We start from the raw sequence: 70,461 nt of genomic DNA, 5'->3' as shown, positions 1-70,461 counted from the left end.
TCCTGGATAAATGTCTGTTTTGGAAGTCTTTGACAAACACGTTTTCTCCTTGTCCCAATTTCTGTTTTAGACGCGCATTTTTCTCACGATTGTAATATTGAACCTTGTTACGCAACTAATTTTTCTTTTGCGTGCAACTCTCTCATGTTGACTGATTTCGGAACTATTTTTTAAGAAATCTGAGGCAAATTCGTTAGACAGTTCCTACCAATACTTCTAATGAACTGCTAGTATATCTAGTCTGCGTTGCACGGTAATTCATGAAAGCAATGTAAGGATCATCGGCCTTTTCTAGCATCCTCTTAATTATTTGAACCGCTATCTCTGCCTCTGTGGATACCTGCTCTACTTGTTAGGTGATTTATGTTTATTAAAACATGAACTCCCTAAAATTTCTTGATGCATACTGCGGCCCGACGTCAAATGCAAATTTGTCACAATAGCCATGTCTAGCAAAAATTGACAAGTGATTGATGACATCAAGCGATAATGTCGAGTTTAACCTTGCTCTCAATATACCTACTGAAATAATCGACTACCAGCAAGTAAGTTTGACCGTTTTACATAAACAGACTGATCCCAAACGTTCCCATTGCCTATCATCTAATTCTGTGCTAATAATTGGCTCCGCATGATCGTTTGCATTTTTTGCACAGATTTTCGACATATCTTAAAATGCTGATCCATCAAACACTATTTTGGGCTCTCAGTTTACACTTCGTAATACCTTGGTGGGACACATGAAACCTAGGTAGAATATCATCTCTCATACGTATGGGTATGATGATTAAGATCGTTTAAACTAAACAATGGAGTAAGAGTCTTGTGTTCTGTTTCTATGTGAAACTTTTACCTATCAGGAAATCACGATGTCTTTCACAGCCACAGTAGGTACATGTGAAAAGCGCGCTTGCGGTCGTAATTAAGTCAAGGTCACCGTCACTTGCTAAAGAAATTTCGTTTTTGGAAAATAACTGAAAATCCTTTAATCACATGGACACCAAACTCGGTGCATATTAAGAACATGTGGAGAGCTCGATCAGGATATTTTTCTTGGGCTCCATCCTGTTGAAGGTCATGGTCACTGTTTACAAAAAAATGTCTCACTTACAGCACCTCTGTAGCACTGATGATCATCATGTATTCATAATACAAATACAGCATTGGAGGTGTTAAACTTCGAATAATTTTACTTAGGTTTTTTATATTTACTGAGCAAACGTGGTGTGTAGGAAGAATTTATAAAAACCTCCCATGATATTGCGTTTGGGGCAATTAGGGTCGAGGTCAAGAATGCTGTTAATAAAAATAGAAAGAAAGGCTGTTACTGAAAAACCTTTGTTAGAGTTGACATATTGAGTCCAAATTTGAGTAGAGGAAGAGTTTTTAGGGACCTTTCATGGGATTTCCTTGGGGCCCCTAGGATCAAGTTCACTGTGATTAAAAAATAGAAAATGGTTGGTACTGAATAATTTAAGTTAGGGTTGACACATAGCGACCAAACTTGGTAAATAGGAATAGTTTATGGAGACCACTCATGTGATTGCGTAAGGGACCCCTAGAGTCAAGGTCAAATTCACTTTTTTTTACAAATAAAAAGGTTGGTTCTGGATAACTTTAGTAAGTGTTGACATATTGCTACCAAAATTGGTATATAGGAATATGTTGAGGAGACCTTTCACTGGAATGCACTTGGGCCCCAAGAGTCAGGGTCAAGGTCACTTATCGCAAAAAAAGAAAAATGGTTGGTACCGAATAACTCGGGTTAGGATTGTCATATTGTGACAAAACTTGGTCTATATGAAATGTTTATAGACGCATTTCATTAGATTGCATTTGAGGCACCTAGGGTCAAACTAACTGATACTAAAATAGAAAAAACGAATGACAAAGTACTGAATAACATTGGTTAGGGTTGGCATATTACAAACACACTTGGTATAAAGGAAGGGTTTATGGAGACCTTTCATGGAATTGCGTTTGGAGAAAATGTCAAGGTTAAGGTCACTTTTAATAAAATTAGTAAAACGATTGGTTCTTAATAATTTAATTGAGGTTTGACATATTGCGATAAAAATTATAATATAGGAAGAGTTTATGGAAAACTTTCAAGGATATGTCACTGTTGATAAAAAGCAAAAGGTTGACACTGAATCACTTTCGTTAGGGTTGAAATATTGTGAACAGACAAACGCTTTTCAAAGCGTCTGGCATTTATAAAATGACATTCCCGTAAAATGAAGAGCTTAATACTGAGGTTCTAGTTGCCAAGTACAAAATATTAAAAAACTGCGTTGAAATCATTATGCATCCTTCATTTAATCGATAGTGTCGGTGTGTCCACATTAGGCCAACATTTACAAGAAACGCACGTTAAACACAGTTATTTGGTTCGAATTTATGTATGGTCAGTCTTTCTTCTGAATGATGGTGGAACTTTATCAGAGTTGTCAAAAACGTTCTAGTAAGTTGGGATCGATATGGCGTTTGAAACATCACCATAAAGGATTGACAATGAATATGTTTGTCTCAGTTCGAAGCATATTATTTATTCTACTTTATGTGGATATCCATCGTAAACACTTGTTTTAAATTCGACTAGATTACTATATTCTAGCACATGTCGCTTCATTAAAGTGTCCGCCAAACACACTGCCACATCGAAATTATAGTCCAAATTAAATTTGTTAACAAAAAGCTCATGCCTTCCGACTAAAGTTGGAAAATCTTTTGGTCCAAAAATGCAAATACCCCTCACAAACTTCCCGTTGCATGGATGGAGTCCAAACTTCCCCCATACTTTATAGCGCTGGAGAACTTCCCATCTGTACTTCCGAAACGGTTCTAAAATGAAAAATTGCAAAACAGTCTCTTTACTTAGTTTAAAAGTATAATGGCAAATTTGGCATTAAATATGCATTGATCATTAACATAAACATGATAAAGATGGTTATGAATCGCATGAAATGCTTAATTATACAAATACATAATTTAGAAGAAAGAACAACATAATAATGATAACAATTTGTTGTCATTTAAGTACATGAATAATGTTACGAGTGAGTAAAATACTCGTGCAAATCTTAAATGATATAGGTCATATATTAGAAAGGTAAATAATAGCGGCTACAGGTCCTCCAAACATAAAATATGTCTATGTTTTAATTTTCAGGAAGGTTTTACACATGCGTTTGCCATTTGCAACATGAACATTGCAAAGATCATTATCAGAACTGCAGTTAATGTAACTTGTAAATGTAAAATGTTATACAAAGTTCTACATGCAAAGAAAAAAAGAAAACGTCGCATAACCCACTTTGTTACTCTCCTTTCATCACCGTGGGTATTTTCAAACATATTTCGTCGATTTAGCTAACTTCATCGGCCAATGAAATGGTGATAACAAAACTGAATACTCTTCATAACAAGGCCGTCCAAAGGACGGACATATCCCCGCCGTTGTTTTTTAGTATGTTTTTTTTTTCTCGCAACCTGACTGGTACGTTGAATCTGACCAAAATTATACACAACCACTGATCAAGAGTGGGAATATAGGAAATACATATTGTTTGATCGGTAACCTAAATATTCTTGGATATTTGAACATATTATAAAAGGATATTTGTTAAAGTTTTGTATATTGTGTGTAGTGAAGGTAAGATCAATGTCTAGTTTATTTTGGCTAAACATAGAAAGGAAAATGAGTCCTTGATTTATAACATCGATGAAATAGCAAGCCTTAAGTATTTTCGATAAAGTGATACATATATTATGGTGACGTCATAACATTGTTTAACTGCTTTTGGAGAGAAAACCCATGTTATAAATAAATTATTTGTGTCCATTGAATTTTTAAATACTTAACTTGTTGAACATAATGATAATGTTTGGTAGAGTGCGCTAAGTATCAATCTATGCAACTTGTTAAACACTTTCAATTAACATTTACATCTTATCCTCTATTTAGCATTGTAATAATATGGACCCGAAACTTCATGATGGATTACTGGCACAAATTGCAATTGGTTCGAGTTCTTGGATCAATTCAGTTATGTTGCTAAAAGTACATGAAATGTATAAGGTCAATAAATCCAGTAAGAATTGACATGTCTACACAGCTAAATGTAAAAAGCCCGGACACAAGCATATGTACTATGACCTTTAAATGTCAGATGCGACCTTGAACATTGGGGTATGGACCCGGGTCAAGGTCACTGCACATCGTGTCAACAAGGACAACATTTGTACCAAGTAATATGGTAATCCATCAATGCATAGGTAAGGTATAGCGCGGAGACGAGCATGTGTACTCTGACCTTAAAATATCTCGTGTGACCCTGACCTTTGAGGTATGGACCCGGGTCAAGGTCACTGCACATCGCCTCAATGAGGACAACATTTGTACCAAGTAATATGGTAATCCATCAATGCATAAGTAAGTTATAGCCCGGACACGAAATGATACAGCCAGACGGACAGACGGACGGCCGGCGGACGGACTGACAGACGGACGAAGTGAATTCCTATTATCCCCTCCCCACTCCGTGGCGGGGGATTAAAAGGTGATGAATGGAAGCTTCTCTTTTGAGCAAATCTAGACTCTTCAAATTATATAAAACATTGTTTTGCATGAGGTTTGACTCAAGATCTGAGAGTTGAACGACCCTTTAATATAGACCACGCTCACTCTAATCAGACCAATTGGCATTCGCTATTTCATTGCTCTGTTTCTCATATACACGTTGTACCATCAAAAGTATATATACAACGCCTTAAACACGATTTCCTCGAGGCGAAATGGATCACATTTGATGAACAGTTAAGCATGAAACTGTTATCATAGGCCAAGAAAAATAATCCGTAATTTATCAGGCCCATATTTTTAAAACGCCTTTTATGGTTTAATAATAATCATTGAATAAACTTTAAAAGCATATTTTGGTTGAAGGTATCTGTTTCGTCTCAATAAGAATATAATACTGTCAACAGCGGTTAAATAAGATAAAGAACAATGAAAATGATCCAGCGCCAATTGCAAATTGATTATATTGATCGTGGTAAATTCCATCTAAAAGTGTAATCTGAAAAGTACTATAACACAAGTATAGTTATCCAAACCCTTACTCAAGTACTTACGACAAAACTATTATTTAAGAGTAAGGGATGCACCAATAAGTTTTAAACCACCAGGTAGGGGTCGGTGCATAGTGTGTTTGGCTCGAACTCATATGATATTTAGACAACCTGATGATTGCGTAAAATTCTCTAGGCACACAAAAAGTCCAAAGATGGCATTCTCAACCCCGACTGTGGTGTATCTTCCGATGCATAAATATCAAGTCAACTTTATCACCAAAAGACCCCCTCCCACTGCACCAACCACTGTGCCATATTTACGAAAAACACTGACTTGTGCATGTTGCTGTTCTCATTTTAAATAGTTTTGACTTATCTTTATTAATAGCGGACAGTAGCGTTGGTAACTTGTTAAATGGCGATAATTATACATCAAACAACTGTAATAATACTGAAAAACATTGCATCTTTTCCCAAAAGCTACAAATCAAACTTCAAGAGATTATTTTAGGTCATACCAAATCACATTTTCGGTTAGCTTTATTCAAACATCCGAAATCGTTAATGAGATATAAACGTCAAAACATGAACCCTTTTTGATGTAAAAGAAAAATTAACGCACGGACTGTGGCAGAAACTATAAGGAGGTTTGACTGGAGTGATGGGAAGGACGCACGGACTGAGGCAGAAACTATATGAAGGTTTGACTGGAGTGATGGGATGGTCGCATGGACTGTGGCAGAAACTATATGGAGGTTTGACTGGAGTGATGGGATGGACGCACGGACTGTGGTGGACGCACGGACTGTGTGAGAAACTATATGGGGGTTTGACTGGAGTGATGGGGTGGACGCACGGACTGTGGCAGAAACTATATGGAGGTTTGACTGGAGTGATGGGATGGACGCACGGACTGTGGCAGAAACTATATGGAGGTGTGACTGGAGTGATGCGATTGACGCACGGACTGTGGGAGAAACTATATGGAGGTTTGACTGGAGTGATGCGATGAACGCACGGACTGTGGCAGAAACTATATGGAGGTTTGACCTAATGGAGGTTTCACTGGAGTGATGGGGATGGATGCACGGACTGTGGCAGAAACTATATGGACGTTTGACTGGAGTGATGGGGTAGACGCACGGACTGTGGCAGAAACTATATGGAGGTTTGACAGGAGTGATGCGATTGACGCACGGACTGTGGGAGAAACTATATGGAGGTTTGACTGGAGTGATGCGATGAACGCACGGACTGTGGCAGAAACTATATGGAGGTTTGACCTTATGGAGGTTTCACTGGAGTGATGGGGATGAATGCACGGACTGTGGCAGAAACTATATGGACGTTTGACTGTAGTGATTGGGTAGACTCACGGACTGTGGCAGAAACTATATGGAGGTTTTACTGGAGTAATGGGATGGGCGCACGGACTTTGGCAGAAACTATATTGAAGTTTGCCTGGAGTGATGGGATGGACGCACGGACTGTGGCAGAAACTATATGGAGGTTTGACTGGAGTGATGCGATTGACGCACGGACTGTGGGAGAAACTATATGGAGGTTTGACTGGAGTGTTGCGATGAACGCACGGACTGTGGCAGAAACTATATAGAGGTTTGACCTTATGGAGGTTTCACTGGAGTGATGGGTATGGACGCACGGACTGTGGCAGAAACTATATGGACGTTTGACATTAGTGATTGGGTAGACTCACGGACTGTGGCAGAAACTATATGGAGGTTTGACTGGAGTGGTTGGATAAACGCAAGGACTGTGGCAGAAACTATATCGAGGTTTGACTGGAGTGATGGGATGGTCGCACGGACAGTGGGAGAAACTATAATTATGGAGGTTTTACCGGAGTGATGGGATGGACGCACGGACTGTGGGAGACACTATATGGAGGTTTGACTGAAGTGATGGGATCGACGCACGGACTGTGGCAGAAACTATATAGAGGTTTGACCTTATGGAGGTTTCACTGGAGTGATGGGTATGGACGCATGGACTGAGGCAGAAACTATATGGACGTTTGACTGGAGTGATTGGGTAGACTCACGGACTGTGGCAGAAACTATATGGAGGTTTGACTGGAGTGATGGGATATACGCACGGATTGTGGGAGAAACTATATGGAGGTTTGACAGGAGTGATGAAAGAGATGGACGCACGGACTGTTGCAGAAAATTTATGAAGGTTTGACTGGAGTGATGGGATGGACGCACGGACTGTGGTAGAAACTATATGGAGGTTTGACTATATGGAGGTTTGAATGGAGTGATGGGTTAAACGCACGGACTGTGGCAGAAACTATACGGAAGTTTGACTATATGGAGGTGTGACTGTAGTGATTGGATAGACGCACGGACTGTGGGAGAAACTATATGGAGGTTTGACTGGAGTGATGCGATTGACGCACGGACTGTGGGAGAAACTATATGGAGGTTTGACTGGAGTGATGCGATGAACGCACGGACTGTGGCAGAAACTATATAGAGGTTTGACCTTATGGAGGTTTCACTGGAGTGATGGGTATGGACGCACGGACTAAGGCAGAAACTATATGGACGTTTGACTGGAGTGATTGGGTAGACTCACGGACTGTGGCAGAAACTATATGGAGGTTTGACTGGAGTGATTGGATAAACGCAAGGACTGTGGCAGAAACTATATCGAGGTTTGACTGGAGTGATGGGATGGTCGCACGGACAGTGGGAGAAACTATAATTATGGAGATTTGACCGGAGTGATGGGATGGACGCACGGACTGTGGGAGACACTATATGGAGGTTTGACTGAAGTGATGGGATCGACGCACGGACTGTGGCACAAACAATATGGAGGTTTGACTGGAGTGATGGGATATACGCACGGATTGTAGGAGAATCTATATGGAGGTTTGACAGGAGTGATGGATGAGATGGACGCACGGTCTGTTGCAGAAAATTTATGAAGGTTTGACTGGAGTGATGGGATGGACCCTTGGACTGTGGTAGAAACTATATGGAGGTTTGACTATATGGAGGTTTGACTGGAGTGATGGGTTAAACGCACGGACTTTGGCAGAAACTATACGGAAGTTTGACTATATGGAGGTGTGACTGTAGTGATTGGATAGACGCACGAACTGTGGGAGAAACTATATGGAGGTTTGACTGGAGTGATGTGATGGACGCAGGGACTGAGGGAGAAACTATATGAGGGTTTGACCGGAGTGATGGGATGGACGCACGGACTGTGGAAGACACTATATAGAGGTTTGACTGGAGTGATGGGATGGACGCACGGACTGTGGGAGAAACTATATGGAGTTTTGACTTGAGTGAAGGGTTAGATGCACGGACTGTGGGAGAAACTATATGGAGGTTTGCCTGGAGTGAAGGAATGGACGCATGGACTGTTGGAGAAACTATATGGAGGTTTGACTGGAGTGATGGGATAGACGCACGGACTGTGGGAGAAACTATATGGAGGTTTGACTTGAGTGAAGGGTTAGACGCACGGACTGTGGCAGAAACTATATGGAGGTTTGACTGGAGTGATTGGATAGACGCACGGACTGTGGGAGAAACTATATGGAGGTTTGACTTGAGTGAAGGGTTAGACGCACGGACTGTGGGAGAAACTATATGGAGGTTTGACTGTAGTGAAGGGTTAGACGCACGGACTGTGGGAGAAACTATATGGAGGTTTGACTGGAGTGATGGGATAGACGCACGGACTGTGGGAGAAACTATATGGAGGTTTGACTGGAGTGATGGGGTGGACGCACGGACTGTGGGAGAAACTATATGGGGTTTGACTAGAGTGATGAGATGGACGCACGGACTGTTGCAGAAACTATATGGAGGTTTGACTGGAGCGATGGGATGGACGCACGGACTGTGGCAGAAACTATATGGAGGTTTGACTGGAGTGAAGGGATAGACGCACGGACTGTGGGAGAAACAATATGGAGGTTTGACTGGAGTGATGGGGTAGACGCACGGACTGTGTGAGAAACTATATGGAGGTTTGACTGGAGTGAAGGGATGGATGCACGGACTGTGGGAGAAACTATATGGAGGTTTGACTGGAGTGATGGAATAGACGCACGGACTGTGGGAGAAACTATATGGAGGTTGGACTGTAGTGATTGAATAGGCGCAAGGACTGTGGCAGAAACTATATTGAGGTTTGACAGTAGTGATGAGATGGACGCACGGACTGAGGGAGAAACTATATGAGGGTTAGACCGGAGTGATGGGATGGACGCAAGGACTGTGGCAGAAACTATATGGAGGTTTGACTGGAGTGATTGGATAGACGAAATAACTGTGGCTGAAACTATATGGAGGTTTGACTGGAGTGATGGGATGGTCGCACGGACTGTGGGAGAAACTATAATTATGGAGGTTTGACCGGAGTGATGGGATTGACGCACGGACTGTGGGAGACATTATATGGAGGTTTGACTGAAGTGATGGGATCGACGAACGGACTGTGGCAGAAACTATATGGAGGTTTGACTGGAGTGATGAGATAGACGCACGGATTGTGGGAGAAACTATATGGAGGTTTGACAGGAGTGATGGATGAGATGGACGCACGGACTGTGGCAGAAACTATATGGAGGTTTGACTGGAGTGATGGGATGGACGCACGGACTGTGGTAGAAACTATATGGAGGTTTGACTATATGGAGGTTTGACTGGAGTGATGGGTTAGACGCACGGACTGTGGCAGAAACTATACGGAAGTTTGACTATATGGAGGTGTGACTGGAGTGATGAGATGGACGCACGGACTGAGGGAGAAACTATATAAGGGTTTGACCGGAGTGATGGGATGGACGCACGGACTGTGGGAGACACTATATGGAGGTTTGGCTGGAGTGATGGGATGGACGCACGGACTGTGGCAGAAACTATATGGAGTTTTGTCTGGAGTGATGGGATGGACGCATGGATTGTGGGAGAAACTATATGGAGGTTTGACTGGAGTGATGGGGTGGACGCACGGACTGTGGGAGAAACTATACGGAGGTTTGACTTTATGGAGGTTTGACTGGAGTGCTGTGTTAAATGCACGGACTGTGGAGCTGACTGGAGTGATGAGATGGACGCACGGACTGTGAGAGAAACTATATGGAGGTTTGACTGGAGTGAGGAGATAGACGCACGGACTGTCGGAGAATCTATATGGAGGTTTGACTGGAGTGATGGGATGGACGCACGGACTGTGGAGGTTTGACTGGACTGATGAGATGGACGCACGAACTGTGGGAGAAACTATATGGAGGTTTGACCGGAGTGATGGGTTAGTCGCACGGACTGTGGGAGAAACTATATGGAAATTTGACTGAAGTGATGAGATGGACGCACGGACAGTGGGAGAAACTATATGGAGGTTTGACTGGAGTGAAGGGTTAGACGCACGGACTGTGGGAGAAACTATATGGAGGTTTGACTGGAGTGACGGGATAGACGCACGGACTGTGGGAGAAACTATATGAAGGTTTGACTTAAGTGAAGGGTTAGACTCACGGACTGTGGGAGAAACTATATGGAGGTTTGACTGGAGTGAAGGGTTAGACGCACGGACTGTGGCAGAAACTATATGGAGGTTTGACTGGAGTGATGGGATAGACGCACGGACTGTGGGAAAAACTATATGGAGGTTTGACTTGAGTGAAGGGTTAGACGCACGGACTGTGGGAGAAACTATATTGAAGTTTGACTTGAGTGAAGGGATGGACGCACGGACTGTGGTAGAAACTATATGGAGGTTTGACTGGAGTGATGGGATAGACGCACGGACTGTGGGAGAAACTATATGGAGGTTTGACTGGAGTGAAGGGATGGACGCACGGATTGTGGGAGAAACTATATGGAGGTTTGACTGGAGTGATGGGGTGGACGCACGGACTGTGGGAGAAACTATACGGAGGTTTGACTTCATGGAGGTTTGACTGGAGTGATGTGTTAGATGCACGGACTGTGGAGCTGACTGGAGTGATGAGATGGACGCACGGACTGTGGGAGAAACTATATGGAGGTTTGACTGGAGTGATGCGATTGACGCACGGACTGTGGGAGAAACTATATGGAGGTTTGACTGGAGTGATGGGATGGACGCACGGACTGTGGTGGACGCACGGACTGTGGCAGAAACTATATGGACGTTTGACTGTAGTGATTGGGTAGACTCACGGACTGTGGCAGAAACTATATGGAGGTTTGACTGGAGTGATAGGATGGACCTCACACTATCATAAGTGTTATTCTCTAAAATTAACTCATGATTTGCAATATTCTGTAATGCATGATCAATGTCGTTGTGTGAACAACATCCATTTAGGTCCTGTATTACTTGGTAAACAAATATACCAAGATGCTTGTAAATGTCGACATGTTTTCCCCTTTCTCACCATTAATGTCTATTTGAATGGCACCCAAAATTTTTATTCACACAAAAGAGACATTGTATTTGTATATTAAGTTGTTCATTATTTTGTTTACAGTAATAACTCAACCGAAAGTGGATTGTTCTCGCCCTGTCAATACTGTTATTTGTTATTTGTTATTTGTTGTTTATGTTGTTTACTCGTTGTATTTTGGTCTGAACTTTAAACAGCTTAAAGGTGTTAAAGGTGTAGTAATGTGTAATGAAATATCATCTAAAACAAGACAATCTCGAATGACTAAAACACGCAAAAAAAACTGTACCTTGGAGACCGCCAGGGGCGTTTAAGGATGGGTTACAGTGGATTGTGGGTAGGGTCATCTCGTCCGGGATGTAAGTCCGGGCCGCCCAGTTGATGATCCGCCGGCTTTTCTGATTGCGGAGGATGAAGGCGACGAACTTCCGGGCGAGGAGGCTGTGGATGCTGCCCTTGATGGCCTGAACGCCAAATGGGGGTGCCCCCGCTCCCTTGATTCGATCTCTGTAAGGGGACATGGATTCAGTTAACAAACATATAACAGATAAAAAAAAAAAAAGAATCAATCCACTATTGATACCTGCCTTGTGATATTTAATGTACAAGGAACGTCTTTAAATACGCATGCTTTGTTATAACATAATGCAATGAAACAATATCAGAATTAAAAGATATACACCGCATTAGTCAAATATATTGTAAGAAAACATACAAATTGCTCACTCATTATATTGTTCACATTCTATTATATTTTTTCCATCAAGAACGCGTAGTATTTTCACGAGCTCGTAATTTGTGCGTAGCGGTAATTCCTGGCCTGTCAGATTGATGAAATACTTCCAGTTTCCGCCCTTTCTCAGCATGTCCTGCATACAAACTAGGTCCGGTTTGAAGGCAGACATAGTTCCCCAGCGTACGTTGACCTCCTGACTTGCCAGAAACACGTTCTCGAAGCAGCCGCTTACATTTGTTACACGTTGCTTGAACTCGACGGTGGCGGTGTTGTCCATGTGAACACAGTACAAGTTCTGGGGGCGGTATATGGCGCGCATCAGCAGCTCGAACATCTGGAAATCCTTGTAGATCACGATACTGAAGGCCAAGGGAAAGGTCTGCTCAAACTCCAGTGCTTCACCTAGAGTACAGCACGCGATAAGCATAATTATTTACTTTGTATCAAACTTAACATTGCATTGCATAGATCCAAAGGCTCGGTCATAAAATTGGAAATAATTCATCACGCATTATCAGATTCTAGGCAATTTTTGAGAATGGCAAATGGTAACCAGTGGTACCCATGTTTGTCGATAGCACTCGACGGGATCTATAACTCGGTGTTCAGACTGAAAGGATAAAATGTACCGGCTTCTACACGACTGTTTCGACTGTGAAGGACAGACAATATATCAAACGTTCAATGTCTAAATTAGTAAGTTTGTAATGTACATTATTAATCACAAAAGGGGCGTCGACGTGTTAAATGTCATCTTATTGTTAAATTCAGTAATTTCAGGTTTTAGCACAAAGATTTGCGAACATATTTTTGCTAGTATAAACGTCAGCTTACTAGATATGTTTTGTAACAATTGATTAATGTCATTCGCTTTTCTATCAACGGCACTTTTAATAGTACCGTAATGTGAAAATATACTAGTATATCACGCCGCCAACATAAATGACGCCATTGGTCCACGCGGTGACCCCATATTTTCCCATATTGGGTCACCAAATTTATATCGCACCAAAATGGCGTCTTTTTTTCGATTCCGATGAATAAATGAAACATTTCAACATGTAAACAATTTGTCGACGTGTTATATACGTTACGGGGTTAGTAGGTGACCCGATATTGGATATACGGGGCGCAAGAAGCCATATTCGGGTTCGAGCTTTGCTCTCACCCGATATGATTTCCTTTGCCCCGTATATGTCATATCGGGTCACCTACTAACGCCGTTGTGTAAAATATGGACAAGCATTGAAGCAAAATTTACACCTTCCTTTCTGATTTTTACATCTTGCAATCTTACATGTACATCTTGCTTTCTGGCTTGTAAATCTTACTTTATTGCATCCTTAATTGTTTAATTGAGCAACTGTTGGGTCACCTTCTAGAAAGTTACATAGGCCATGTTGTATGATGCTAAATACAATTTAGCTTCTTTTTTTTTCAAACGGAATGCCAAATTCGTGTGTATATATGTGTGGAAAATCTGACTTAAAACCCAAACAAATCACCAAACATATGATTTCTATTTACCGGATACCAGGCAGGCGTGTGACCAGTGTACAATTCCATTTCCTAGATAAGACGCGTAATAATTGGCGCCATTCAACAGGAAGAAAACAAAGTTCATTGTCAAAGGGGTGAGGTTGAAACTTTTTACAAATAATTTGCCATATCTGTCAAGGTTTATAGTGGCATTGGCGTCTTTAAGGAGTATCCTTTCTCGTGTGCGTTTTTTAAACCTGCTCATTCGACCATGGCCCGCCTCCGATTTGTGGCACTTAGGTAACATTCACAGAAGAGTTATCAAAATTGCCCCTAGATATAAATGCGATTATTTGTCGTTTACCGCTTACTTGCTTGATCAAGGTCCTAACATTTCATTAAAGATGAACATGATTAGGCTACCTTCACTTTCACAATCATGCAAAAACTTTATACCTGTTTGAATCCATTTTAAGTTCAGGAATGTTCTTATGTTAAACTTCTGGAAAGGGACAAGAGATATTCTTTACTCACAGTAAAAATTCCGTTCATCAGCTGCTGCAATTATAATCCATGGTGGCACAACTAGAGATTTAGGTAATTGTTATTTGTCGGAAAGCCGATGTGTGACGTTATCGTTATATAAATGAAAATGATATACCACAGATTACAAATATGTCAGTTTTCGTCTAAAATGCCACCATTTTCAAGATAATCGCTTGTTCAGAAACGATGGGTACAATTTATTAATGCAAGATTATTGGCTAATCCCTCGATAATTCATAGATTTCTTGTCCAAGTACTTTTAGAATAGGGCAGATTGTTGATTTACACCACACTTAAGGTATTGTACTACTGTCTTAAGACCGTTGAAATAGTTGCTGCAGTGGAAGACCTTATTTTTCCCAGATCATATTCTTCTCACCTGGGAAAAATAGGATCATATTCTTCTCACCTGGGAAAAATAGGATCCTATTCTTCACAGCTGGGAAAAATAAGATCTCATTTGTCACACATTTCGAACATATATGTCACAGCTCCTAGGAAATTTGTAATCGAAGCCGGTTTTTCATGTACCATGAAATCACATTCCTCACAGGTAAAACAATTGCATCATTTTTTAACAAAAAAAGTAAATTTTACAACTGAGTCACATTTGTCACAGATTGCTATTTCCAGTATTGCAGATATATTTTGTTGATATACATGTATGCGTATATATTCTAGTCATAAGGAATCGTTGATTATGTTGTTGTCGTTTCTGTTGTTGTTGTTGCTGTTAGTTGGCTGCAGTTGTAGGCGCAGTGGCGGTTGTTGTAGAAATAGTTGTTTTATTGTTTTATGGTGTTGCTGTTCGGGTATTAGTTGTATAAGTGGGAATAGTATTGGTCCTTGTTGGCACCGTAATAGTTGGTGTATGCCTAGTAGATGACATTGTGTTTGTTGTCGTGAGTTGTCTTGGCATAGACAAATGTACTGGAAAAAGTATTTCCAACGCTTTCAACGGCTAAATTTCGGGCAAACAGTGAATACCGCAGTGCTAGAAGCTAAGCTTTGGTATAAAGATAGTTCTGTTCCGAGCTTGCCTGATATGGTCGAGCATTTACGATAGTGTAACAATTCACACTCGGGGACACAATCCGACCAAGATAAATATAAAGAAACTTTTAGTTGTAAGAATTGGTGGTGGTGTTGTTGTTATTGTCGTTGTAGGAATATGTTTTATTGTTTTTGTATAATGCGTAGTTTTAAGAATATGTGTTGATGTTGTTGTTGTTGTTCTTCTTCCTCTTCTTCTTCCTCTTCTTCTTCTCCTTATTATTATTATTACTATTATTACTTTTATCATGCTATTATTATTATTTATTTTTTTTATTTTTAAATTTCTTTTTTTTATTACATTTTTAATATCAAACAGCAATGTCATCGACAAAATCTGTGAAGAATATGATTCTCTTGCCTACCACCATTTTGGTCAATCATATAAGTCACAGTCTGAAACTGAAGAATAGGATCCTATTTTTCCCAGACCTGTGAAGAATATGATCTGGGAATAATAAGGTCCTACACTGCAGGGTACCAACAATGGCCGGGTTTTACACAACGTCATACCGTAGTTCATCAATATCGCAGCCTTTATTGGGATGTATCTATCTTCTCTGTGACCTATAGGACATGTACCTTCTCTGTGACCTATAGGACATGTATCTTCTCTGTGACCTATAGGACATGTACCTTTTCTGTGACCTATAGGACATGTACCTTCTCTGTGACATATAGGACATGTATCTTCTCTGTGACCTATAGGACATGTACCTTCTCTGTGACCTATAGGACATGTACCTTCTCTGTGACCTATAGGACATGTACCTTCTCTGTGACCTATAGGACATGTATCTTCTCTGTGACCTATAGGACATGTACCTTCTCTGTGACCTATAGGACATGTACCTTCTCTGTGACCTATAGGACATGTACCTTCTCTGTGACCTATAGGACATGTACCTTCTCTGTGACCTATAGAACATGTACCTTCTCTGTGACCTATAGAACATGTACCTTCTCTGTGACCTATAGAACATGTACCTTCTCTGTGACCTATAGGACATGTACCTTCTTCCAAAAGTAAGTTCCATTTTATAATGTCCTTGCTTAATCATATATCCCCATTTGTCTTTTGTAAAAACGTTCAGTTCTACGTAAATGTTTGTAAAACACATTACTGGATGTAACTTATTCGGATCGAAGCTTAAAGACGCAATCTTACTGCCAAGTAAGATTTACCAGAATTAATACAATTGTTAAAATATACCAAAAAGGACGAATAAATTTCAAAAACAATTGTTCTTATGAAGGATACCGAGTTCAATTTGAAAGGAAGGTGCAGAAAACCCGGTGTTTTTACCTTATGAGACGATAGTAACTGACTGTAAATCGTTTAGCATGATTTTGAATAAAAGTGTCACTTTAAATATCTTGTGTCGATTGTCTTAACATTTCAGAAATGATTCATTTTTCATACTCAATATGACAGACAGAATTGTTTATTGTCGTAAACATTTTTGTAACAGTTTCTTGACAAAATATGATATGCATCAGAAAATAGTTAATATGGTCACAATGACACATGGCCTATTACTAGGGGAAATATAGACAAACAATATAAGAGAGAAAAAAATGTTTTTAAACTACAAATGATAAATATGTAAAATAAAACGTAAATGGTACATATCTGAAATAACAGGACAATAGGGATTAGGGAGGCTAATATCATTTATCATTTTATGGTCTAAATCATATGAATTAAAATAGTATTTCTTAGATGAAATGCTTGGTATATAAACTTACTTAAATTTCTTGTTATGGCGATGGTATTATTTTGCGATTTTACTAAATCAATAAACGTGTACATACTTGGGTTTCTAATATAAAATGGTTTCATCAACTTGTTGAAACTGTTTCACACAGGGCATATTATGACAAAGTTGTATTAATCTTCTATATCGTTACGCACAAGGTGCAATGGCGATCAGCTCTATCAATTATATTACGGCCATATCGGCCTGTTTCAATATGTAATTTATGAGAGGACAATCTCAGCTAAGACAAAGCCACTTCTAATTTCTGTGGTAAAACTTCTAGATAGAGTACAATTTCAAATTGTCCCTTAAGGTATTTATGTATATAAAGTATTACTATTGTTTACGTGTTCATACCATGACAGTTTAAATACTAATAGCGGATTGGGTGGGGGGCACTCTAAATCGTCCAAGTTTACTTTTTATTTCAATATAGGAGGAGAAAAGTAATAAAATACAACCAAAATGCACAGTTTCGGACTAGATAATGTTAAAATTTTCTTGGGAGAGGACCCCCAGCACCCCCCCCCCCCCTGCCAACACTTTAAACCAAATAAATTTCGTTTCTGAGGAAGGGTCGCAAGTAAAAAGGGTACGCCCATAAGTTACGCCCCCTCTAACGTCGAATCTTGGTCCACCCCTGAATACATCGAGCAATCTATTTTTAAACGCAGTATGGATTATTTTTTTCAAATTAACAGAGTTTGCATCCACACATAAGAGAAACCAAATTTATATACCAAAGTTTTAACATCATTGGCCCAGTTATAACGGTTAGCAAGACTGCCTACCATATCATTGTATAGCTTATTATTATCTGAGGAAATAGTCTAACACCAAAATGTTCCAGCATATAAATGTACATATAATGGGTATCTACCTAATTCACTATAAACGGCCATTTTTCATGAGCTCGTTTTAACATCAAGTATATTTGCAAAATTCTAAGTGAATACGCTAAATTTCTTCGATTTGGAAACCCTCACATTTCACAACCATAATTCAGCGTGGCACTTACAAAGGCGTCAAACAATTGGCAAAGAACGCTAGGTTTGAAATCATATTATTTAGTATCATTAAAAAGAACATTTAGAGCCTTAAGACCCTTCCCTGCAATGGTTTAAAACAAAATATCCGGTAGAGTTAAAAACAGTTCCATGGTAATTAAATTATCAACCGTTTTATTGTACTAATTGTCGTACAACCTTTTTGCATTGTTATTACGCACTTTACCCCTCTTACGAAATACCATGACCTTTGTTTTATCTATACTTTTTTCTAATTCATTACAGTATTCATGTAACGTATTTATACTATTTTGTAATTCATTTACAGTTTTTCCAAAAACAACCATATCATCAGCAAATTCATCAGTATAATAGTAACTTCGCCACTCGAAAGTCCGCAAAGCGGATCGTCTTCCAGAAATAGCTCAAGGTCATCAACGAATGTTGGTATGTCCCAGACGTTTTGCATGTCATCGTCCTAGAATGATCTACGTTATTTCAAACGTCTGTTTGTTAATTTCGATGCACCCAATATTGGAACTTTATTTCTTAATTTCATTTAATAAGCTAACAGAGATCATTATAAATACAGTATGTTTCAGCTTGGGTTTCTCGTGCAGTCTCTATCTTAACGATCAGACCTACGATAGCCAAGCGTGAAGTTTTACTTGTAAGTATTAGTCACACAAAAATCATAAAAAATAACATGTTATCATTGAGGTATAAAACTCCTTGTTTGGTGATATACATGTAAGTATGTTTTCTTCTATTTTTATTTCGCCGACTTAATGCTATGCATCAATTTTTGTTCTTGTTATATCCTGAGATTGCCTCTAAAATATTACTGTGACTAAGCCTGTTCATATATTGGCCCTGACGTTACACCATATGATTGAACTGAACAATAAAATATAACCCACTAAAAGTGCATTAAATTCAAATTTAACGATTATTTTAAAGAAGTCGCTGTCGCTCCCTTTGGATAAATGTGTTTAATTTGTAACTCAAGAACTCTAACTAACGTTTTATCCATCTAAACTATCGGGTAGAAATGCCAACACAGATTTCCAGATGGCGACCCACATCGAAGAATCAGAGAGAAATATAGACTTCCCGATTGGCAAAAAATGTCACCATAATTTGTAAAACCATCGGATAAAATACATAACGCAACTACTTAAATATTTTACATTCGCAGGCCTAACGTATAATTAACTTTATAACCATTGCGCATATGTGCATACAATGAATAACGCATTGAAATACGTTATAAGAATTTGGCCTACAGCCTAAAAATGAAAATGTATGCTTTTTCTTAACTTGTAGAGAGTTATTGAGAGTTAACAATTACCTTAAATCTGCACTCTCGCAGATTGAACGTTTTGACAACTTTTTTAATTTTTTGTCTTGGAACGAACCAATTTATGCAAAAGTACATGGAAACCAGTTATATAAGAATGCTGACAAAAATTAGATCGCAGAATTTTATATTTAAGTTCAAAACATAATGTTTTATGCATTTTTCTTAAAACCGTTAGCCATAAAACATTAATTTTCAAACGGAAATATGCAAATCTGCGATCTGATCTTTTGTCAGCAATCTTTTATCATTGGTTTGCAGATATTGACGCAAAATTTGCTCTTTCCAAGACAATAAAAAGTTGTAAAAACGGTAAATCTGTGAGAGTGCAGCTTTAAATTAATGGAGATACAAACGCAACAACGTACGTCAAAACTAGTGTGGTTGTATTAAGGAAACGCCAATGCAAAGAAAAAAATCGTTATCTGTCATAAACCTTCTAATGTAATATAAGCATGTACTTACCTGTGAAAAATCCCATGGTCTTTTTATACGTTTCGCAGTTATCGGATGCCGAGATCGAGGTAAGGTCGAGAAAGTCGCGGTGGCGTTCTGTGTCAAGAGAGCGGTTTGTCCATGCGCTGGCATTATGCTCAGCCAGCGCTCGGCACTGCAAGTCCTCCGGCACTGCCGCCCAGGCCGGACTCTCCTCAACATCCTTTATCATCTGCACTGCCAGACCTCGCCGCCATGGCTCCAACAAGGAGAATTGCTCAATGTCTCTCATGGAGTATAAATTCGTCAATTGCCGGAATGTATAGTTTTGGTCCTCCAAATACCTACCTAGCCGATACCTCAGGGACCCTGACACAGGCGGCGTGCTGCTTGGGCCCACGGTTTCTATGTCACCTTCAGTACTGTATACTGGCGTAACCAGAGTCCGATTTAAAATCGTGACCCCAGAGTACAGTTGACTTGTCGAAGTATTAGTAATTGGTGAATCATATCGTTTTATGACGGAATAATTGTAGTATCCATTGTAAACAATGATAAGTAAAATCGAAATAATACAAAATAAACGAAAAACTGAAAACGCATCTAAATTACTCCGTCTCATTGTCAAAACATATACTTTGAAATATTGCTGATTTGTATCCCAGTATGTATATTGTTACAATTTTAAGTATATTCACTTACTCATTTATGTTTCTAGGCACACTCTTATATAACAGTTATAAACTGTATCGAATCGCTCACATGTCGATCTTGTAATTTTATATCATTTACAATGACAATAATATTATAATAATATTCAAGTTTTGATCCACGGGAAGTTTCACAAAGATTTTTAAATCACTGAACGTGCTGTACACACTTTTTAGAAATATTTGGTAACGTTTACTACTTTCATTAGAATCTTAACACTGTGAACAGCAAAAAAATCCAAATGATTTGAGCGATTGACACTTGCATTATTCAGGACACTTAACATGAAAACATTGAAAAATACATTAATAAAGTTGCTTTCGTTTTACATGCAAATTAGAAGATTTACATTTAAAACCATCTCTTTTATACTCAACGAGTCAACCCTGAAATATATTTATCAGAAATTCGGTTGAAATAATTATTACAATACTACTATAACCATTAGTTACTGTAGCGCGACGTTCATTAACTGTATGTATATTTAGTTTTCGATGAGATGGTAAATATTTGCAAACTATTGAAATACTGGATATTCAGATTGTGTAAGGAGTACTATGGAAAAGAGCAATTTGCTTTAGACATAAAAATATATAAAATAATAGTCAACTTAAAGCTGCACTCTCACAGATTTACCGTTTTGACAACCTTTTTTTTTTTTGTCTTGGAATAAGCCAATTTATGCGAAAATGCATGGAAACCAGTGATATAAGACTGCTGACAAAGAAATCAGATCGTAGATTTTCATATTTAAGTTCAAAAATTGATGTTTTATGCATTTTTCTTAAACCGTTAGTAACGCTTTTAGCCATAAAACATTAATTTTCGAATGGAAATATGAAAATCTGCGATCTGATATTTTGTCAGCAGCCTTATATCATTGGTTCGCAGATATCTACGTAAAAATTTGCCCTTTCTAAGACAAATGATAAAACAGTTGTAAAAATGGTAAATCTGTGAGAGTGCAGCTTTAATGTAATATTAAGAATTTAAACAGAGTGAAAATCCTACATGAGCACTTTTTAATTTGAATTGGTTAGAACAATAGCGCCCCAATACGGGCACATACGTTTATATTCGTAAGATATGTTTAAAATATTGACCCTATCTCTTCTCTAGTGCGAAAGGCCGGAACTAAAAATACAATAATTGTCGTCGGTTTGACCCCTTTAATTCCCTTAAGTATGTGACGATCCCTTTGGTATGTGGCGATACTTTAAATTAAAAGAACTATTAACTATTAATTAATAAAAAGGTATGAAATGTAATTTTGTCACTGAATAAAGAAGTTCATTCGAGTAACAACAGTTATATTTCAAAATTGGAAGAATATATCATCTTAATATGATTAGGACTACGATCTATTAGGCCTAAAAAAAATTGTTTGGTTAGGGTTACATCTTTTTCAAAAATAGGTAGGGTAGGTAGGCTTTTTACTTTGTTTATTCTTTTTTTATTAGGCTTTATATAAGAATGTTATTTTCATCATTGGAGAATGGTGTTAAAGTTATCTTCTGTATAAGCATTTAAGGTTTTAAACTACATATTGAAAAGAAATAAAAAAAAATAAAAAAAAAGGATTTTTTTTTTTTTTTTTTAGTTTTTCATTTTTTTTTTCAAACTGACTATAAAAACGATAGGGTCGGCGCCTATTCCGTAGGTAGGGTCGGGTAACCCGAACCAAATGTATTTTTTTTTAGGCCTTAGCACTTCAAAATAGTTCATTTTTCATTAATAATACATGGACAATAGTATAATGCACACTTAATTAACGTGATTCATTCGGTATTTTCAACGCTTTGTTTGACTTCGTTACAGTTCGCCAAGAATGAAAATAAAACATATCAATGCATATTTTGGTCAATCCCTACCTACTGCAAATCATTCACACATATGACGAGGTACTGTCCCAATAACCACATCAAGCACAAGTAATTATATAATGTAAGATCTATTAGTAATCAAAGCGCTTATGCGTTTATAGGCTCTCAGCCTACCACGGTCATGTAATGCCGAGTGGAACGGAAAATGTGTGAAGATTTTTTTTTCAGTTTGTCATAAATCTATTCATTTTGTCAACAAGTGACATATGTTGAGGACAATACTTAGATACATCAATACAGCACAGAAGAACAGAATAGGAAACAAATAATGCGTGCGTGATTCGATCGCGAGGAGGCCATTTTCGTTCACCAGAGTGGTGATGTTATGCGTATAATTATCAAACATCTGATGAATGAGAATGGGGGAAGTTTGCTCGCGGATTCTGTCATTGTATATAGACCGTAAACAAAAACTTCATTAACATGTCCGACGCATTTGCTTTGTTGCATTGTTTTGTTTTTTGTTTTTTCTTGGCATAGTTTAGTTCGACTCATGCTTTACCCGAAATAATGCATTGTTTATGAAACAAAAGTTACAGATAAGGTTTCATATGCAATCGAGTATAACTCCATACTTTTGTAATAAATTATCCTAGAAGCTCAATTCATGAAGACAGAACACAGAAAAACAAAGCAGACATAAAATTGATAGTTAAATAAATTTTGGCCGAGATAGGGAGGCTGTAAAGTGAATTATACAAAGATATATTATGCAAGCAGCCTCCAAACACGCCATGAAACACAATAATTAATCAGACAAGTAGTAAATAAATATAATATTGATACACAAGCAAGGTGAATACGAATAATACAAATAATAAATATACATAATACATAATCAAGACATATAAACACGTCACACTATTATTACTATCATTATTAGCACAACATCCAAGAAAGACACATTAACATAAAAAAAATAAAAAGGCAAAACCTATTAATTTACTTTGAAAAGAGTAGGGAGGGAGGGAGGAATTAAATTTAAACTATAAAAAATAATCGCTCGGCTGGCGGCGCGCTAAACAATGAAATTGGCACTAAACAACAGCGCCACCTGTTACCTGAGACTTATGGGAAAAGCGTGACGTCAGAGAGCGCTTAATAATTATCTTATTTATGTCTATATACTTAAATTATCCTAGAAGCTCAATTCATGAAGATAGCAAGCAGCTTCCAAACACGCCAAACAAAACAGCCGAAATTAACATAAAGAGTTAGCAACATCCTTAACACACAACAGAACGGATTCATCAGATAATCTAAGATATCTTAAATAACAGTCGGAAGACCAATATCCGATATATTGTATAATTTCACCAGGAACACCAACTTAAAAGAAATAAGAAGCACCTCCCCTTCTAAACGAATGCGCAGTAAAATATCCAGTAATACACGCCTTATGCAACAATTTGCCGAGATTTGCGTCAAGGCAATGAGCATCAAGCGAAGTCAGCCGCCCATTGCTAGGAACACAAAAGGCGGGCGCCTCAGCAGGCGCGGGTATCAACTGACACATGTGTAAAAAGGCAGTGACAGGACACAAAGGGGTATTTTGAATCTTACACAAAAGTAAAGTTATTTTTACCAAACTGATTTGTTTGAGTATTTCATGTAAACAAACAATTTATCATTCTTAGATACAACATCTTTTCGGCAAATAAATTTACAATATCAAACATGGACGATAACTGGGGTACAACGCTCGATTTTTTAGCCATGGTGAAAAACATAAATAAAAAAGAACACAAAAGTGTACTATGCAAAGGATTATCAATGTCTAAACAGAGATATATTTTGAATAAAATTTCGGGAGTCATGGGCTCAGCTTGCCGCGGAGAATGAAAAAGAAATTTACCTAAACCACGCATAGTCAACTTGAATTGAAAATTGTCTAAACTAGGAAATTCTACATCGTGGAGTACATGATAGAACCGGACACCATTAACATAATTTTTAACGCTTTTTACTGATTTTGAAGATCTACTCAAAATTGCAAAAAAAGGCATAACGTGTCAATAGAGACTGGCAAATAGTCCAAATTAAAATTCAATGCTCGCATATATGCACAAACAAGAAACCTAAAGGCACTCAATTGTAGAATTTACATAATACTTTCAGGCAATTCATAGTTTATAGATAAACACCATCTACAAAACATCATTTAGCACAAATAAAGCGTCATCCACTGTCATCCACTGTAATTTCCTGATCTATTTTTAGACCTGATGTACTAAGAAACCGTTCGGCGTTTCCATGATCCAGATGCCATCTAGACAACAGGTCCGCAAGACGATTGCACGAATCTCAAACTCCTTCGTACAGCCCAGAAAGGCTAGCTCCCGCATACATCGTAATAGATATTTATCACGCGATCTGCCCGAATTTAACACTGAACATACAGCCTCGTTATCACAAAATATAGAGATTTTGCTGCCTTTCCATTTCTCACACCACAACTAAGTTGCGACTACAACTGTAACACACTCAAGATGCACAATGCTGTTTTTTTTCCATTTTCATGAACTTGGGAAACTCGCAATAGAAGAACTGGTTACCGCACACAGCCCCACATCCGGTCAGGCATGCGTCACTGGAAAATACGTAATTCCCTTGAGACCACTGTGAATCTTTGATCATGGATACGCCATTGTACACTTCTGCAAATGATAACCACCATTATATATTCCTTTTAAATTCAGCACTTAACCTAACACGATGATCACTACGTTTTAAACCACGAAGAAGCGTAAGCATTCTTGAAATGAAAATTCTACTGGGCCTTACACTCTTTCCAATGAATTGCAACTTCCCTAGAAGTGACTGCAATTGTCGACGCGTAGAAGAGCGTCGCTCAAGCCAAGAAGTAAGAATAACCCTTATCTCCCGAAGACGATCCTCAGTAACGCGTAGCTCCTTGGTAACCGAGTCTGAAAGAATACCAAGGAAGTACACGGTATGCATACCTTTTTGGGGTTCTCCTCCACGCCCACGCGCTGAAACACTTCCAACACAATATTGAAGGACCTCTCCGCGCACTGAGCATTGTCTGCTCCTCCGAGATCATCTAGAAAGTTTACAACTTTAACATTATGTATAGAAACAATATATCTGAGCACACTGGTCACACGCTGACAAATATAGGCTGCTGAGCGAAGTCCGAATGGTAAACATCTATCTATATAAATATAATTGTTCCATTTAAAACAGAGGAAATGCATGTCACCCGGGTCAACCAAAATCTGTCTATATGCTCGTTTTAAATCCGTTTTGAACATTAAAGCACCATGTCCTTTTTCAAACACAATTTTCTCCAACTCATCAACTGAAGGTTACGTCAAGCTCACGTCTTCATCCAGGTATGAATCTTTGGAAATACCTGAGTTCACGGACTCCTCAAACGGCCAGCTTAAATAAACTATAACACGCCGGCTTGAAATGTCTTTTTCAACGGTGTTCAACGGCGAAACTGCAGTGTTACATCACAGGGGATTCTGCTCGAATGGCATTTCGAATGGCGCACCGTACTTCATCTCCGTTTCAATAAACTCCTCCACAGACTATGGGAAGTTTTCTGCACCTTTATGATTACGATTATCAGAGTTAGGCAAACAGTCCTTAGAATAACCTATAGGAAATCCGAATTCTATCAAATCACATATCTCGTAGTCCTCGTATCAAAGAAGCACTGATCTCAAATAAGGTACATTCAAGTGCGAAACCAGGGGAACACGCAAACCTTTAAAGTTCGGAAATCCTGAGTGAAAAACTTATGGAGGCGGCGAATTCCACAGGGGATAATACCATCGCTACAAGGGCCCCAGTCGTCTGGGGTCAAGAATAAAAAGGTCAGCACTAGTATCAACCCGAAATTTTGTACTTCCTAATAGTTATGAATTCAAAAATTTATGGAAATGAATAATTTACTTAAAACCTTGGATGTATCAGATAAAAAGGTGTCAATCTTTGAGGGAGAACTGAACAAGTTGTGGGCGCATGTACAAGATGGTGGTAAATCTAACGAACAGAAGATGAATAATGCAAATGATCGAATTGGAACACTAGAAATGTGTTCTGGTGGGGCGATGTCTGAGATTGACGAACTTACCAACATAATACCGAACTAAAAGACTCAATGAATTACATTACCCCTCAATCCATGAGAAACAATTTAGTTTTTAGTAACATTTCAGAACTGTGAAGTGAGAGACCATCGCAAACGGAAGACATATTACGGGGATTTATTACACAAGAAATGCAAATCAAAAGAGAAACAGTGAAAATCGAGCGTTTGAGCGTGACCACAGAACGGGCCAGCCTAAAAGGGGCGGCAAATATAATATGGTTGCGAAATTTCCAATTTACATAGATAGAGAAACAATGCGGAGACCACAGGACGGCATGAAAGATACACCCTTTTTGTCAATGAGCAGCTCCCAAAGAATTTAGCAGTTCGCCGGAAGACGCTGATGCCCAAGGTCTGGGTGGTCATTAACCAATGAAAGCGAGCGTGGATAACCTATTATATCTTATTAAATGACAGTAACCCGGTACGTGATGGATCAGTTTCGGAACATGGGGCCGGAAAGGACGGTAACCAGGCGCTTGGCGAAGCGCTACGGTTAGACGGAAGGGACGGTAACCAGGGGCGTGGCACATCGGGAGGGGCTGATGGAACGGGAGTATATAAGGGACGCGGAGATGCGGTACACGGATATAACGTTAATCAGAGGCGCGGCGGCAATGGGAGGAACGACCAAATGAGTATTGACACGAGGCGTGGGGGACAGGAACCAAAGAGCGACAGAAGTGGTGACCAACTTAGGAACGGCGACGAGTAGCGGGGTGGGGGTGATGTCAGTTGTAAAAGTAGTGTCATGTAATATAAATGGCCTTACATGTGATAAATTAACTGATTCAGATTTTTTTAATCAGCTTTGTTATCATTATATGATATTTTATATGACACATGGGGCAATCTAGATGCTTGCTATGATATTGAAGGTTATAAATGTTTTTATTGTTACAGAAAGTTTCAACATAAGCGGGCTAAACGCTGTAGCGGCGGTCTCGATTTACCATGCAGTAGGCATATAGTTTTGAATAGACACGATACTATATTATGGTTGAAGCTATACATATATATATATATATGATTTCAAGTATATTCTTTTTTATTTGTCTAAAAATCCGATAAGTATCGAAGAAGGACTTTATCGTTTATCTTGTATTATTGGAAATAAAATATGTGTCACTTTACGGGCCTCGTATGTAACTTGCTGTGATTAAGACATTATGGGTCAAACTATTTAGAGTGCATTCAAGTTTCATTGATATGTAGTTTTCTGCTTTATGGCAAAATTAAAGACGCAAAATTAGAGCTATAAATCAAGAACTTGACATACGATCTGGACAAGACACTGAACTTCTGAGCTGTAAGCACCATTTGGGTACATGAGTGTCCACAATATTACGTCATTTGGCCGTTCTTGGTCGGAAGGGACTTGTGGCACGTAAACGTCAGGACTGGCTCGTACAGCGAGTGTGACGCCAACGCAATCAGAGCAACAGCCGATCTACATTGAGTCATCCCCATTAAAAACGCCGACGGTACAAAGATCAGATCGAGTTTTCCCGCTTAGGTAACGCTTATCGACATCGATCGTGGATATACGAGGTTCATTGAACATTGACTTTCGAATTGTGACGTCATTTCCGGGCATACGACCCGGAAGCTCTTCATAGACGGCTGGTCTATTTCTACTACCCACCACAATATACACAGCGAAGTGTTTCATCAGTGATTTATATAGTATTCTTGATAAGTGGTTTCTTTAGAAAATTTGAATAATTATTGACAACGTTTTGATTTTTTTCTTTTAACTGCGTTTTAAAGCCTCAGTGCCACTTAGAAATAAATCATTAGAGGAAAAAAGTGAGTTTATAACTATGATTGATATAAGGTCTGATATATTCACGGGGTCCACACGATGCTTCATTAAAAAGAAATGTATGGGAAATACCAACGTAATTCCGAACTGTTCAACTGACTTACCTTATGCTTATGAGGTAGATAAGTGGGCGGAGCATAACATCAATGTTTTAGTGAAAAATCCCAGATTGGTACTTCGGTGTGTGTATTCCACGTGATAAATTACGTCATATATGCTACGTCGGAAGGCAGCATTTTGCTTAAAATGAAGACTTAAATCAAAGATAACTTTTCTTTTACTACACCATTTTAAATTAAACAAAGGGCAGTCTATGTCGCTTAAGGAGCCCCGCCTTCGTTTTAAAACCGGAGTTTGATAAGGTGATTAGTTTCATCAAACACTTCCACACACCTGTTTCCAAAATAATGTTTTCACAGTGCTCCGTCAGACGGCCGTATTGAGAAAAGGTTTGTCGGAGTGTTTTAAGGAACTAAACTCTCGATCAAACTCTGGTAAAAGAACGAAGGCGGGGCTCCGTAAGCGGTGTAAACTGCGCAATGTTTCATTTAAAATAGTGAAGAAATAGTGAAGTTATCTTTGTTTAAAGTCTTCATTCGACGCAAAATATTGCCTTCCGACATAGCATTTATGACGCAATTTATCACTTGGTATACACACTCTGGATATACAAGTCTACTAAAGATCATGGACGGTCTGTGTTAAAATACTATTTTAAGCACACCTGATCACGCTGAAGGTGAGTAATTGTGATCGGTCGATGTCCGTCGTCCGTCGTCTACAATTACTTTAGACAACATCTCCACCTAAGCCGCTTGGACAATTTTTATGAAACTTCAAAAGTTCCTTGGGTGTTCCCATTAAAACGTTTTTCAAAGAAATGAATTTTATGCAAAACTCTGGTTGCCTTGACAAAAGCCGTAAGATATAAAGCTTAGCTATTTGGTGAGTAGCATTGTCTAGTGCAACTTAGTGATCCTCTACCAAGAGTGCTCAAATAAAGCCCCTAGAATAAAAAAAAATGGCAACGGCCTTGGGGTCACCAGTTTTACATAGAGATATTTAGGGAAACCTTTGAAAATATCCTTGTTTAAAACAGCTTGGCCAAAACGCTTGATATTTGGTATGTAGCATCAAAGAGACGTTCAAATTATGCATGTGGGGTCAAAAATGACCCCGGCATGGGGTCATAAGTTCTTATACACACATATATAGTGAAATCTTTGGAAATCTTCTCCTCTGAAACAGCTCGGCTAAGACCCTTAGTATTTGGTTTGTAGCATCATATATCTGCCATCTACTAAGCTTATTTAAATTAGGCCTCTGGGATAAAATTTGGCCCCTCCCCGGGGTCACAATTTTATTACAGACTGATACAGGGATTTTGTTTGAAATCTTCTTGTCTGAAACCACTAGGCCCAGACCCTTGATAGTTTGTATGTAGCATCATGTAGTAGTCCACTGTCAAGTTTGTTCAAATCATGGCCCTGTGTCAAATCTGTACCCGCGCCGAGGTTTTCACGTTTTTTATACTTATGTATGTAAGAAATTCCTTCAAAACTTTCTCGTCTCAAACCCGTGCCCGAGCCATTTGATATTTGGTATGTAGCACCATATGACGGCCCATGATAGTTTGTATGTAGCATCGTATGGTGGTTCTCTAACAAAAATGCTCAAATTATACTCCTGTGCAAAAAAACTGGCCATAGCCTGGGAGTCAAAATATATGCAAAAAGCTACAGAAACATGTTCAGTAGCAAAAAGTTTAAACATAAACCCGGTTTAGTGGCAATGGGCAAACGCCAAAGACATATAACACAAATTTACAAACAAGAAACATAGAACAGCACAACACTCTACAAAGACTTGTTTAAAATTTAAATCATTGGCTGCATTGCAATTAACCAACACACTCATGCATTCTCATAAAAATCAACTTTCACTCAGGTGAGCGATTTAGGGCCAACATGAAAACTACAGTCGCCATTTCACTATGTAGCAAAGCCGATTGACAATCCTCAGTATATGCAGGCTTTGTTTCTTAATGGCCTGTCACGCACTACCGATGTGCATTGCCGGTACTTAACCGGAGCACACAACAAACGGCTAGAAAATCGGCGGAGCTCCGTCGAAAAAAGCACTTGAAAAATCACAACTGACCGTAGCAATATCGGTGTTTTACCGACGTAATAGCCGATGTGCACGCGGAATAGGACTTTTCTGTCACCGATGTCGTACCGAGGCGCCGCCGTTCGTCTTTCGATGTGCCACCGCTAACCGAAGCTATGCGGGATGAAACATGTCCAAAAGAGTATTAGGAGTTTGTTGTCACTATCCTCTTTGTAGAAAACCATAATAAATGCATATTCTTCAGGTGAGAATGGACAGAGCATATATATTCCTTCATTTTTTATAATCAGATACCTGATCAACAGTGCACGATTGAAGCAAGTCTGACTGGCGTGCGAGAAATTGGTGTCCACGCGCAACTAAACTTCTTTTGCGAAACCAGTTCCAAAGCGGTGAAGGAGGAGGACCACCTTAAAACTGGACGAACTGAATGTCCAGGCTATTTTACAAGGATACACATGTATACTAATTCAACTCGGTTCTATTAAAACAAGGGCCGGTGTATTTATGACAGACGACTAAGAGCAACTTTTATCTCATGAACATATTTGCAAAATTAAACAAACAAAGTAACAAAACAAAAAACAGCCACGTGTATTCAATGCTATGATGTACATTATGCTCGGTCATACACCCATATGTCAGTTAAATATTCCACTAGTGCCCCTTTTCAAAATATATGAAGTTACTATTGAAAGCATTTAATCCACGAAATTATATAATGCATGTCCAAGCGTTAGTTCTGTGATCTTTGCGAACGGACACTTTTAACAAAGATAAAAAGGCAAGCGCTGTAAACTGTTCATAACACAAGTTTTAACCCAATTGTGTATATTTAAGATTGACTTGACCATACAAATGCACATATATTATACCAAAATATACTGACGGAGTTCACGGACATTCTTATAAGTAAGCATGGTTTTCATCGGGATAGGATGTTTCCGGAATTGTCGATTATGGGACCGTCGTCGTCTTGAGCGCCATCTATAAATTTACCGCCGTCTCCGAACCACCAGCCGTACCTGAAAACACGGATAGGCCTGTCATTGTTTCTTTTACGACAATGACTATTCGAAATACCAATATCCAAGGTAATCTGTTTTCCGTTTTTAACAGAATTTTGAGTAGCTATATTGAACATGGGTAAAGAAATGAACTTTATGATATCAATTTTACATTCGAAGTTATGCACTCTATTATTTTTTTCAAAACTTTACGTCATTTAAGTCGGACACTTGATATTTTTCAGAAATGGCAATTTGTAGAGTCCGTATATTCCTTTTTGTTATCATAATAAATCGGACATGATAAACTCTCGGTTTTCATTGTTATGTGAAATATGTCATGTATTTAAAACCATAAGCTCTAGAAACACTGAGGTTCTTCAAACCAAGAAAGAATTGTTCGTTATGAAGTGTTAAATATGGATGTGAAGATAAGAAGTCACGGACACGACAGCTATCGCTGATGCTCAAAACAAGATGGACAATTTATAGGTGTACTGATTATAATACTATATCTATATTCTATCGTACATGTTTAAGGCAAGGTTTAACAAAAAACTCAGTATTTTAGCGAGATGAATGTTTGAAGAAGTTATCAAACATGTGCATAATGAGATTGTTTAGAGTATAACGAGCCTTTCTGGCCCACCGAACGTGTGTTTCCGGTCATGTGACCAGCGATGGAAAACCCCGTCTTACACCACACGCAACAACACCCCACTTCTTATTTCCCTTATTGTAATGTTTATGAAAAATGCATTATGCAATTTCAATAAAGTACAATAAAATATATATGCATGAAAGACTTAAAATTGAAATTGATTTTTTTTTAACAAAAAAAACATATTTTAGAAGAACTATTTGACTGATCTAAATATACTTCGATTCATGCCGCCAGTAAACAACGTCGCACGCGCTTATTGGTAAAATGTACAAACTTCGTTTTTTTCGTAAATTTACCACAAATTGAAAATTTAAGGTATGCGGAAAAAAACATCAATCATGTTTTTCCAGTCCGGTTCAAAAAAACCTTACCCTGGGGCATGCTGCGTGGCTAGACTGCTACCGGCTTACGCGCGTGCCCTTGAGTCGATTTTTTTCCGTGACAAATACTCATTATGATTCTACTTAACTTCTCATATTTTTACCACCCAATTTTAATTGCAATTAAACTATCATTTTAAAGCTGAATCAATTTCCTACATAGAAATGTTCTATGACCAATGACTTGCCTATAGTTATTGATAGACACGCATTTTCCAAACGTAACAGCATATGATTATATGATTTTAATGTCGATGATGTTATAAAGGCTATAAATAGTCTAAAGAGGGGAAAAAGTCCCGGTTGTGATCTCTTAATCCCCGATATATTCATTGATTCAAAACATATTTTAGCACCGATAATGCGTACACTTTTTAATCATATATACAATTCGGCCTGAATCATGGACGAAACGCATTTTGATACCTGTTCCTAAAAAAGGTGATACAAATATAGTTGATAATTACAGAGGAATAATGCTTACTAGTATGTTCTCTAAAATATTTTCACTTATGTTAGATACTCGGCTAAGAAAATGGGCGGAAGATAACGATATACTAACACGATATCAATTTGGGTTTAGGCAAAATAACAGTTGATTGCATTTTTGTTTTACAATCAATTATTAACAAAGTTATACATCATGAACGACGAAAGCTTTATTGCGCATTCGTAGACTTTAAAAAGGCGTTTGATCTAGTTTACAGAAACGGCATATGGTTTAAGCTCCTCAACAATAATGTGTCCTCAAAACTTGTTAAAATGTTACAATCTATGTATACGTCTGTCAAAATATGTGTTCGTTCAAGTGGCAATTGCTCGGACTATTTTGAAAGTTATATGGGTGTTAAACAGGGGGAAACCTTGTCGCCACTTCTGTTCATTATGTTTATAAATGATATGTCTTCCCATATATATGATGATGCTGCTGATACTGTGTCACTTAACGAATTACAGATACTCCTTCTGTTGTTTGCAGATGACACTGTTTTGTGTTCTTACTCTGCTTCTGGCCTACAAATACTCTTAAACAAGCTTCATGATTATTGCAAAAATTGGAATATCACTGTTAACACCAAGAAAACTGTAGCAATGGTTTGCAAATTGGGAACTCGAGTTGAAAACATTGATATATTTTACACACGTCATCCAAATTAAAAACTTATTGTAGTATAAAGCGTAGGTTTGGTTACGAGAATTATCTTAATTGTATTAAAAACGACAAGCATCGTATTTCGCTAACCAGATTAAGATGCTCAGCTCACAAGCTTGCAATCGAAGAAGGCCGTTTTAGAAATATAAAACAATATGAACGTAAATGTATATTTTGTCAAATGAATGTTGTTGAAGATGAGTTTCACTTTGTGCTTGTATGTCCTTTTTACAGAGACATACGGATTGAATGCTTACCTTGATATATTTGCCATTGGCCCACAATGCAAAAATTTAAATTGTTAATGTCAGCTGAGCAGAATAGTACACAAATTAAACTTGCTAAATATGTATATCTTTCAACATTAAGACGAGAAAGTATCATAAACCAATAAATGTTGTGTTTTTGTTGTTGTTGTTTTTATTATTTTTTCTTCTTAAGTCTGATCAGTGAACTAAAACGCATTAGCGAGGGTGGTGAATTTATAGATATTGTTCTTTAAAGGATTAAGGTACGCCACTGTTAAAGAAATTTCACGTTAATAAATGTAATTTACTTAGTTTGAGTTTACGAATTAGAAGTAAATTAATTTCCTTAGTTAAATGAAATGAACGCTAGGTGGCGTTGTAAGTTAGCACGAGGAAAACGAGGTATTGGTCAGTGAATTGGTCATTCAGTTTCGGACAGTCAAACGGACAAGACTTAACTTTCTTTGTTAATTTTTGAAAACCGGTTTTGATTACACTGTGGGCGACCACGTGGTAGATTATGACTTCGGAGTCCATTCTAAGTACTGAGGATACGAGTTGTGGAGATTCGAACCCTATCCAGTTGCAATTAAGTACTATTTTAGCGGAGTTAAGCAGCTTGAAACAAGAAGTACATGGTAACAGTTATTCAGTGTCATCAGAAGTGAAAAAGTTAAAAACTGAGCAAGACATAAAGTGGCGTTTTGAAGGAAACAAAGTTCAGTTTAACTTTAACAACGAATTGTTGGATGCTGTAAAACAAGCAACTTGGGCGTTAGAACATGGAAAGAGGGAATATTGTATTGAACAATTAAGCGAGTTTTCGGACAAATTGCAAAAGAGGAATAAGTTAATTAGGACTGCTGATAGTTCCGAGGGCGGATAGGAGACGGTACGACAGTACGAGTCGAATCCGGTAGCGAGTGATAGTGAAGATGAGACCAAGATTCACCGAGCTGAGAGCAGAGCTCTCAAGAAGAAACGCTCTTCAAGGGGTAAGGGGCGTGATTTTGCTAACACTCGTCAGCCTGTGCAGTCGCCCTTTCTTACGGGAGGTGGGCGAGGTCGTTTTCGTCCATACGGGTCCTTCAGCAACGCTTCCGGTTACGGTCCAGGATCCATTTCGGTTTTCGGCTACAACGCAGTCCCAGGCTTCGGCAGACCACCCGCGCCCGGCCCATGCTTCGCTTGTGGAGAGACCACCCACTTCCGGCGGAACTGCCCCCACGTTCGGGCAGGTGCCCAAGGCGACCAGCCTTCCGGTTCCAGAAAACGAGAATTCTGATGTGACATTAAAAGATGAGTATGATTATAGACGCTTTACTCACGATTTTTACGAGTATGAACAGGGTCAGAAACATATGATTGTTAAGGGCAGATTAATAGATCACTTAGAATTTTGGCAAAGCATAGGTACTAATGATTATATATTAGACATTATTAAAAACGGTTACATGATACCTTTGTATTCGGAGCCAGAACAAATTTTCTGTAAAAACAATAAGTCTGCTATTTTAGAGCCAGAATTTGTTACTGAGGCCATAGAAGATTTATTAGATAGATGCTTAATAGAGAAATGTAGTAACCCCACATATGTGGTTAATCCTTTAACTGTTTCAGTTCAGATTTCTGGTAAAAAACGTTTGATATTAGATCTAAGAGAGGTTAACAAACATTTATGGAAGCAATCTGTTAAATATGAAGATATTAAAACTGCATTGGCTTTGATTCAGAAAGGATGTTTCATGATAAAATTTGATCTTACTAGTGCTTATCATTTTGTACAGATTTACGAGCCTCATACAAAGTTTTTAGGGTTTTCATGGAATGACAAGGGAGGTAATCCTGTATATTATAGATTCGTAGTAATGCCATTTGGATTATCGTCAGCTTGTTATTTATGGACCAAGTTATGCCGCCCATTGATTAAGAAATGGCGTGGTGAAGGTTTGCTTGTAACCATGTTTCAAGATGATGGCCTAGGTTGTTCGAGCACATATGAAAGTGCGTTGAGATTGAGTAGTCATATTAAGTCTGATTTATTGAGATCTGGTTTTATTCCTAACGCGAAAAAATGTATTTGGACCCCAGTTCAAAATATGGAATTTTTGGGCTGTGATCTTGATACTTTAGAAGGTACCATTTCTGTACCAAAACGTAGATTGAGCAAAGCAAATTCAGCTATCAAAGAGCTAATTGTTTCTGCAAACAAAAAGGTTCGTGTTTCTGTGAGGAAAGTTGCCAGTACAGTAGGACAGTTGATTTCAATGACAGTAGTTATTGGTAATATTTCTCAAATTATGACTAGGTATTTGAGTGCAGATATTTTGAATGCTAGTCATTGGAATTCGTACATCTTTCTGAGTGATGAAAGCCAACAACAGTTGTTGTTTTGGCAACAAAATTTAGTGTTAGCAAATAACAAAATGTTTGAGCAGTTAAAAACATGTACAAAGGTGGTATATTCAGATGCTAGTGACATTGGTTACAGAGGGTATGAAATAAATACTGTAAATGGTGTTTCTCAAGGTGTTTGGTCACAGGAAGAGAGCATAAAATCGTCTACGTGGAGAGAGTTAGTCGCAGTGTACAGAGTACTGTTGTCTTTGGTACATTTCGTAAGACACCAAAAGGTTAAATGGTATACAGATAATCAAGGTGTCAGATCAATTGCTGTCAAGGGTTCTATGAAAAGGGAATTGCAAGATGTTGCGTATCAATATCTGATGTCGTTTCGCAAATGATTTTTGAGAGATTTGGTCAATTACAGGTAGATTGGTTTGCATCATATTATAATGCAAAGTTACCGAAATTTTATTCCCGATTTTGGAATCCAAATTGTTCAGGTATAGATGCATTCGCAGAAAACTGGAAAGGTCATATAGGATTGTTTGTGCCTCCAATTGCTGTCATTCACAGAGTCATCATGAACATGGCTAACGATAAAGCGAGAGGTATTTTAGTGTGTCCGTGTTGGAAATCGTTTTTGTTTTGGACATTTTTGTGTAAAAACGGTGTATTTATCGATGAAGTTGTCGATTGGTTTGATATACCGATCGAGAAGCATTATTATGTAAAATGCAAAAATGGAAAGGGGATGTTCGGAAATACTGATTTGAAATTTAGAATGCTGGCACTACAGTTTGATTTCAGAAAGGGGAATTAACTGTGATTTTGTAAATATGTAGTATAACAGTGAATAACCTACCCTGGTTGGGTAAATAAACGAGTTTTGTAATATTGCAGCTTTGCTGAGAGGCGGTATCGCCGAAACAATAACATTTGTCATTGTGGTATCGCATAGATGACTTAGCAGAATTGCTTTTTATTGCTTGGTCGATTGTATGATTAAGAAATTGCCACAATGCATAAAAATAAGGCGCATGCCGATGATTTTTTGTGAGATTATTACAATGCTTATACGAAGAGGACGATTGTCTTTGTTCATGTTACGTTGTAACTAGGCAAGTTCCATTTAAAGAAACAAGACAAATGCTTATTTTGATTTTTGTTTTATACATTTATTTTTCCAGGTTCATGAGGAAGATATTAATAGCCTACCTGATGTCCTGGCGGCTAGAGTGAACCTGCTCCCGGACCTGCTACGCCATTCACGCGCACACAGTACGGACACAAAATACCATGGTGCTTTCATGCGTTTTCATAAATGGTCGTTGTGTAACGGGTTGGGGAGTAGGGACATTTTACCTGCTAGGAGTCTTGCAGTTGCTATTTATTTAGCATCTTTAATTCAAACCGCAAACACACCTAGTCCTGTGATTGCTGCTTTTTACGCAATAAAATGGTTTCATGACATAATGGGTTTAGAATCTCCTACAAATTCTAAATTAGTAGTAAACATTTTGGAGTCTGCAAAACGCATATTATCTAAGCCTAAAAAGAAGAAAGAACCGATAGATATTAATATTTTAAATGGTATATACGACACATTGTATAAACAAGCCAGCGTATTATTTGCGCTTTTTTGGTAGCTTTCGCAGGTTTTTTTGAGAAGTTCTGAGTTATTAAGCATTCATGTGTGTGATATTGTATTTCAATGTTCATATATGGCTATATTTATGGAGGGGAGCAAGACTGATAGATATCGTGATGGTGCTTGGGTAATGATTGCCAAAACAAATACAAAGTTGTGTCCAGTCGAGAATGTTAGAAAGTTAATATTTTGGAGCAAATTGTCAGATAACGATTATTTGTTTTGCAATATATGTTTAACGAAAGACGGTTACAAAACTAGAAGTGCAAATAAGAAAATGTCTAACACCAATCTTAGAGAAGTTTTTCTAGAGGCTTTATAGCCGCATGTAAACGATGTGAGTAAATACTGCCTTCATTCTTTAAGATCGGGTGGTGCTACTGTTGCTGCAAACAATGGTATTAAAGACAGACTCTTTAAAAGACATGGTCGGTGTGTTAGTGAAAGTGCAAAGGATGGTTATATCAAAGATGATATACATGAACGGTTATCAGTGTCTTTGAGTTTGGGACTGTAACGATTGTTGTTTGTTGTAAACTTATGAATGTTTGTTTTAACCATACGTATAGAGTTTATAAGGGCCATCAGATTATTATTTTTTCAGTGCCCGTTCTTTTAATTCAGTTGACTGTCCAGATGCTTATGCAAATACAGTATTTGTATTTCTCAAAATGTTGTTCGTTTTTTGTTAGAAAAAACTAGTATCCACCACAAATATAGTGGTCAGTCATAAGTCTTAAGGTGTGTGTGTCAAGGTCATGAGGTCAATGAAATAAGTGAATGGAGTTGTACGTCAGGAATACATTTTTACGTGAATTATCAATATCCTAATAGTGTTATTAATCTGTGTATTATAATATCATGCTCTTCTCATGTATGTAAATTAATGTTACCGCCAGAAGTAAAGGCGATGAACTTGAATGTTTGTGCTAATAAAATATTGAATTGAATTGAATAACAATCATTTATGTACCTTGTTTAGGGATACAAGCAAAGCAGACGGAAACAATAATTGATAACTGAACGCAATTAACGATTACATAGAAAACCACCCGGGCCTATCACTTAAGCCGATTTTAACAACAAATGCTCAAAAACTTGTGATATACGTTATTTTAGATATATTTACGTATAAAATGAAAAACAATAAACCGGTACTGATATTAAAAACAACAACAATCAACTCAATAAAGCATAATAAATGGAAAAAGAGAGCAGAAACTTAGTTACAAGTTGTCTTTTTCTCACTCAAACTTTCACGTTAATAAAACCACAGACAATAAATAAATACATCGCTGATTAGGAAATAAGAACAAAAATAAACGAAACATGTAGTCAAAACTACGATAACGTACTGGTTTTTGGTCTTGTACATCCAGGATGAGAGACCACGTCTGTCTATACCCGCTTGCGCGTCAAGCGGCTTTCTTTGCACGGCCATTATTTTGTATAGGCCTACGTTGTTTCTCTGGACCACTTCGTTGCTAACTTCATTGTCATCGTGATTCCAGGTACTTAACTGAAATATATTTTTGTATATGAGTGTTTCCGTGCAACCAGGTTGAGGAATCACGTGACTTCAAATGGGTTCTTATAAGGGTCACCACGTGTCACAACCGATTTAAACAAACAAGTGACGTTGATTTCTAAATAACTTTTTCAACGGAAAAGTATGAAAATATTTCTAAGCCTATAAAAGAGTGTGCTATTATCTGTTTCTACATGTGTGAAATTTAGATTTGATTGTATTTGTATTATGCAATCCTTGGCTAAAAATTCAGCGTTGCATCGTTCTACAAAATGTCGTCAAGTTGAAATTTTGGAAGTAATGTGATTCCTCACCCTGATAATACAATTTGTATTACAGCGTGTTGTCTCCAACCACCGACTTCGACACGAAATTTGTGATTTATACAGGAAAACGGAGGAATATCGTCATTAAACATAAAGCTTAAATGAAGAATAGTATCTTAAAAAGGAAACGACTTCAAACACTGGTAATTAATTAGAAGCATAATGAACTTTCAAATTTTCTGAATTTTAACATTATAATTTAAGGTTTCACTCAATCATAAAAGCAACTGGTACTCCAAAAGTACCGTTTGAAAGCTTATAAAAATGTAGAAAAACAAGACGTACTATAATAACACGCTGGGGAATATTGCAAAATTGACGTTTAAAGACAAACCATACACTGTAACAAATACTATACAATTATTCACTTATAAGCTGCATATTTTACAGCTAATAAGTAAATCACTTTTATTACATGATACCGCATTATATATTATGACGTCATATGCTAAATTATTTCCGGTCTTTAAACAGACAGGTCAATATGGCATTTTAAAAGTGATTATTTTTTCAATCATTATTATGACGTCATATGCTTATCTGTTTCTGGTCAATAAAAAGACAGGTCAATATTGCGTTTTACTTTGTCTAGGAAAATTGCTTTTCGTCCAACCATGAACGGTTTATTGATACATGTAATTTTATCTATTATGCAAGATTGACATTTTCATTTATAAGTTTATTCTCAATCAGCAGCGAACATCCTTTTAAATAATACCAGCAAAGTATATATTCCATACCCTCTTGATAGGTTTATGTTTTGGTTTTGCTGGCTTGAAATTTTTCCCCCTAGTCCCGCACCACCAGCACGATCTGTAACCATGATAATAATGTCAATAACAATGACACACACTAAAATTCACACTTATTCTATATTTCAGAATCTAAATATCAGACAGACAGAGAGACAAACAGACAGACGGACGGACGGACGGACGGACGGACACAGACAGACAGACGGACGGACGGACAGACAGACAGATAGTTGGATAGATACAACTATATATATATAGATGTTTAAATATAAGCTTACAGCCCATCAGTAATACATATTTCAAATACTAATATAGAAAGAAACAGTTCCGGTATGCAAGAAATAATATTTATCTTATACATTTTTCATATATCAGACAAACATATATTTTCAAACGATTAACTTTTAAATGTGAGAGGATGAAATTCAATATAGTTATCAACGGAATATACTATTTTCAACAATAAAATGATAAGTGAAAAAGTTAATTCGATCTAATAATTATTATTGCCTTATTCTAGGAATTTAAAAGTACCCATATCAAATCAACTATATCATTACATGTTACATTTGGAAAAAGTGTCAATTACATCTGATATTTTGTGTTTCACTTACAGAGCATGGCTTTCGGTGATGTGTTTCGTTTTCATTCCAATGTTATCGAAACTGGCTGAACTGTACCGTGGTACTTAGAAAGTGTTAGAGCGTTTCCGTGGCATTTTAAATAATTATTATGGAGAAAATACTTTAAAGATATGGTCGGCTCTGGCGATTTTATTCTTGGTGATTCGCTTTTGTTTATTGCAAATTATACAGTCACAGTTAGAAACTACCGCTTTAATGTTTCTTTGGAATAGTCACATAATCCATCAGCAATTACAAGCGCATCTTGTTTCAGATGTGCCGGACGAATTCTTCAGCTTAAAATCGTTCATGCTGTTGAGTGTGCTTTTGGTCTTTTCGACTCCAGATAGAAGAGGGAATATTGATTTAAATTGGAGACCAAAAAACGAATAGATCTGTTTTAAAGGGAATGCATCGCTTATATCCTTGCACAAAGAGTTCAGAAAACTAAGGACAAAATATAGTATAAGTACATTTAAGAAAATTCTTTGACCTTTTTTTAATAGATTTCAAGTCCATATCGGGGCAACTGCTAGTGAAGTGCAACCTATTTACACTTTTTACACCACTTACAAACTGTGATCTTGACCTTTGACCCACTGATCCTTAATACACTATGGTTCATTTCCGTTTAAGGTTAACCTACTATACAATATTGGTTGTGATCTCGACCATTTTTCTTTTGACCAAAATAAAAACGAACAGTACGGGTAATCTTCTTTGGAAGTGCAATCTCCAATATTTCATGAGTGTATACTATATCGTTTTTGGGGACGATAAACCTTTCAGAAATGGCGTTGCCAACATTCAATTTACTGCAGTACTTAACCTATTATAGCTTAGTTGGTATTCACCACAGTCTTGTAGTTATTGTAAAAGGCCAAAGGTTATTTACATAGTTGACTCCGACGCTGATAAAGGTGTAATTTCCAACGGACAAAAGCACGATAATCATCGGTATATGTCAATAATTGATATGGTACATGCAAGAAACGAGTATAAAGCTACTGTCAGGAAGAAAAAGTTTATTTTTGATAAAAAAATAGTTTGAAAATGATAAAACTCATAATGCTAAATCATATTAGAGATTACTTAAAGGTAATGTTGTAAAAATACTGGTTCTCTCAAATGTGACAAGTTTTTGGAATACTTCAAGTCAATAAATGATCGTGGTTCACATTATTTCCAACCTGACAGTTATACCATATGTACTTATAAATACCTTAAGGAACACTTTGGAATTGAATTTTATCTAGATGTTTTACCAAAAAAATAAGAATGGCTTTGTCTTAGCTAAGATTGTCGTCACATAAATTACATATTGAAACAGGAAGATATGGACGTAATAGAATTGAAAGGGCTGATCGTAATTGTATTTTGTGTAACTCTAACGATATAGAAGACGAATACCACTTTGTCATAATATGCCCTGTGTATAACATACATATATTTATTTATTTCCTCCAATTATGAAGAGCAAAACGTATTTACAGTTGATAAACATATACAGTGATATTACATAATATATATGTAAATTAGATTTTTGTATAATGGCCAGGAGTCAGAAATTGTTTCTAAATTAACATATTTAGGTATTATTCAAAATAGGTGGGTTTTTTACAGACACTTTTGAAACACTATCAGGACAAGCTCTTAACGCAATGTTTAAACTTAATATAGTTTGAATAAATTCACCACTTTGTCATAAAGCATATATTAGATTTGTTTGACAAAATAATTTCTCAGATCTTAAGCTATGGCTTAGAAGTATTAGGATAACCGAAAAGTTTACAATATAAAGAGTACATTTTAATTATTGTAAATATTTACTTGGAGTTAAAGCACAAACCCAGAATAATTGTGTATATGAGGAACTAGGAAGAACAGCTTTGTTAACCAAACGTTCTACAAGCGTCATACGATATGGTTGAAGATTATTGACAGGGAGAATATTAAATAATTTATTATGTTTAAATAGTGTTTATAAATATATAGAGTGTTTAAGATGATTACCCTAAAATCGTGTGCTTACTTAGTAAGACATTTACTTCACTCCTTGGAATTTAACCATGTTTGGATTTCACAAGGTGTAGAGGATTATAATAAATCTATATTGTCAGTTAAACAACGAGTTACTGATGTCTTTATTCAAAACTGGCTGACGGAGCTAAATGAATCCACTAGAGCGAAATCATACATACTTTAGGCTGATTTTTAACTTCAATCTTATTTGTCAGATGTTTATTTAGCTATACAACTGCATTGGCTAGGCTTAGAAAGTAACTGTACTTCACTATGCTATTATGTTCGTCATTGTTAAAACGCTGCATACTCATGGGCATTTTTGCCTCGATGTATATGTTAATAACATCATGCAACAGTTCATAAGCTTTGAAAATTATTTTCATACCCTGGAAATAGTTAAATCTACATCTCTAGCAACATGCTTGAGTAAAGTTTCACCTTGCCAATTGTTCTCTGCAGTACTTTCAGTTCGTTGTAATAAAACTTAAGAGTTTGTTCTAGTGAACCACATCAGAAATGAGTCATTTCTTGATCAAGGGCAATCAACCACTGATGTTCCGTGGTCTCAGATCAACTGTTGTTCAGTTCTTATGCGGACCGATTGACCATCTTCTTCAAAAAGGCATACAAATTAGTATAAATCATGTCAATTAATTGATAATTTTCACTTGCCTTATGTTAGAATAAGACAAGTAAAAGGTTTATGCATAGCATCAAGTCGACGAGATAAAAATAGAAGAAAAAAACATGCATCTACGAGGGCTGTTCGTAAAGTTCGTGGATAAGTCGTTTAATGTTATTTAATCAACAACAAATTTAATGAAATGCATATAATTTTAAATAAACATTTCATTTGAAGGTAAAACACCGAAAAATGTATAAAAATATAAACATTTCTGTAATTTTAAAGAAAGTATAGTCGGTACGGAGCATGTTGAATGCATTTTCATGACGTCATATCCGTGCTAAGCAGAAATGTGACTTCATAACTTGACGTTTGAAATTCTAACGATATTAACAACACACGGAGGAAGTAAGCGCGCTCAGCAAAATTCATTGATACGACGTTAAGGACTGAACAACGTTCCGTTATTTAACTTGTGCTACAACAGGAATGACACTATAAACGACCCTGAAGTTTATGGAGCGTGGTTCAGCGAAATGTCCCAGATGTCATGTGTTTTAAAGGCACAAGCGTTTCATATTTTAAGGTATTACGCAGGGATTTCTTAAACGCCTACCGGAAGAAGCGGCCTCATGCGAATATCGACGATATCAGGCACCACCAGGACAACGCACCTTCACAGAGAACCACCGAATCATTGATGACTATTAATTTCCTTGGCTTTGATATGTTGGAGCACGCGCCCTAGTCCAGATTGCACTCCCATGGACTTTGCTGTTTTCTGCTCCCTGAGAGGATATACATGGACAACGATTCACTGATATACAGGAACTCGTGCTGGTCGTACGATTTACAGTTGCATCATATGACAAGTTACCGTGACATTTGCATGATATGGGTAGATCGTATCAACATGTGCATGAACTGCATAGGAGAATATTTTTACGTGACTTTATATGTTGGTGTTTTTAACTGTTGTAATGTAAAGCTGCTATGAAAGAGTTTATGTTCAATGTATTTTGACACGCGTTCCTGTTTCCAGTGCGGAATTGAATGTATGTTTTGACTGTAACATTTTATTTTCTCAAGCTAAACATACTTATCATATTAAGATGTTGTCCACGAACAGCCCTCGTAGATCACCGATGAAAGGTTTTTGTTTTCTTCGATGATGAAACATTAGGTACATGTGTTCGAAAGACATAATTGTTGATAATACTGTAAAAATTGTATTTGTTTATGTGAACACAATGTACTATTATGAATAAATTGAAAAAGATTATACATTATGACGAAACAACCTGGAATTGACTCTTTTGACATTACAAAACGAACAATTAAGCATTATTTCACTGTTTCTGCTCGCCAAGGGAGATTACTATGTTATAGATTGAGAAAAATATACAAAATGTAATAGTACTGTGTAACATTCTTTAATTACACCCTGAACAAACACCATCAAGACACCAATGCGTGCGTTCTAAAGAAACTTTGCTGTGGGCAGATAGACCTATGTCGGACGAAGATTTTAGACTTTTCAAAGTGTTACACCCAAATGTTTCCAAAGCAATAGTATATTATATTTTGACACGAACTATTTCAAACACATCCGAATGTTAACTGCTAAGCTCTGGTATAAATACCACGTAAAATAACGTAAAAATACACAGCGTATATGAATGCAGTGTACATGCACGGGATAGGTGGCGTTACATCGCCGACGTCACAGAACTTGACCTCAACCTTGCCCAAGAACTAGCACATGATTTCAGTGTAAAATCGTATTTAATTTCACGAGTGTCATAGAATAACATATTTTAATCAGTGGCGGAGCAACAAGTGAAAATATAGTTTTTCTATGATCACGAACAAATTTTTCTTTTATGCTTATTTTCGGAGTTTTTCTAGTATTTTACGCAAAATTATAGCAAACGAAGGAGCTGTCAATTTTCTTTTTCCAGTGCTATGAGAAAAGGTTCTCTGACATTTATGTTTAAGTTGATCATTCACTCGTTGTTTAAGTGCAAACATTTTATTAACATTAATAAGAGAAGCACGAAGTGCTCATGATGAGCTTGTCCCGTCGCCAACCGTCCGTCGTCCGTCATTTGTCTGTCGAAACTTCACTTGGATGTTACTTGGATGGTGCCCATTCAAATTTGTACAAACACCTGAATTCCATGCAGACCTCTGGTTTCTATGGCAACCGAAAGAAATAACTTCTTCTAGGCAGAAATCATTAGGCCTAGAGCTTAGATATGTGGCGTGTTGCATTGTCTAGTGGATCTCTACCAAGTTTGCTCATATGCCCCTGTGGTCAACACTTGCCCCGCCCCAGGGTCACAGTTTTCTTACATACTCATATAGAATAATCTTTGAAAATATCCTTGTCCTTGAAACTGCTGGGCCCTCAACATGTATGTAACATCATGTAGTATTCCTCTATCAAGATCAAATCGTGCGCCTGGGGTCAAAACTGGCCCCACCCGGCGGTCACAAGTTAGACTTATATAAGAAAAACTTTAAAACCTTCTTTTCAAAAACGCTAGGCACAGACGCTCACTATATTGAATGCAACATTGTACATTGGTTCTCCACCAAGTTTTGACAAATTATGCCCCGGGGTCAGAGACTTCCCATAGACTTATTTAAAGATGCACTCTTGCTCCAAAATCAGATTTACCACAATTGATAATATTGTTTTAATATTCCAAAAAGGATGAATAAATGTCGAAAACAATGGTTCTTGTGAATGATACCGAGTTCAATTTGAAAGAAAATTGCGCATAAAATACGTTATTTCTACTTTATGAGACTATAGTAGACCACAATTAATCTTTTAGCATTCACCAATCATTTAATATTTTTGCGCATTTTGCTATTAAATGCATGTTAACAATCTTGTTATCAGTAATTAATATATTTTATAAATGCATTATTTAGTAAGCAGTTCAAGGTTAATCAGTCAAAATTTATGTTTGTTATACAAGTGTATGTATTGATTTTGAATAAGAGTGTCACTTTAAGAAAAATCTTTGACAATCTTCTTGTCTGAATCCGCTAGGACCAGGGTCGGCCTTGATAGTTTGTATGTAGCATTATACAATAGCCCTTCACCAAGTTTGTTCAAATGATGCCCCTACGAACAAAACTGGCTACATCATTCATAAATTTTCTTTACACTTATGTAGGTAAGTCTTTGAACATCTACTTGGCTGAAACAACTAGACTCAGATCCTTGATATTTTGTATGTTCCATCATAAACTGGTTCTCTATCAAGTGTGTTTAAATCGTGCTCCCTCAGGTCCAATCTGTCTCCGCACCGGGGTTCACAAGTTTCCTTAACACTTATATAAGAAACAAAATGAAAATGTACTTGTCTGAAACCGCTAGTCCCATTCCCCTTGATCATGTGTATGTAGCATCAGCGGTCCTCCACCAAGTTTGTTCAAATTATTTCCCTGTTAACAGAACTGCCCACTCCTTGGGGTTAACAAGTTTCCTAGATCTTTAACTCTTTTTTATTTTTTCAAACCACATGGCCAAGACATTATTATGTAGCATCATATGATTACCCTCTACCAAGAAGTTTTCTCAAATTATGCCCCTGGGTCAAAGCTGACCCCACCGCTATTGACCCGATTTCTTATTTCAAGGCTACAGCATGAAATTTAGAACATGTGAATAGTTTTGAAAACAAATATCAATGTTGTTCTCAGATGACCTTACCTGTGACGTTTTGACCTTCTTTTTATTGTTCAAGCTACAGCAATGCATTTGGACCATGTCTTTAGTTTTGAAAAAAATCAATGTTGTCCTCGGATGACCTTTATACTGACATTTTGACCTACTTTCGTATTTTTGAAGCTACAGCAATAAATAAAGCAGATGTACAGTTTTGAAAGCAAATATCAATATTTTGCTTGGATATTCCTGACTAACTTTCTAATTTTTGATGTTTAGCTTGGATGACTATGACAACTACAGTATTTGACAATACTCGATCATAGTTAAACTGTTCCACTGTCATAAACTATTAACTCAATCAGTCTCATAAAAAAATAAAGGTTTAAAAATTTCACTCAGGTAAGCGATGTATGGCCATTATGGCCCTCCTGTAATATACCTTTTTGGTGCTTCTACCGCATGACCCGCCCTTCTGCCCCCAATTAAAGAGCCGTTCACGTCCGCCTGGGCCCTCTGCATTGCCGCCAGCCGATCCAGGGTGTCTTTATCTTGAAGGCTGATGGCTCCAATGGCTTCATCTGCCGCCTTTTTTTCGTCTCCTTCCAGCAACCCATCCAAATCCCTGATCAAGTCATCTTTAGTGCCTCTGATTCTACTGGTACCTACACCCACTGCGATAAAAAAGGCTTAGCTAGAGGGATAAATAATAAAACAGTCTTAACACATAATAGTGCGTTCACAAGGCAAACGATTTAAAAGTGCAATATATCCATAAATGATTTAATTTACACAAAATCACAAAGTTTTAAGTGCAGAATACAGTTTATATTGCAGACAAAAGTGAAAAATATTTTTTTTTGGTCACGTGGAGTATTAACGATGGATACCTTGACTTTATTTACGCTCATTCCGGCTCACTAAAACGCAATTATATCGTTTGAAATGTTAATGACAGGCTTGTAATACAAAGTAGGCATATGGTAGTTTTCAATTCACTTGACTCCTATTTGTGATGAATTTGAAAATAAAAGCTCTCACCATTTGTATTGCATTTTGAGTAGCTTTGTCACACTGGGTTAAAACATGAGCTTCTTCCAATGGTATTAACTTTACATTTGAAGTTATGTATCCTATCCTCTTTGCCATAGTATAAAGTGACTTTAGTCAGACGCTTCAGGTTTTTCAGACGTGGCCATTGTTTGCGTCTGCAATATTTCTCATTTCTATCTTTAGAAATTTGTAAGAAATTCAAAATGATAAACATTCTGCTTGTATTGTTTTGGTAATCAGTTAGTGAACCTTAAACAAATAATACTGGAAAATGACCCTCGGTGTATTGCACTTCTTGTTATCAACTACATATAAACCTCGAATACCAAAGAAAAGTTTTATGAAAATAAGAAAAAAATGATGGGGAAAAACTTTTATATGTGTCACGGACACTCCAGTTTCACGGACACTACATCAAGGTTTTGCATCTTGCATTTAGCAAGATAAAAAAAAATCAAGAGGATCTTCAAACCCAGAAATACAAGGGGAAGGGCGTAATTTCGTTTGATGCAAACATTAAGTGAGAAAAATGTTTCATTGCAAACAAAATGGCGGATTTAGAATCAAAATAGCATTTCAACAAAATGTGGGTAATGTGCCTGCAATAAACAAAATGGGGGATTAAGGTACAAAACATCGGCCTGGAAACGTGTCAAGTCGTGAAATAACCATGAAGTTTGGAAAATAGGGATATATACATGCACAGTTACAACATGCACAGGTATGCCATATCTGCCGAGAAAATATGAAAAGATGTGGATAAAATCAACACGTTTTTTGTAATCATTACCAGATTCGGTACTTTTGATTCTAAATCCGCCATTTTGTTTGCCATGAAACATTTTTCTCACTTAATGTTTCCATGAAACGAAATAACGTCCTCCCCTTTGGAAATAAGTGCTCATTATAAATTGGTTATACATTATAAACTATCGCTCCGAAATGATCCCGACGATACGATAATACCATCGGGATCATTCAGGCGCTCATAACAGCAGTAGAATTAGTCGGTAAGACCTGTGTATGGCGAAATTTGGCGATAGTGTGTATATTTTTAATCGGATTCCTGATACAATTTGGAATAACCGGTAAGATTGTTGTGTCAATTCGATGTAAAAATGATTATTCTTTGCGCAGAACAAAGTGATTTGCTTAGGATTGGTATATTAACTATAAAATTCATGTTTTAACTGGACGTTTACCGTTTTCATGACAACGTGTATTTTGGAGAGTTTCTTCTCTTGTCAATTATATAACCCTAGTGGGTTTTTAGATTTTATAGAATGTTGAAATATCGTCGACAAATCATGATTAATAGTTGTATTGTGTCCCATATGGCGTGATAAGCGGCCCATAAAACGTTGTATTTTTTCATTTACAGGATCAAGACTGATTTTACCCAGCTGAGGCCACAGGCAACTATTATAAGTAAACCAGGGGCAGCTGTAGGGATCTGCATGATACATTCAAGTCTCTGTGTAAATAGTGTGTCAAGATCGATAAAATTGTTAATAATAGTGCCAATAAAGAACTTTGAAAATACATATTGCACTAGAGTGGGCACTGTATTGAAGACTTGATCAATATATTGAAGAAATCAGGGAGCGCAAATAATTATATGGCAATATCATTAGTTATCATTAAGTAAAGAATGGTAATGGGAGTAAAAAATGAATCAAAAAAGTATTTTCAAAACAATTTATCGTTGATGCCACTTTTCTTCGCAAAACTAGCATTGAGTTCTGCATAATTCTTCATAAAACGCAGATAAGTTGATATTTTCTGACAGTATTGATCCCATAAATGTGCTATGAATTATCTAGATGTATTTGACTAGATGGTAATCGAAAATTTCTGATTATTCCATAATTAAGAATATATAAAAATCCCATCAAACCTTTTCTGTAACTTAATAATTATAAAATTAAAAAACTCATTGTAAAGAGCAAATATGGAGTAATGTGTCTTTTTTTCGCTTTATTCCAGTCACCATTTTCAACGATTTTTTATCAAAATATTTTAAGGATCAAACTTTCTCTAGATTTGTATTATTGTTAATTTAATGAATTGACTTTTAAATCCGATAAGCTACAGTTCAGCATTGACTTAACAATGTCAAACATATTGTCGGGGCAAAACTATTTGCGTGATCCGCACTCGGAGGGGTGAGAGCGAAGAGGTTCTATCAGCTACTCTCATAACATAACGTAGAACCTTTTGGCTTTGACTCCTAAAGAGAGATTTCTTTAACAACGTCTATTCTACAAATGCCGTAGATATATTATGATAAGAAAAAGTACAAAACACAGAGGGCCTCTCTCGCTAATGGTCCGTTCGTTTTTGGACGAGGTAGGAGCTCACCATACTCAGCGGCAACGAGGTCCGAAAAGGTTACTATTTGTTAAATTATACCGAACTTTATAGCTTGGAACTTTGATGTTGTATTTAAATACATTTTAATCCATTAAACTCGCGAATTTTAATTTATACGAAACTTTTGTTTCGACAAGTTCTTGTGTTTTAAAATGCGCGCAAATGAAAACACGTACAGAAGGAAGGTAAGTGTGTGTTGTACCTTTCACAAGCCGTGAGAGCTCTACAGATTGTAAGTAAACCTTGCAGCAGTTACACAGCAAATTTTAAACAACATTTTGTAAAAAAGATGGTTTATTTTTCTTAATCTATAATATACTTGCCCAAAACTAAGCCAATCAATATTCCAAGAAATACAAAGGTATTTGATCCATCCATTTTATTTGACTTGAACGTATATTTTCAATGATTCAAATGTGATACCAGGATTAATGTGACAAACTAAATTCAAAACGGAAGCTTTTAAAACCTCAGTGAATATATTACTCATACTGATCCGTATCAACCGATTGGTGTTATGGTGAAATGACGATCGGGAACCATAAAATGATCATTTAAATACTATCCCTTTTAAACGCGGATACACTGAAATCACTCCGATCTTTTCACTCTATTGAACATTTTTACATTATTTTACTTTCATAGTTTTTCAGCCTTAATAGTTTTAGTTATTCTCATTTTATTGGGTAATTCTGATGTATGATGTCATGTCTAAATACAATTGATTACTTTACGTGTGGAATATGTTTTGATGCGAGCAAAAAACAGTGTTGAAAATGTAGCAATTTCTGTCAACATTTCATAAAATTCAAAAAGTTTATCTGAAACGGATTCTACTTAGATAGTTGGTCAAAATTTGAAACAAAGACGTCTTTTTTCGTCTGTTCTTAATACAATTTAATCGTAGAAAACTAGGTTTTATAGGCCCCCAATGATAGTCGAACAGCTCTTAAACGATCATTGAAATCATAAACATACAAGAAGGCACATTTGTTATAATCTTAAACTACACATAATGGCTGCATTATTTTGCGATGGCAGTGTTTTACAAATCACTCTACTTTTAAATACAACACTGAGCTATATCAGTAGGGGGCGGGGATCGTCACATACTGATATGGCGTTGTAGCTGCAATGATAATTTGATTTGTTTGAGCATATGTTCAGTGTCAACCACAATGATAATATTGTGTTTATCAAGCAAATGACTTAGGCTTCCGGCAGATGGCATTGCGTTTCGAACGTTCCATGTTAATAAAATACAGTTAAATGAGGAAGTATGTGTAAAGATCGTTTGTATAAGAAGGAATACAATTATTATTATCTAGTCTAGACTGTGGCATTCCACTTCTTTTTACGCGGTTGTTTAGAACAGCACCGCCTATTTCTTTCGGAAAACAATCTCCTTCAATGCATCTTTTTTTGGCCAGAATTGCTTATATTCAACATTCTCGTAGACGTGTTTGTAAAACGATACCTTAGTAGTGAGTGTTCCCAGATAAGGTTCGATAACTGTGCCTGGGAAAAAATCCCGCCCCTTTGATAATAAGATTCTACTGATCTAGTAGCTGCGTGTACGACTGGATGAAACACTTTAATACTGCGTATTTTGATGCCTTTTTCTGTCAATTTGTTTTCATATTCAGGGTCATCCAAACCCTCAAAAATATCTTTTCTAGTGTACCATTAGCTCTGGCACTTACTCAAACCGGTATACTTGTCCCTGTCAGCAAAATCGGTGGACTTGGGAGTACATGATTTAAACTTCAATGCCGTCGCGTACCACCGTTCGTTGCGTGTTTCATCTTGGTGGGACATAAAAAGTCTGCAAGGATGTTGACTAGTGCATGACGCTGTCCTTCCTGGTTCGGGTAGCAGGTGGAAGTAATGTTTTTTCAACGAAGATATTTCGCACTGCAAATTTTGGATACAATTTGAATGATAATTCAAAGCCCTATTGGTCAATTGAGCTAACTCAACACAGTATTTTTTCATTTCCTGAAAACCAGTTTTCCGATATACAGTGTGTGTATACCACGTGATAAATTACGTCATATATGCTACGTCGGAAGGCAATATATTGCTTAAAATGAAGACTTAAATCAAAGATAACTTTTCTTTTACAACACCATTTTAAATTAAAATCTCCTCTGAAACAGAAGACCCTTAGTATTTGGTTTGTAGCATCATATAACTGCTATCTACCAAGCTTATTTACAGGGATTTTGTTTAAAATTCTTCTTGTCTGAAACCACTAAGCCCAGACCCTTGATAGTTTGTATGTAACATCATGTAGTAGTCCTCTATCAAGTTTGTTCAAATGATGGCCCTGGGTCAAATCTGTACCCGCGCCGAGGTTTTCATGTTTTTTTGTTCTTATGTATGTAAGAAATTCCTTCAAAACGTTCTCGTCTCAAACCCGTGCCCGAGCCATTTGATATTTGGTATGTAGCACCATATGACGGACCATGATATTTTGTATGTAGCATCGTATAGTGGTTCTCTAACAAAAATGCTCAAATTATGCCCCTGGGCTCAAAACTGGCCAAGACCCGGGAGCAACGACTTGTTTAAAAGTTAAATCATTGTTTGTATTGCAATTAACCAACACACTCATGCATTCTCATAAAAACAACTTTCACTCAGGTGAGCGATTTAGGGCCAACATGGAAACTACAGTCGCCATTTCACTATGTAGCAAAGCCGATTGACAATCCTCAGTATATGCAGGCTTTGTTTCTTAATGGCCTGTCACGCACTACCGATGTGCATTGCCGGTACTAAAGCGGATAAAATCGGCGGAGCTCCGTCGAAAAAAATCACAACTGACCGTAGCAATATCGGTGTATTACCAGCGAAAGACCCAATGTGCTACCGAAATAGGACTTCTCTATCACCGATGTCGTACCGAAGCGCCGCCGTTGTTCTATCGATGTGCTACCGCTGGCCGGAGCTATGCGGGATGATAATGTTGCGCTGCCGTTGTACTATCGATGTACTAGTTCGGTGTAAGTACGGTATCACATCGCTTAATGCATACATTTAGAAACATACAAAAGGCAAAACTTCTGATAAAAGTGAATGCATAAAATACAAAATAACAAGCCTTCAATTACGATCATCTGTATATAATTCCTGATCAAGTCCAAAAGTGTATTAGCAGTTTGTTGTCACTATCCTCTATGTAGAAAACCATAAGAAATGCATATTCTTCGGGTAATAATGGACAGAGCATATACTCCTTCATTTGTCATCATCAGCTACCTGATCACCAGTGCACGATTGAAGCAAGTCTGACTGGCGTGCGAGAAAATGGTGTCCACGCGCAACTAAACTACTTCTGCGAAACCAGTTCCAAAGCGGTGAAGGAGGAGGACCACCTTAAAACTGGACGAACTGAATGTCCAGGCTATTTTACAAGGATACACATGTGTACAAATTCAACTCGGTTCTATTAAAACATGGACGGGTGTATTTAAGACAGACGACTTAGAGCAACTTTTATCTCATGAACATATTTGCAAAATTAAACATACGAAATAATAAAACAAAAAACAGCCACGTGTATTCAATGCTATGCTATACATTATGCTCGTGCATATACCCAAACGTCAGTTCAATATTTCACTAGTGTCTCTTTTCAAAATACATGCAGTTACTATTGAAAGCATTTAATCCACGAAATTATATAATGCATGTCCAACCGTTAGTTCTGTGATATTTGCGAACGGACACTATTAACAAAGATAAAAAGGCAAGCGCTGTAAACTGTTCATAACACAAGTTTTAACCCAATTGTGTATATTTAAGATTGACTTGACCATACAAATGCACACATATTATACCAAAATATACTGACGGAGTTCAAGGACATTCTTGTGAGTAAGCATTGTTTTCATCGGGAGAGGATGTTTCCGGTATTGTCGATTATTGGACCGTCGTCCTCTTGAGCGCCATCTATTACTTTACCGCCGTCTCCGAACCACCAGCCGTACCTGAAAACACGGATAGGGCCTGTCATTGTTTCCTTTACTACTTTGAATATTTTAAATACCAATGTCCAAGGTAATATATTCTCCGTTTTTCACAATATTTTGAGTAGCTTTATTGAACACGGGTAAAGAAGTGAACTTTATGATACCAATTTTACATTCGAAGTAATCCACTCTATTCTCTTTTTCAACATTTAACGTGATTTTAGTCCGACTCTATTTTTCAGAAATGGCAATTACGGTCGAGTCCATATATTCCATATATTTCAATTATTATAAATCAGAATTGATAAACTATCTGTTTTCATTATTATGTGAAATATTTCATGCTTTTAAAACCATATGTTCTGGAAACACTGAGGTTCTTTTAACCCAGAAAGAATTGTTTATTTGGAAGTGTTAAATATGGATGTGTAGATCAGTCACGGACACGACAGCTATCGCTGATGCTCAAAACAAGATGGACAATTTATAGGTGTACTAATTGTAATACTATATATATATATTCAATCTTGCACGTTTAGGGCAAGGATTAACAGAAAATCCCAATATTTTAGCGAGATGAATGTTCAAACTCATAAAAAAAGCATGTGCAGTATGAATTGGTTGAGAGTATTACGAGCCTTTCTTGCACACCGAACGTGTGTTTCCGGTCATGTGACCAGCGATGGTAATTCCCGTCTTACATCCCCACGTAATATAGGTCACGCGCAACAACACCCCACTTCTTATTCCCTTATTTAATGTTTTTTCTAAGCCGATTTTAACAACAAATGCTCACAAACTGATATTCGTTATTTGAGATATACATACGTATACAATGAAAAACAATAGACCGCACATAAAAGTGTGAAGATGGCAACAATATTTTCCAGTCGGTTCGCTTACTGAATGTTAATACCGGTACTGATATTAAAACAACAACAAGTAACTCAATAAAGCATTAAATTATCTTGTCAAAACTCAGATAACGTACTGGTTTTTGGACTTGTACATCCAGGATGGGAGACCACGTCTGTATATACCCGCTTGCGCGTCATGCGGCCTTCTTTGCATGGCCATTATTTTGTAAAGGTTTCGGAGTACGCTGTTCCTCTGGACCCCTTCGCTGCTAACTTCATTGTCACCGTGATTCCAGGTACTTAACTGAAATATTTATGTATATGAGTGTTTCCGGTCCGAATGAAAAATCCAAACCGAGAGCATGCACAGAAGCCTTTAACGAGCCTTGCGATGGTAAATTGTGCATGTTTTCATCAATATAATTTAGAGGACACATAATCTGGGTTAGGGATCACGTGAATTCAAGGGGGTTTTCACATGGGTCACCACGGATCACAACCGATGTATACAAACAAGTAAGTGACGATAATTTCTAAATATATTTTTGACACAAAAATATGAAAATACTTCTTAGCCTTAAAGATACTATGTTATTTTCTGCTTCTACGTGTGTGAAACTAAAATTTGGTTGTATTTTTATGATCCTTTGCCAATAATTTAGCGTTGCATCATTCTACATAAGTCCGTCAAGTTCATGTTTTGGACGTCACGTGATTCCTCACCCTGATAATACACTTTATATTAGCATGGAGTACAGCATTTTGTCTCCATCCACCGACTTCGACACGAACACTGTGATATAAACAGGAAAACGGAGGAATATCGGCATTCTACATAAAGCTTAAATAAAGAATTGATCTTAAAAAGGAAACGACTCCGAATACTGGCATTTAGTTAGAAGCGTTATGAACTTTCAAATTTTATGAATTGTAACGTTATAATCTAAGTTTCCCCTCCATCATAAAAGCAACTGGTACTCCAAAAGTACCGTTTGAAAGCTTATAAAAAGGTAGAAAAACAAGACGTACTATAATAACACGCTGGGGAATATTGCAAAATTGACGTTTAAAGCAAAACTATACACTGCAACAAATACTATACAATTATTCACTTATTAACTGTGAAATATGCTGTCACATTGACCAAACAACCCTATATGACCGAGGCGATTTTGCGGTCAATATATATGCTGTACCTTATTGATGGATGTCTGTTTTGGTTTTGCTGCTTTTTTCCCACTACCCCCGCACCACCAGCAAGATTTAAACCATCTGTAACCATGATAATAATGTCAATAACAATGACACACACCAACATTCACACTTATTCTATATTTCAGAATCTAAATATCATGGATAGATGGATGGATGGATGGATGGATGGATGGATATTTTCAAACGATTAACTTTTAAATGTGAGAGGAATATACTATTTTCAACAATAAAGTGAAAAAGTTTATATGATCGAAACATATTTTGCCTTATTCTAGGAATTTTAAAATATCCATATCATATCATATATATCATTACAGGTTACATTTGGAGAAAAGTGTTAATAAAATATACTATTGTGTGTATCACTTACAAGGTTGTTTTGTTTCTCATTCCAATGTTATCAAAACTGTTTTGAAACTGATTGTTTTAGATAGCTTATATGTTTTAATTAAATTCAAATGAACTCAAATCCAGTCTCAATCGGTACAGCGAGCAGACCGTGGTACTAACAAAGTGATTGCAATTAATTACAGATTGCTTCAGATTTATTTTACACAGTCGCAATGTCAAGGCGGAGCAAATTGAGCGTTTCCCTTGGCATTTTAAATAATTATTAAATAAGCCCTATTTCCCTTGATCTTTTGTATGTAGCATCAGTGGTCCTTCGCAAAGTTGGTTCAAATTATCCCCCTGTTAACAGAACTGGCCACGCCCTATGGTTCACAAGTTTCCTATAGACGTATATAAGGAAATCTTTAACAATCTTCTTTTTTTCAAACCACATGGCCAAGACCTTTGATAGTTGTTATGTAACATCATTATAAAAGTCTTTTAAACCCAGAAAGATACCTTTCCATGGATCTACCATTCATATTGAAAAAGACGTTTTCTAATTTCCGTCATAAACATACAAGAAGGCACATTTGTTATAATCTTAAACTACACATAATGGCTGCATTTTTTTGCGATGGCAGTGTTTTACAAATCACTCTTCTTTTAAATACAACACTGAGCTATATCAGTAGGGGGCGGGGATCGTCACATACTGATATGGCGTTGTAGCTGCAATGATAATTTGATTTGTTTGAAAGCATATGTTCAGTGTCAACCACAATGATAATATTGTGTTTATCAAGCAAATGACTTAGGCTTCCGGCAGATGGCATTGCATTTCGAACGTTCCATGTTAATAAAATACAGTTAAATGAAGAAGTATGTGTAAAGATCGTTTGTATAAGAAGGAATACAATTATTATTATCTAGTCTAGACTGTGGCATTCCACTTCTTTTAAAGCGGTTGAAAACAATCTCCTTCAATGCATCTTTTTGTGGCCAGAATTGCTTATATTCAACATTCTCGTAGACGTGTTTGTAAAACGATACCTTAGTAGTGAGTGTTCACAGATAAGGTTCGATAACTGTGCCTGGGAAAAAATCCCGCCCCTTTGATCGTAATGAGATTCTACCGATCTAGTAGCTGCGTGTACGACCGGATGAAACACTTTAATACTGCGTATTTTGATGCCTTTTTCTGTCAATTTGTTTTCATATTCAGGGTCATCCAAACCCTCAAAAATATCTTTTCTAGTGTACCATTAGCTCTGGCACTTACTCAAACCGGTATACTTGTCCCTGTCAGCAAAATCGGTGGACTTGGGAGTACATGATTTAAACTTCAATGCCGTCGCGTACCACCGTTCGTTGCGTGTTTCATCTTGGTGGGACATAAAAAGTCTGCAAGGATGTTGACAAGTGCATGGCGCTGTCCTTCTTGTCGATGGCTGTTGCGATAAAAGGTTCGGGTAGCAGGTGGAAGTAATTTTTCTTCAACGAAGATATTTCGCACTGCAAATTTTGGATACAATTTGAATGATATTTCAAAGCCCTATTGGTCAATTGACCTAACTCAACACAGTATTTTTTCATTTCCTGAAAACCAGTTTTCCGATATACAGTGTGTGTATACCACGTGATAAATTACGTCATATATGCTACGTCGGAAGGCAACATATTGCTTAAAATGAAGACTTAAATAAAAGATAACTTTTCTTTTACAACACCATTTTAAATTAAAATCTCCTCTGAAACAGAAGACCCTTAGTATTTGATTTGTAGCATCATATAACTTCTATCTACCAAGCTTATTTACAGGGATTTTGTTTGAAATTCTTCTTGTCTGAAACCACTAGGCCCAGACCCTTGATAGTTTGTATGTAGCATCATGTAGTAGTCCTCTATCAAGTTTGTTCAAATGATGGCCCTGGGTCAAATCTGTACCCGCGCCGAGGTTTTCATGTTTTTTTTTGTTCTTATGTATGTAAGAAATTCCTTCAAAACGTTCTCGTCTCAAACCCGTGCCCGAGCCATTTGATATTTGGTATGTAGCACCATATGACGGACCATGATAGTTTGTATGTAGCATCGTATGGTGATTCTCTAACAAAAATGCTCAAATTATGCCCCTGGGCTCAAAACTGGCCAAGACCCGGGAGCAACGACTTGTTTAAAAGTTAAATCATTGTTTGTATTGCAATTAACCAACACACTCATGCATTCTCATAAAAACAACTTTCACTCAGGTTAGCGATTTAGGGCCAACATGGAAACTACAGTCGCCATTTCACTATGTAGCAAAGCCGATTGACAATCCTCAGTATATGCAGGCTTTGTTTCTTAATGGCCTGTCACGCACTACCGATGTGCATTGCCGGTACTAAAGCGGATAGCTGTGGAGCTCCGTCGAAAAAAATCACAACTGACCGTAGCAATATCGGTGTATTACCAGCGAAATAGCCAATGTGCTACCGAAATAGGACTTCTCTATCACCGATGTCGTACCGAACCGCCGCCGTTGTTCTATCGATGTGCCACCGCTGGCCGGAGCTATGCGGGATGATAATGTTGCGCTGCCGTTGTACTATCGATGTACTAGTTCGGTGTAAGTACGGTATCACATCGCTTAATGCATACATTTAGAAACATACAAAAGGCAAAACTTCTGATAAAAGTGAATGCATAAAATACAAAATAACAAGCCTTCAATTACGATCATCTGTATATAATTCCTGATCAAGTCCAAAAGTGTATTAGCAGTTTGTTGTCACTATCCTCTATGTAGAAAACCATAAGAAATGCATATTCTTCGGGTAATAATGGACAGAGCATATACTCCTTCATTTGTCATCATCAGCTACCTGATCACCAGTGCACGATTGAAGCAAGTCTGACTGGCGTGCGAGAAAATGGTGTCCACGCGCAACTAAACTACTTCTGCGAAACCAGTTCCAAAGCGGTGAAGGAGGAGGACCACCTTAAAACTGGACGAACTGAATGTCCAGGCTATTTTACAAGGATGCACATGTGTACAAATTCAACTCGGTTCTATTAAAACATGGACGGGTGTATTTAAGACAGACGACTTAGAGCAACTTTTATCTCATGAACATATTTGCAAAATTAAACATACGAAATAACAAAACAAAAAACAGCCACGTGTATTCAATGCTATGCTGTACATTATGCTCGTGCATATACCCAGACGTCAGTTCAATATTCCACTAGTGTCTCTTTTCAAAATACATGCAGTTACTATTGAAAGCATTTAATCCACGAAATTATATAATGCATGTCCAACCGTTAGTTCTGTGATATTTGCGAACGGACACTATTAACAAAGATAAAAAGGCAAGCGCTGTAAACTGTTCATAACACAAGTTTTAACCCAATTGTGTATATTTAAGATTGACTTGACCATACAAATGCACACATATTATACCAAAATATACTGACGGAGTTCAAGGACATTCTTGTGAGTAAGCATTGTTTTCATCGGGAGAGGATGTTTCCGGTATTGTCGATTATGGGACCGTCGTCCTCTTGAGCGCCATCTATTACTTTACCGCCGTCTCCGAACCACCAGCCGTACCTGAAAACACGGATTGGGCCTGTCATTGTTTCCTTTACTACTTTGAATATTTTAAATACCAATGTCCAAGGTAATATATTCTCCGTTTTTCACAATATTTTGAGTAGCTTTATTGAACACGGGTAAAGAAGTGAACTTTATGATACCAATTTTACATTCGAAGTAATCCACTCTATTCTCTTTTTCAACATTTAACGTGATTTTAGTCCGACTCTATTTTTCAGAAATGGCAATTACGGTCGAGTCCATATATTCCATATATTTCAATTATTATAAATCAGAATTGATAAACTATCTGTTTTCATTATTATGTGAAATATTTCATGCTTTTAAAACCATATGTTCTGGAAACACTGAGGTTCTTTTAACCCAGAAAGAATTGTTTATTTGGAAGTGTTAAATATGGATGTGTAAAGTCACGGACACGACAGTTATCGCTGATGCTCAAAACAAGATGGACAATTTATAGGTGTACTAATTGTAATACTATATATATATATATTCAATCTTGCACGTTTAGGGCAAGGATTAACAGAAAATCCCAATATTTTAGCGAGATGAATGTTCAAACTCATAAAAAAGCATGTGCAGTATGAATTGGTTGAGAGTATTACGAGCCTTTCTTGCACACCGAACGTGTGTTTCCGGTCATGTGACCAGCGATGGTAATTCCCGTCTTACATCCCCACGTAATATAGGTCACGCGCAACAACACCCCACTTCTTATTCCCTTATTTAATGTTTTTTCTAAGCCGATTTTAACAACAAATGCTCACAAACTGATATTCGTTATTTGAGATATACATACGTGTACAATGAAAAACAATAGACCGCACATAAAAGTGTGAAGATGGCAACAATATTTTCCAGTCGGTTCGCTTACTGAATGTTAATACCGGTACTGATATTAAAACAACAACAAGTAACTCAATAAAGCATTAAATTATCTTGTCAAAACTCAGATAACGTACTGGTTTTTGGACTTGTACATCCAGGATGGGAGACCACGTCTGTATATACCCGCTTGCGCGTCATGCGGCCTTCTTTGCATGGCCATTATTTTGTAAAGGTTTCGGAGTACGCTGTTCCTCTGGACCCCTTCGCTGCTAACTTCATTGTCACCGTGATTCCAGGTACTTAACTGAAATATTTATGTATATGAGTGTTTCCGGTCCGAATGAAAAATCCAAACCGAGAGCATGCACAGAAGCCTTTAACGAGCCTTGCGATGGTAAATTGTGCATGTTTTCACCAATATAATTTAGAGGACACATAATCTGGGTTAGGGATCACGTGAATTCAAGGGGGTTCTCACATGGGTCACCACGGATCACAACCGATGTATACAAACAAGTAAGTGACGATAATTTCTAAATATATTTTTGACACAAAAATATGAAAATACTTCTTAGCCTTAAAGATACTATGTTATTTTCTGCTTCTACGTGTGTGAAACTAAAATTTGGTTGTATTTTTATGATCCTTTGCCAATAATTTAGCGTTGCATCATTCTACAAAAGTCCGTCAAGTTCATGTTTTGGACGTCACGTGATTCCTCACCCTGATAATACACTTTATATTAGCATGGAGTACAGCATTTTGTCTCCATCCACCGACTTCGACACGAACACTGTGATATAAACAGGAAAACGGAGGAATATCGGCATTCTACATAAAGCTTAAATAAAGAATTGATCTTAAAAAGGAAACGACTCCGAATACTGGCATTTAGTTAGAAGCGTTATGAACTTTCAAATTTTATGAATTGTAACGTTATAATCTAAGTTTCCACTCCATCATAAAAGCAACTGGTACTCCAAAAGTACCGTTTGAAAGCTTATAAAAAGGTAGAAAAACAAGACGTACTATAATAACACGCTGGGGAATATTGCAAAATTGACGTTTAAAGCAAAACTATACACTGCAACAAATACTATACAATTATTCACTTATTAACTGTGAAATATGCTGTCACATTGACCAAACAACCCTATATGACCGAGGCGATTTTGCGGTCAATATATATGCTGTACCTTATTGATGGATGTCTGTTTTGGTTTTGCTGCTTTTTTCCCACTACCCCCGCACCACCAGCAAGATTTAAACCATCTGTAACCATGATAATAATGTCAATAACAATGACACACACCAACATTCACACTTATTCTATATTTCAGAATCTAAATATCATGGATAGATGGATGGATGGATGGATGGATGGATGGATGGATGGATATTTTCAAACGATTAACTTTTAAATGTGAGAGGAATATACTATTTTCAACAATAAAGTGAAAAAGTTTATATGATCGAAACATATTTTGCCTTATTCTAGGAATTTTAAAATATCCATATCATATCATATATATCATTACAGGTTACATTTGGAGAAAAGTGTTAATAAAATATACTATTGTGTGTATCACTTACAAGGCTGTTTTGTTTCTCATTCCAATGTTATCAAAACTGTTTTGAAACTGATTGTTTTAGATAGCTTATATGTTTTAATTAAATTCAAATGAACTCAAATCCAGTCTCAATCGGTACAGCGAGCAGACCGTGGTACTAACAAAGTGATTGCAATTAATTACAGATTGCTTCAGATTTATTTTACACAGTCGCAATGTCAAGGCGGAGCAAATTGAGCGTTTCCCTTGGCATTTTAAATAATTATTAAATAAGCCCTATTTCCCTTGATCTTTTGTATGTAGCATCAGTGGTCCTTCGCAAAGTTGGTTCAAATTATCCCCCTGTTAACAGAACTGGCCACGCCCTATGGTTCACAAGTTTCCTATAGACGTATATAAGGAAATCTTTAACAATCTTCTTTTTTTCAAACCACATGGCCAAGACCTTTGATAGTTGTTATGTAACATCATTATAAAAGTCTTTTAAACCCAGAAAGATACCTTTCCATGGATCTACCATTCATATTGAGAAAGACGTTTTCTAATTTCCGTTGCTCTAGTCACGTATTGCAAATTGAAAAAGGCCGACACGATAACATTGATCGGGACTTCAGGTTTTGTCCTTATTGTTTGAAAGGAAATGTCTATGTTATAGAGGATGAATACCACTTTTTATTACTCTGTCCGTTGTATAATGATGTTAGACAAACGTTCTTGTATGACCAACTTGAAAATAGAATGATAACGCTTCACTTGTTTTACAAACTATTATCAGACTACAATAGGCGAAGTGTTATATTGGTTGCACACTATATTGCAAAGGCTTTTGCTATTCGAGAGGAATTCATTCGTGATCGATAGTTTTCTATCATAGTTATATTTTCCTGATATATTTGTATTATACAGTTTTATATTTATACTACTTATATATGCATAACTCTGTCACCACTATTATGTAAATCTCTGATATTTGTATTTTGGGCCGGAGGCCTTGTACTACAATAAACATTATGTTATGTTATGTTATGTTATTTGATAACCCTCTACCAAGTTTTCTTCAAATTATGCCCCTAGGTCAAAGCTGGCCCCACCTGTATTGACTCACTTTTTTATTTCGAAGCATGAAAAATTGACCATGTGAATAGTTTTAAAAACAATTGTTAATGTTGTCCTCGGATGGCCTAAACTGTGAAAATTTGACCTACTTTCTTATTTTTCAAGCTTCAGCGATGAGTTTTAAACCATGTCTTTAGTTTTGTAAACAAATTTCAATCTTGTCCTCGGATTACCTTTACAGTGACATTTTGACCTACTTTTTTGCTTGGATGACCTTAACAACTACAACATTTAACAATACTCGATCACAGTTTAATTCCTGGTTGCACTGTCATAAACTATTAAACTCATTCAGTCTCATAAAAAAAAACAAAGGTTTAAATATTTACCCAGGTAGGCGATGTAGGGCCATTATGGCCCTCCTGGAATATACCTTTTTGGTTCTTCTTCCGCATGACCCGCCCTTCTGTCCCCGAATAAAGAGCCGCCCACGGTTGCCTGGGCCATCCGCATTGCCGCCAGCCGATCCATGGTGTCTTCATCGTGAAGGCTGATGGCTCCATCTGCCGCCTTTTTCTCGTCTCCTTCCAGCATTCCATCCAAATCCCTGATCAAGTCATTTTTAGTGCCACTGATGCCACTGGTACCTACACACACTGCGATAAAAAAAAAACAGGCTTAGCTAGAGGGATGACAAACAAAACTGTCTTCTATATGAAAACTTAACTTAAGTTTGTACTAAGGTAAACGATTTTAAAGTGCCATAAAATCACAAAGTTTAAAGTGCAGAATATAGTTTATATTGCAGAAAAAAACTGAAGAATGTCGTCGTTCTTTTTTTGGTCACGTGGGGTATAAACGATGGAAACCTTGACTTTATTTACGCTCATTCCGGCTCACTAAACCGCCATGATATTGTTTTTAAAGTTAATGACAGGCTGGTAATACAAAGTAGGCATATGGTAGTTTTCAATTCAGTTGACTTCTATTTGTGATGAATTTAAAAACAAAAGCTCTCACCATTTCAATTGTATTTTGAGTAACTTTGTTGCACTGTGGTAAAACATGAGCGTCTTCCAATGGTATTAACTTTACATAGGAAGTTATGTACCTTATCCTCTTTTTCATAGTCTAAAGTGATTTTAGTCAGACGCTTCAGGTTTTTTTTAGACATGTTTGCGTTTGCAATATTTCTCATTTATATCTTTAGAAATTTATAAGAAATTCAAAATGATAAACAATGTGCTTGTATTGTTTTGGTTATCAGTTAGTGTACCTTAACTAAATAACACTGGGAAATAACCCTCGGTGTATTGCACTTCTTGTTATCAACTCCACATAAACCTCGAATAGCAAAGTAAAATTTTATGAAAATAAGTTGTCTGTGTCACGGACACTACATCAAGGTTTTGCATCAGCATTGTGACATTGTCAGGGATCAATACTTTAGCAAGATAAAAAAATCAAGAGGATCTTCGAACCCATTGCTCATTATAAATTGGTTAATGGTGTTAGATATTAATGTATAAATAATGTGTCATGATCGATAAAACTGTTAATAATAGTATCAATAAAGGACTTTGAAAATAAATGTTGCACACAGAGTGGACACTGTATTGAAGACTTGATCAATATATTGAAGAAATCAGGGAGCGCAAATAATTATATGTCAATATCATTAGTATCCTTTATGTAAAGAATGGTAATGGGAGTAAAAAATGAATCAAAATAGTATTGTCAAAAGAATTTATCGTTGATGCCAATTTTCTTCGCTAAACTTGCATTGAGTCCTGCATAACTATTCATAAAACGCAGATAAGTTGATATTTTTTGACAGTGTTGATCCCATAAATGTGCTATGAATTAACTAGATGTCTTTTACTAGATGGTAATCGAAAAATTATGATCCATAATTAAGAATATATGAAAAAAACATCAAACCTTTTCTTAAACTTAATTATAAACCATAAACTCATTGTAAAGAGCAAATATGGAGTAATGTGTCAATTTTTGTTTAGCTCTATTCCATTCACCATTCTTCAACATTTTTTTTATCAAAATGGTTTAAGGATCCAACTTTTTCTGGATTTGTATTATTGTAAATTTAATGTTTTGACTTATAAATCCGATAAGCTACAGTAGACTTAGCGTTAAGCATTGACTTGACATTGCAAACATATTGTCGGGGCAAAACTATTTGCGTGATCCGCACTCAAGGGGTGAGAGCGAAGAGGTTCTATCAGCTACTCTCATAACATTACAAGGCTTTGACTCCTAAAAAATAGGAAAATCTTTTTAAATCCATTTTATTCCATTAAACTCGCAAATTGTAATTCAGACGAAACTGATAAAATATTTGTGTTTTAAAATTCACGCAAATGAAAACACGTACAGAAGGAAGGTAAGTGTGTGTTGTACCTTTCACAAGCCGTGAGAGCTCTACAGATTGTAAGTAAACTTTGTAGCAGTTAAACAGCAAATTTTAAACAACATTTTGTAAAAAAAGATGGTATATATTTCTTTCTTAATCTATAATATACTTGCCCACAACTAAGCCACACAATGTTCCAAGAAATACAAGGGTATTTGATCCATCCATTTTATTTGACTTGAACATATATTTTCAATGATTCAAATGTGACACCAGGATTAATGTGACAAACTAAATTCAAAACGGAAGCTTTAAAAACCTCAGTGAATATATTACTCATACTGATTCGCATCAACCGATTGGTGTTATGGTGAAATGACGATCGGGAACCATAAAAAGATCATTTAAATACTATCCCTTTTAAACGCGGATACACTGAAATCACTCCGATCTTTTCACTCCATTGAACAGTTTCACATTATTTTACTTTCATAGTTTTTCAGCCTTAATAGTTTTAGTCATTCTCATTTTTTGGGCAATTCTGATGTATTATGTCATTTCTAAATACAATTGCTTACTTTACCTGTGGAATATGTTTTGATGTGAGCAAAAAACAGTGTTAAAAATGTAGCAATTTCTGTCAACATTTCATAAAATTCAAAAAGTTTATCTGAAAGGGATTCTACTTAGATAGTTGGTCAAAATTTGAAACAAAGACGTCTTTTTTCGTCTGTTCTTAATACAATTTAATAGTAAAAAACTAGGGTTTATAGGCCCCAATGATAGTCGAACAGCTCTTAAACGATCATTAAAATCATAAACATACAAGAAGGCACATTTGTTATAATCTTAAACTACATATAATGGTTGCATTTTTTTAACAAATGCGATGGCAGTGTTTTACAAATCACTCTACTTTTAACTACCATATTGATCGACAACATACGTCTCGTACTAATGTATGTAATGGTATGAAAACCCATCTATCTATCCTGAAAAACAACAACAAACGAACACCCCCCACCCCTCTGTCCCGCAGACACACATACACACACGAAATAGACCTATACTAATTGAGTGACACCCTATGTAGACTATAGACACCAGAGCCTGCATAGTCCATTCTGGATCATTCTCAATTGTATGATAAATTTCCATTGTAAAATGATTTCAAATATGATCATTGGAATCAAATAGTGCCAAGATCGTGGATCATTTAAAATTTCGATCGTGAAGCCCCAAACCTATCCGTCCGCTAAACATAGAAACGATTTGGTACGGCCTGAATTTGAAGCGACATAACCTGTTTGGGAATTTTATGACGTAAGCGTCTTACTTCTATAACAGTGCTGTAGAAAGTAAGCGGGTATTTTCCATAGGGCACTTCTGTTTAATGGAATACGCAGTGTTGTCTTTTGAACTGATCTTTAATGTTATAAATAGTTCAACATTAATCAACAAATGTTGTTTATGTAGCTGATAAAGTTTCCCGTTCGTAAAGGAGCCCAAGTCAATTTAAAATCAAACAATAAAAATAGTTTTGTTGTAATCCAGTAGTATATGTTCCTTGGTCTCTTCTGGGTCATTATAATCATTATATAAATACAGTATATGTTCCTTGGTCTCGTTTTGGTCATTACAGTCTTTATATGGATACAGAATGTGTTCCTTGGTCTTGTTTGTGTCGTTACAGTCGTGATATGAATACAGTATGTGTTCCTTGGTCTCGTTTGGGACATTACAGTCGTTAAATGAATACATTAAATCTTCGTTGGTTTCATCTGGGTCATTACAGTCGTTATATAAATACAGTATATGTTCCTTGTTCTCGTTTGGGTCATTATAGTCGTTATATGAATACAGTATATGTTCCTTGTTCTCGTTTGGGTCATTATAGTCGTGATATAAATACAATATACGTTCCTTGGCCTCGTTTGGGTCATTACAGTCGTTATATGAATATAGTATATGTTCCTTGTTCTCGTTTGGGTCATTATAGTCGTTATATGAATACAGTATATGTTCCTTGTTCTCGTTTGGGTCATTATAGTCGTTATATGAATACAGTATATGTTCCCTGTTCTCGTTAGGGTCATTATAGTCGTGATATGAATACAGTATATGTTCCTTGATCTCGTTTGGATCATAACAGTCGTTATATGAATACAATATACGTTCCTTGGTTTCGTTTGGGTCATAACAGTCGTTATATGAATACAGTATACGTTCCTTGGTCTCGTTTGGGTCATTTTAGTCGTGATATGAATACAGTATGTGTTCCTTGGTCTCGTTTGGGTCATAACAGTCGTTATATAAATACAATATACGTTCCTTGGCCTCGTTTGGGTCATTACAGTCGTTATATGAATACAATATATGTTCCTTGGTCTCGTTTGGGTCATAACAGTCATTATATGAATACAATATACGTTCCTTGGTCTCGTTTGGGTCATTACAGTCGTTATATGAATACAGTATATGTTCCTTGGTCTCGTTTGGGTCATTACAGTCGTTATATGAATACAATATACGTTCCTTGGTCTCGTTTGGGTCATTACAGTCGTTATATGAATACAATATACGTTCCTTGGTCTCGTTTGGGTCATTACAGTCGTTATATGAATACAATATACGTTCCTTGGTCTCGTTTGGGTCATTACAGTCGTTATATGAATACAGTATATGTTACTTGGTCTCGTTTGGGTCATTACAGTCGTTATATGAATACAGTATATGTTCCCTGGTCTCGTTTGGGTCATAACAGTCGTTATATGAATACAATATACGTTCCTTGGTCTCGTTTGGGTCATAACAGTCGTTATATGAATACAATATACGTTCCTTGGCCTCGTTTGGGTCATTACAGTCGTTATATGAATACAATATACGTTCCTTGGTCTCGTTTGGGTCATTACAGTCGTTATATGAATACAATACATGTTCCCTGTTCTCGTTTGGGTCATTACAGTCGTTATATGAATACAATATACGTTTCTTGGTCTCGTTTGGGTCATTACAGTCGTTGTATGAATACAATATATGTTCCTTGGTCTCGTTTGGGTTATAACAGTCGTTATATGAATACAATATATGCTCCTTGGTCTCGTTTGGGTCATTACAGTCGTTATTTGAATACTAGAAAATTGAATGTTCCCTGGTCTCGTTTGGGTCATTACAAACGTTATATAAATACATTGTTTGGGTCATTTTTATCTTTAAATGAATACATTGAATGTTGTTCCTTGTTCTCATTTGGGTCATTATTGTCTTTATATGAATACATTGAATGTTCCTTAGTCTCGCTGGGTCATTATTGTCTTAATATGAATACATTGGATGTCGTGAACCAACACCTTGATACATACAAAGACACATTTTTTTTCAATTTTCATTCTACCTGTTCGCCATTTGTTAGTCAGTCAGGTCCTGCAGATATTGGACCTCCTTCTGGATGTCGATCTGATCACCCGACTAGGCCTCGGCTACTCACAACGTCTTCTGTAGCCGTCATATCCGATCCAATTAGGTCAGGCATGCTAGGCTTCCCTGTCCTCCAGGAGGAAAGCTAGGTCGTCTGCTATATGCCTGGCCAGAGCTTTACCGCGCTCACGTTGAAAACCAAATGAAGAAAGGCGCATTATTTTAAGTATGAAACATATTCCTTACAT

General features: G+C 37.0%; 2 protein-coding genes and 1 long non-coding RNA gene across 3 annotated transcripts; all 3 read right to left on the bottom strand.

The window, feature by feature from the left end:
• Nucleotides 1-31,064: 31,064 nt before the first annotated feature.
• Nucleotides 31,065-51,426, bottom strand: LOC128232715 (uncharacterized). Its single transcript, XM_052946424.1, has 5 exons — nucleotides 51,308-51,426; nucleotides 48,001-48,232; nucleotides 40,586-40,658; nucleotides 39,347-39,510; nucleotides 31,065-31,570 (listed from the first exon to the last, which is right to left on the bottom strand). Exons 1-5 carry the CDS (start codon nucleotides 51,360-51,362, stop codon nucleotides 31,471-31,473), a joined length of 624 nt encoding a protein of 207 aa, XP_052802384.1. The 5' UTR covers nucleotides 51,363-51,426; the 3' UTR covers nucleotides 31,065-31,470.
• Nucleotides 51,427-54,585: 3,159 nt separating this feature from the next.
• On the bottom strand, nucleotides 54,586-57,092 carry LOC128230389 (uncharacterized). Its single transcript, XR_008260208.1, has 3 exons — nucleotides 57,015-57,092; nucleotides 55,953-56,122; nucleotides 54,586-54,979 (listed from the first exon to the last, which is right to left on the bottom strand). It is a non-coding gene; the product is annotated as an uncharacterized LOC128230389 (long non-coding RNA).
• A 3,366-nt stretch (nucleotides 57,093-60,458) lies between these two features.
• LOC128229816 (uncharacterized) lies at nucleotides 60,459-67,106 on the bottom strand. Its single transcript, XM_052941634.1, has 5 exons — nucleotides 66,967-67,106; nucleotides 64,856-65,078; nucleotides 62,992-63,067; nucleotides 61,930-62,099; nucleotides 60,459-60,958 (listed from the first exon to the last, which is right to left on the bottom strand). Exons 1-5 carry the CDS (start codon nucleotides 67,037-67,039, stop codon nucleotides 60,859-60,861), a joined length of 642 nt encoding a protein of 213 aa, XP_052797594.1. The 5' UTR covers nucleotides 67,040-67,106; the 3' UTR covers nucleotides 60,459-60,858.
• Between the last annotated feature and the right edge of the window lie 3,355 nt (nucleotides 67,107-70,461).

This window comes from Mya arenaria, chromosome 4, assembly GCF_026914265.1.
Source record: "Mya arenaria isolate MELC-2E11 chromosome 4, ASM2691426v1".
Lineage (NCBI taxonomy): Eukaryota > Metazoa > Mollusca > Bivalvia > Myida > Myidae > Mya > Mya arenaria.
This window is presented reverse-complemented; position numbering and strand designations above follow the sequence as displayed.

Excerpts from the sequence above, each read along its gene's own strand:
- LOC128232715 (XM_052946424.1), bottom strand. The coding sequence starts at position 51,362 with ATGGATGGATCAAATACCTTTGTATTTCTTGGAATATTGATTGGCTTA. Across the intron at positions 48,233-51,307 it reads ATTGATTGGCTTAGTTTTGG|TGGGTGTAGGTACCAGTAGA; the intron begins GCAAGTATATTA and ends TTTTTATCGCAG. Across the intron at positions 40,659-48,000 it reads GCGGTAGAAGCACCAAAAAG|ATCGTGCTGGTGGTGCGGGA; the intron begins GTATATTACAGG and ends TCATGGTTACAG.
- LOC128229816 (XM_052941634.1), bottom strand. The coding sequence starts at position 67,039 with ATGTTCAAGTCAAATAAAATGGATGGATCAAATACCCTTGTATTTCTT. Across the intron at positions 63,068-64,855 it reads GCGGAAGAAGAACCAAAAAG|ATGGTTTAAATCTTGCTGGT; the intron begins GTATATTCCAGG and ends TCATGGTTACAG. Across the intron at positions 62,100-62,991 it reads AACAGACATCCATCAATAAG|TTAAGTACCTGGAATCACGG; the intron begins GTACAGCATATA and ends TAAATATTTCAG.